The sequence below is a fragment of the Rhinichthys klamathensis genome, unplaced genomic scaffold (genome assembly GCF_029890125.1).
Source record: "Rhinichthys klamathensis goyatoka isolate OS25496 unplaced genomic scaffold, OSU_Roscu_1.1 h1tg000636l_1, whole genome shotgun sequence".
NCBI lineage: Eukaryota > Metazoa > Chordata > Actinopteri > Cypriniformes > Leuciscidae > Rhinichthys > Rhinichthys klamathensis.
This window is the reverse complement of record NW_026607082.1, coordinates 505,650-577,738: the sequence shown is the minus strand read 5'-3', so window position 1 is coordinate 577,738 and position 72,089 is coordinate 505,650. Positions and strand designations below refer to the sequence as shown.

The 72,089-nt window shown below is 37.8% G+C and overlaps 2 protein-coding genes across 3 annotated transcripts; one reads left to right on the top strand and one right to left on the bottom strand.

Annotated features, from left to right (window-relative positions):
- Positions 1-32,131: 32,131 nt before the first annotated feature.
- On the top strand, positions 32,132-37,064 carry lrpap1 (low density lipoprotein receptor-related protein associated protein 1). Its single transcript, XM_056241292.1, has 8 exons — positions 32,132-32,417; positions 32,568-32,712; positions 32,872-33,002; positions 33,130-33,250; positions 35,116-35,271; positions 35,362-35,444; positions 35,588-35,764; positions 35,953-37,064. The coding sequence occupies exons 1-8, from the start codon at positions 32,256-32,258 to the stop codon at positions 36,019-36,021; spliced, it is 1,044 nt and encodes a 347-aa protein (XP_056097267.1). The 5' UTR covers positions 32,132-32,255; the 3' UTR covers positions 36,022-37,064.
- Positions 37,065-38,045: 981 nt separating this feature from the next.
- dok7b (docking protein 7b) lies at positions 38,046-68,077 on the bottom strand. 2 transcript variants are annotated; one of them, XM_056241291.1, is made up of 11 exons: positions 67,893-68,077; positions 67,723-67,768; positions 62,472-62,702; positions 58,039-58,239; positions 52,537-52,656; positions 48,392-48,499; positions 46,765-47,576; positions 42,901-42,967; positions 41,497-41,574; positions 41,252-41,398; positions 38,046-38,331 (listed from the first exon to the last, which is right to left on the bottom strand). In XM_056241291.1, the coding sequence occupies exons 1-11, from the start codon at positions 67,944-67,946 to the stop codon at positions 38,192-38,194; spliced, it is 2,004 nt and encodes a 667-aa protein (XP_056097266.1). In that variant the 5' UTR covers positions 67,947-68,077; the 3' UTR covers positions 38,046-38,191. The 2 variants fall into 2 exon arrangements, with proteins under 2 accessions (XP_056097266.1, XP_056097264.1); XM_056241289.1 differs by having other exon boundaries at positions 41,497-41,577; positions 67,893-68,076.
- Positions 68,078-72,089: the final 4,012 nt, after the last annotated feature.

The window sequence follows — 72,089 nt, the reverse complement described above, 5'->3', positions numbered from 1 at the left end:
CTTAAGCACTATTGTGTAACATAGAGAAATTGTTCAGGTGTGGCTAAGAATAAAGGAATAAATATCCAGATATACCAATTTTTTTGTGAACAGAATTCACCAGATATGACCAGGCTATACTGTAAATCCCAAAGGTCCAACAAGTATAAATTACTTTGTGATGAAAAAGCAGTGGTGAAGCTCGCCATCCATCAATAGCATGTGCTAGTAAATTTTCTTCCTTCACGCCTATACCCTATCTGAGATTTTTTTAATAGAACGTCTGTTAGAGTGATATGAATTGGGTGTTGTACATCAGCCCCGAGCTTCTACTCTCTTTATCTCCCTCAAACTTAATTAATAACTATTCAGGTAATTACTAAGAGGATTTTTCAATCTGCATTTGTAGGTTAAAATGTGGTTGAGATGACTGATATAGAGAAAACATATGCAAATGAGGCAAAGTGATAAAAGCTGTAACTATGCATTTGCTGAGATGTGTGAAGGCATAAGAGATGAAATGCAAGTAAAAATATTGTAAATAAGAAGTTCTTCATGAGACCTGATCTCACAGTTGGACAAACAGGACATATAAGGACAAACTGTGCAAATAATCAGTTTATAATCTGATTTATTTGTCAGAAGTTTCACTTGCGTGGGGGTTGATGAGTAATTTCATTTCGTGCAAACAAGAATGTACCTGAGATTATCATTTACACATATCTCAGACGAATTACTTGCATTGGATCATAATCTGGCAACTGCTATGACTAAAAACAAATCAGATCAAAAGGTCAAAATGTTGGTATTTTAGAAAGAGGGTTGTGCTAATTGTATTGACTATCATTTCATTGTGTAGTGAACCCAGTCTAAATCATACAATATCATATTTGGTACATGAATTTCTAAGGCCTCTGATTTACCAACATTTTCAAAACTTTGCTGAAAAACATGTCGTACACAAGTACTACATGCATTCTGCCTTCTGATAGTAACTCAATTAGCAAAGTAGCCTTTTAGAAAATGTCAGCCTTCAGGTGTTATAACCTCTGAATAAAATTAAGATGTTTTTGTCTAATGCCGAGTTCAGACTGCACGATTTTAGCCCCGATTTTGGCTCGCCGACAGGTTTTGAGAAATCGCCGACAAATGCCTAGCCTGGGAAAACCCAGACAACTTCCGGCAAATTTAGATTTGCTCTGAAAGTTAGTCTGGCAAAGAACTCATTCAAGCCCATTTCCAATCCGTCGAAATCGCGGAACCAATCAGAAACGTTGGGGCGGGCTTTACACGATGACGACAGCGCTGGGATTTTGAAGCAGATTTTGTAGCCTACATTACAAAGATGGATGCCGCCGTAGCTGTCGCGTCTGTTTTAAGCGATTTGAACGTTTCCTTTTAGTTAAAAACCGAGCAAAGAACAACACTCGGAGATATTTCTGCCGCTCTGCATACGCCATCTCCTTCATCGCTCTGATTGGGTTTAGGTCTATCCGCGACGTCCGTTGATGACGCCCCTCTGGAAATTATTTGTCTATGACGCTTTGCCAGACCATAACTCAGTTACAACTGAGAATGGTCTGGTTTTAACAAGGCTAACAAATGCCCGAAATCACAGGCAAAATCGGTGCTCGTTCACGCGAGTGACAATAGGCTTCTTCTTCTTCTTCTTCTGTGAATTTTATTGGCAGTTTGCAATCTATGTGCATTACATTGGGACATGAAAATCATGAAAAAAAAACAACAACAAAAAAACAGAGAATTAGAGCCCAAGCTTCAGCTGGCGCTACGTGTTTAGCTCCTCCAGCTTCAACCTCAACTGTGACATTAGGCTTGTTTGAGATGAGCAAAATATGCGCAGAACCGATCACCGGTGATCAGCGCGAGATGCATGCCGGTTAGAAATGTGTCCGAGAGCGGTCCGCCTTGCTCTGATGTCATGTAGACGTATGTCAAAAAACTCTCGCGACCGCAAGGCGCACGTGTCGGATTCTGCAGTCGCGCGCAGTTGCTCTCCACCGACTGCGCTGATCAAAAGCACGATGGGAAACGACTTGCTGACGACACAGCTTAATGCTCATTGGTTTAAACAACCGTGATGTATTGTTCTCTTTTAAAATGTTTGATTTTAAAGCTCTGATATCATGTTTTATGTGTAGAAATTATGTGTGGATATCCCCAAACTCTCTGACAGTGCATCTATGTGATGTAATGTTTTTAAAAAAAAATAAAATAAAAACACATATCTGTATTAAAGAAAAAATGATTCATAAACATGTAGGCCTATTTAAAATGGAATTAAATAAGTGCTTTGGGTGTCTTGTTCATTATATTTATTTTCATATTCAAGCAACAAAACTTAAATTACATCCAGTTTATTAGCAACACCATGCACGAGTGTGAAACCCGTGAATCCCGCGATATCCTCCTTTGATCTCACAGGTGTCTGATCGACTGCGAGAAGAGCGACCCGTCCGGCAATTGCCTGCGCTTTTTTCACTCCTCCTCTCACTGCAGCCGCCTACTCTCGACTACATTTCAGGCGAGGCAAGGCGCATCTCAAACAAGCCTAGTCACGCAGTGTGAATGAGCAAAGACGCGATCTGAGAGAATCGCCGACGAGTCGCCGACGCCCGTGAGATATTTGGCATGCTAAATATCTGGACCTGTCGGCGATTCACAATCCTGCTGTGTGAATGTGTTCTGACTGAAAACTACATCGGCGATGACCGACAGCCAACGAGAGAGCAATTTACAGGACAGCAGGCTGTTCGGGGAGGAGTTATAGACCAGAATATCAGTATTTTAATAGAAGATGCCTATATTTAGAATTAGGCTATATCAAACAGAAACAAAAAACAAACATTTGCGTGACCAGCAACAACAGCAGGACATCATTTGCAAAATTATTTATTTACCCCCAACTCTCTTTGCAAAACACAGTCCTTGCTCCCCTCGTCTTCCCAACCATTTCCTGCATAAACTGTTAATTTATTTATTTTTTCATTTTCGCTAATCAGTGCACAGACAATTTGGATCGCAATCTTCTTGTAGGCTATCATTTTTAATAACAAATTCAGTGTCGCGCGAGAACTCCGGTCTCACGCACGCGTGATCTTCCGTTATTTCCTTATCACTTCTCGCGTTTGTTTGGTTGTGAAACGTAGTTTGCGGACCAGGCAGAAGTTGTCGGCGATTCTTTCTTTTGTAAAGTCATGCAGTGTGAAACCTCCTGTCGCCGATCCATCGTGCAGTGTGAACACAGCAGCAACTGAATGTTACCCCAGATTGTCATGCAGTGTGAAAACAACAGTGACCCGATTATTTTGAAAATCGTGCAGTCTGAACTCGGCATTACTCGAGTGTAAGTTTCATATTCACCTGTATCATACTTGACCCATAAAAGCCTAAAAGCCATAAAACGCATATGTGTTTTATGGCTTTTAGGCTTTTATGGGTCAAGTTTGATACTGTTGTATATATATATATATATATATATATATATATATATATATATATACATACAACAGTTCTTTCTGGTTCTCGAATCTGATTGGCTGAGAGTCTTTTTCCAGTATTCCCAGTATCAGCACTCTAACTGTTTCACCGTTTGTATCACTCGGCTTGTGGCTACTGTCATGGCGGTCGAGCGAATTCACCTTTTTTTTTTTTTACAAATACTACTGTTGTTGTGTCACTGAATGAAGTTTTAAAGCAACACTAAGTAAGATTTTTTACCTTAAAATAATGTTTTCAAAATCGTAACTCACATCATCTTCTTCGCCGGCCCCTTCCAGGAGTCTTCCGTCCTCATCCCTGACTATCATCCTTATCCCGTCTCCATCGCTGGTCACGACCAGCCCCCTGGATCCGTCGGCACCACTGGTGTCGTGTAGCTCTTCGGCTCTGCCACCGCCGCTCACTCTGTGCGGCTCATCCTCCGCGCCTCAGGCTCCCCTGCCACCAGCTCCTCTAGAGGCCGTGTCCTCGGCTGCACCTCGGGCCTTCAGGCCCACACCACCACCTCGTCCTGTCAGCCCGTCACCCCCACCTCGACCTACCACTCCTTCATCGCTGCCGCGGCCGTCTGCCCGGAAGCTCCGCTGGGCTTGCTCGACACTCCAGGTCGACCTTCAGCGGCAACCACGGACTTCCGGGATTTGGGCTGCACCCTCACACTGCATCCCTTCGGCAACCCTGGACTCCTCCCTTTCTCTGACCTCCCCGTCGGCCTCCCTCACCACATCGTCACCCCTGTCATCCATCCCCACGTCATCGCCTCAGTCCTGCAGGTCAGTGGCTAAGCTCCCGTCTTCCGGGTCTACAGTGTCGCCATGGTCCGTCAGCCACTCAGCTCCACCGGCTCCTCCACCACTCACCATGGTTTCACCTCCATCAATTGGTCCCAGGGTTCCGTCCGCCCCCTCAGTCTGAACTCCTCCCTGGTTCCTCCCACCGTCAGCTACACCATGGCCGGCAACTCCACTGACTCCTCCTCTTCACCATCTGTCACCAGCTCCACGCCCTCCGCCTCCGCCTTTTTTTCCAGTTTTTTTCTTGTTGTCATCACGGCTCGAGGACGCGCCTATCCGAGGGGGGCGTAATGTCACAATTATGTTCTGTCTTGTCTCCACCTGTTCTCATTAGTCTCTATGGTTCCCAATCAGTTAAGTCTTGTCAGCTGTTCCTTGTTTAGTCTGCTTGTGTATTTATACTCCCTGTTCTCTTCTATCTCTTGTCAGTTATTGTTTGTGTCAACTGCACACTGTCTCGTACGTTGGCTTGTATTCAAGTTTGGAAATAAATCCTCCTTTTATTTGAATCCGCATCGTCATCGTATTCATTTGGGAACCAAGCGTGACAATAATAATGTACTCTGCTACAATAAGCTTAAGTGAAGCGACTCAGCGTTCCTTCTTTCCAAGTGACGTTTTAGAATTAGTAACGGAGGCTTGGGCTCAACTGTTAAACTGTCAACTTGAGATTTGAATCTGTGACAGAATTAAGTATAAGTAACTAGAAGTAATAACTTAATTAGTATTGGTAATAAATAAGTAACTTATTGTAAGTAACTATAGTTCTACTCAAAAGAGGATTTTAAAGGCACTCGGGTGTTGTTTCTTATTTATTTACTCACTTGTCCCATCAAACTGTTGTGTAAACGTAATATCACCAGTGGCGCCTCCAGAAATTTTTCATAGGGGTGGCCAGATGGGGCCACTTAAAATCTTGGGGTGGCACACCAAAACTATAAACCATAATTTCAGAATTGTATTCTACTGTTGTAGTAAACCGGCCTGTAGAAAACTATCAGAAAGACTTAAGGAAACTCCTACTGATATACTTTGGTTTATTGTGTTATTTTTAATGTTAGCTTACTAATGATATTAGTAGGGCCCTACTAATATATATTATATATAATGATATATTATATATATATATATATATATATATATATGTATAAGGGCCCTCGCCCCACGGCAAATTTCCAGATACTTACATAATTGTAAGTACTTACATAAAGAAATAATATACAATTAAATTATGCTTATTTTAAATGTATTGAGCAGGCTAGGTATAACAAAATATATTGGCTTTTAATAATATTTCAGTGCTCAAACCCATGATAACAGCGTGTATGCGCATCACGGGTGCAGAATGATGTGCTCAAAGCAACATGGTGACTCTATGTGTGCAGCGCTGCGCTGCATAAGTGCGCATTTATAAGTTCACGTCACAAAGCGAAGAAATGTCGAGCGCACAAATCCTAGTGCGATTTGTTCCTTTGTTTCAGTTTTATATCCCAGTTATTGTGGGTTTGATGTCGATTCATAGTCCCTGTGATGTGTGTGTGATGATCTAGCGAGCACACGGTTGTGAGTCGTTTAAAAACAACAACAAACTCCAACAAAATAAAGTAATTTTATGCAAATCTACAGCCTTTTATCTACAGATCATGCATTATAATGTGAATATATCATATTGGAGAGAGTTTTACCGTGCATCCAAGAGGCGCGCGCGCTGTTTGAGTATGAATGGAAAAGTGATTGACAGCCGCAGAGAAGGGAAAAGGAGTTTCCATATACTTTAATGATGTAAATAGACTTCTATCCCTCACATTAAGCTATGGAATGACTTCAGATGACTTTGTCACCCAAACTGACGTAAAAAAAAAAAGCGGGAGGCGTGCTGTTTGTATCCCTGCTTGTCAAAACGTGGCAAAGACACATCAAAAAGCTGCTGTCACAAAATACTGTAACCATTTGGCACTTAAAAAGCACGTCACGACACATAATGCCCCGTCTTCTTTTACTAAAGAATATTTTTGACTTAGGCCTATTTATGAAATGCATAACTGATGCTACTAAATTTTATTCTGGCCGTTGGGGTGGCCAGTGGCCAGGAGTCGGCCAGGGGTGGCCGTGGCCATTGAATATCACGCGAGTAGCTGTGCGATATGGCTGTAGATCAGCACGCTTTGATTACCTGCGGCCGAATCACAGCCATATCGCACTGCTACTCATGTGATATAGCTTATATATAGTGTTTGATTTGAACAAAAATAGAGATTTATCTGACTCTTATATCATATGTCAAAAGTCTCATAAATAGCTAGTTATTTTGAATAGGATGCATGGGCATCAATATTTAATCTATTGCCTCATTTCAGATTCTGTGAATGTCCTCTTTGGGGTCACTACTGACACTAAAAGATTGTTTTTGGCCCTGGTTCAGACAAAATTAAGAAAGCCTGCCAAGTAAAGCCTAGTTCACACTACATGATTTTAAAACGTCGGGCTGAACTGTCCGGTTCACACTACATGACTTGCTCTCTGTGAAATCAGGAGTGTTCAAGTTGTTGAGCTGTTCACACCACACGACACAACGTGATTGATCCGCAACAGGAGGTAACGCACTACACGAGTTGACAACAACTCTGTCACCCAACGATTCAATCTTGTCTACAAACCACGTTTTGTCACAAAAAATCACGCGATAAAACGAACCGGAAATGACGCGAAACATCACGCGCGCTAATACCAAGGGGGTAATCCATTAGCCGGAAGTTAAAGCCTCGCGGGAGCCGCCATTGTAGCAGACCATCACCTGCTGTTAGCATCCCATTGACTCCCATTCATTTTGGCGTCACTTTGACAGCAAATAACTTTACATCTGAGGCGTCCAAAGACTTCATTTGTCCATTATTTATTTCTAAAGAAACACGACAATGTATAAAATGTTCCATTACTTTGTATCTTACGTTACGGCCCCGTAGAAGCCGTTTTTTTTAAAAATAGGCTAAAGATTGCGTCATAACCACGGGACTTTCTGTCGCACAATAGAGACATTACCGTATAGACAGGAGGAGAAGCTCGCTGGCAATCTTTAACTGTCTATGAGGCAATCGGGGGGACATGGAGGCACAAAGTCAAGGTAGAAGCCCATAAATAGAGAGTCTATAAAAGCAATGGGACAAAATATTTCAACAACGGTTTTGAGGAATTAGGTGATTCAGATTTGGCTTGGCACAGCTACTAGAAGATTTTCAACTGCCAGACTGTCGTCACGCTCAGTTTGAGCCCGCAGTCGCTCAGACATCAGACAGGAAGTGCAATAATCGGGCTTCAGTCTTCTCCGTTGAAATCAATGGGGTCGCTCTATCCATTTCTTTTACTGTCTATAGCTAATACCCAGCGAAGAAGACGAAGACCCATGCCTTGCTCTGATTGGAGCAACCCATGCCTTGCTCTGATTGGCTGTAGCTCATGACATCACTGAGGTTGAGTCGGGCGACAGCTCTGGATATCTAGCATGCTAGATATTTTTCTGGGCTCGGCGACGCATCTGCGAGGCGTCAGCGAGCGTCTTTGATGCGTTGTTGGCTCTTCCATACTAACAGATTGGCGAGCGTCCATCGTCCGCTAATCCCCCGCGATTTGCACGCGATAACACCCTGACCTGTCGGCGAGCTCAACGATTTGCAAATCGGGCTTAAATCGGGTTTATAATCCTGTAGTGTGAACTAGGCTTAAGGAGTTTCTTGCAGGATTGTGAAGTGTGTAATTTCTATGCAGGTTTCACAAAGATGATGGTCACTGCTATTGGTTAAACAATACTGTAAAGCCAACACTATAAAAATATTTTAACATATTTTCACGTTCTGCTGTATTTTCTTTAGTTTCAAGTTTTAGATTGCTATCATCATTTTCTGTGTTTCCTTTCTGTTTTTGCCCACTGTCATGGTTTCTCGTCGTCTCATTGATTACACACACCTGTTCCTCATTTGTGTATTAGTCCAGTGAATATAATGCCCTTAGTTTCATTCATTCATTGTCTGGTGTTGGTTTTGTTTAAGTGCACACTGTTACTTTGCCTTTCTCTTGTTTGGATTACTTTCATTGTTGGATTATAGCCTACTGTTTTGTTCTATTTAATAAACACTACGCTTCATTGTAGATCTGCTTCGCCTCTCCTCATCTTCATCCTTAGCCCAGCCATGACACATTATTTATCACAGTAAACATCAATCTAATTTTAGCAACTGCTATACAAATTTACCATGGGACAGCTGCACCTCTTTTGGGTCTTTGGGTACCTGCATGCAAATAAAAGTTGTGCTAAACCAACATAACGGCAATGTAAAATAGCGCTCTCTCACTTCCCAACCCCACACATTAATCACAAAGTCCTCTGTGAATTTTAACAAGGCCAAGAAAGTGTTTTTTGTTTTTCTCATTTACTGTTTAACAACCCCTTAAACTACGAACTCATAGCTCTTCTTTGAAGGACTGTGTTGCCATTTATCATTGTCTTTGTTGTCATGTGCATTTGTTACATCACATTTGTGCTTTTGAAATGTTGCAGAAGTTTGCCTAAGCACTAGTTCCTGGAGGCTACAAAAGCCATTTAATGTTTCAGTTTGACTGATGACTACTTAGGGCCTGAGGTCAAACATGGGCAGAGGAAAAGAAACAGAAAAACAAACAAAGGCCATTTGTTAATGAAACAACAGCCCAAATGAATGAGATGGAATAATAATTGAAGTCGGACAGCATCTGGTCTGAAACAGAAGAGCGTAGGAAAGTTCAAAAGTTCACATCAGGGGAAAAAGGCTAAACAAGTTTATGGATGTAAGCCTATGGTTGTTACATTGGATTGATGCCATGTATTAGGGCTAGTGTGCCCTCCGATGATTGACGCCCGCTCCAGTGGCCAAACCTTTAAACATCATTTTAACCATTCAGGGTGTGATGATACATCGGTGCATTCCCCTTGACCATTATCCATAATTCTGTATGACTGTCCTCTTTATAAGTCATAGTGGATTTTATTTATGACAGCATAAATTCTAAATGTATACCAAAAACCTCTGTAATATTTACTACTATCTTTTATTGCACAGATATCTCAGAAACTATATCAAATAGCATTACTATAACTGTCATGCTGTCAGAAATATGGCCTTTTGGGATCACAGTCAAGCTTTTTTTTTTCAGAGAATAGTGGCCACTTTCACACAGCTGCAGAATACGGTTGTCAGTCCTGTATTTGGGGATTTAATACAGTGACAGGGGAGCCTGGTAAACCCAACATTGTAGAGACCAAATGTCCCCACAAGGATGGCAATACCAGAAATGTTAGACATTGTGGGGACTTGTTTTGTCCCATGAGGAAAACAGCTTATGAATCACACTAAAAAAATTTTTTTGAAAATGTGAAAAACGTTTTCTGTGATGAAAGGCTTATAGGGTTAGTGTAAGGGGATAGGATATACAGTTTGTACAGTACAAAAAAAAAAAACATTATGCCCATGGAGATTCCCCACAAACAAATATACAAGTATGAGTGTGTGTGTACTTTGTGTGTGTACTTTCTATGGTTTACTGTTAATTTAGTAGTTATTGGTATACATTATCTCAGGATTTATTTATTTTTTGTTGATTAATGTGACTCCCAAATTTACCATCAAATTAAATAATTGATCATTTTTTTATCATAATTGATCAGATAAATCTAGAGATTCATCAAGCTCCAGTGTCAACTCAATTGTGACACTGAATTAAAAAAATGTACTACTAAAAATTCTACTTACAGTATTAAATAGCAAAATTCAGTAATTATAATTTTTGGTGAACTAAATATCTTTCAGTGTGCATTAAACTGGACATTTGGACTGACCTTATTGTTTTGATATATACACACACACACACACACACACATATATATATATATATACATTTTTTTTTTCAGAATAGCAAGATACAAGGAAGTCTACTGCATTGCCAATCATTTCCTGTTCCAACTGCAAACTTTCCAAAGTTCACAAAGTTCAACCTCCAGAGCACCTTCTGTGCTTGAGTTCATGACTGTTTGAGCAGACAACTGCAATGCTCCATCCAAGAAGAATTATTACACTAAAGCATCTCATATTCTGGAATATTCAGTGCCAACAGTAAGGAAGTTTTCTTCGCTGTATTTTGAGGGAAAGGTTCAACTAATGAAAATGTGTGTCATTGTAAAGCTGTGCTTCTCTGTATGTGTGTCTGTTGAGGTTATCGGTACATTAACTTGCCAGAACCTTATAAATAAAAGTCTGGAGGAACAATATCTATGCAACTCAGTGTCTTTTTCGAGACTCTCTCTCTCTCTCTCTCTCTCTCTCTCTCTCTCTCTCTCTCTCTCTCTCTCTCTCTCTCTCTCTCTCTCGCTTTTAAATTCATCACAGCCTCTTCTTTTCTCTCATATTCTCTCTGATCAGTGAGATCAGAGGTTGACAGTAATAGTTTCAAACGTATTTAAGTATTTTGACTCTATAATCATTCATCAAAATGAACAAATGAGTTTTACCGATAAGAAAAGAATAATTTTTCATCTTGTTTCTATTAGATGTCAGTCGTCTTTGCCAGCCATCTTTCTTAAATCACAGACAAACCAGGGCACAATATAATGCTGAGGACATGTCTCTTTGTTATGTGCTTAGGCACAAGTTCCATACAACACTTCCATGGCTTGAAGTGCAACGCACAAAGTGGACCCAGTCATTTATGATCCTGTGATCCTCAAATCAAAACATAATTTGTTTCATAGTGATGCTTATTTTGAATGGATTTCGTCCTGTATGTTCCATAGCTAGCAGGCCTACTAATGATCGATTTGATAAGGTATAGGGAGGAAGAAATCAAGCTTTAATCAATTAAGCACTGTTGCGAAATTAACAGGGCACCATGAGCACAACTCTTTAAATTGCACACTGGACAACTAAACTAATTAAAAACTCCTCTAAAACTCTTCGTATTCAGTGGACTGTCACGTAAATCTTTCCCAATGAAAAAAATAAAATAAATCACTTCAAGACCAAAGCACCAGCTTAAGTCCCATTTACCATAGCTTTGGTTGGCTTACTTCCCCTAAGGCTGTGAACTCATGGCACAGTGATGCATGTGGAATACTGAGATGTATAAGTAGTAAGAAAGCATTAGGCTTCCTGCTGTTTTCTCGGATAAATACCCATGCTCCCTCAGATATTGTGTATGATATGTTGAAATAAAAGGGTATGAATACTTTTGGAAGGTACATTTTAAAAATTCATTAGCCTAAATATATATATACATATATATATATATATATATATATATATATATATATATATATATATATATATATATAATGAATTTTTAAAAAGCGTCCAGAAATAATACCATCCAATCGAGTTGCACTTTCCATGCTCTTTAATCCAGCCATCTTCATGTTATTTGAAACAGAGGACAAGTGGTTTGGAGAATGAATGAATGGAATATTATATCAAAGCTGTTCTTTTTTCATATATAAAAAATGCTTACTAATCACTGGCTATATACAGTATGTATAGGCCTATCGGTTGCAATTTTTATGTGAAAGAATATATATATTTATATATATATATATATATATATATATATATATATATATATATATATATATATATATACTGTACTGTATATGTATCTGAATATATAGCTTGTGTGCGCAGGCAAAAACACACCACACATTTGAAACAGTTATTCAAGGGCAAACCCTCCTCTTTTTTCAGAATCTGTCCTTCCAGTGCTGAGAGTTGACACGGCAACACTCTAAACAAAACACACACAAGCCACATAGAACTCTCTATCAAACTCACATGGATGCAGTCACAAAAAAGCACACACACAGACAAAGTTCCCATCTGTGCCTTCTGTTCTTGCTGTAGTCATGTCAGCACGTCCCAGCAGGTAGCAGCAATAGCCGAATGAGGCGTCAATGTGAGCTATGAAGATATGGCAGGTTTTATAAGTTCAGTGCCAGACCGCAGACTCATAGGTACCATCTTGTTTTACTGCCTCGCCACTGAGCTCACCAAACCTAACCACGACATGGCTTTAAAGCTGCTCTTGGACATTTATTGTTGTAGTTAATGACACTGGAGCTGCCATTTTGGGATATTTTCTTTTTTATTATCTTGATAAAATTCAGAAGTTGTCATGGTGATTCGGAGTGTCTCGGGGCGAGCTCACGCAGCATTTCTCACCATGTTATGCTGACCCACTCACTCTGTGTGACACTGACTTACCTAAGAGCCAGCAGAGTGTGAGTACCTTGACAAGCTGCCAAGCACACACACACACAAACACACACACACACAGAGACTTTTTCTCTCTATATAGCTGACACCACTACGCCTCAGGCCAACAGACCTGAAAAACAGGAAGTCATTCTGTCCGAATGATGCTCAATTCTACAGTCAGGAGAAGAAATGCATCTCCTCCAGGGTCATAGATGCATCTTTCCTCAGTATGAACTATTAATGCCTTTAAGGAGGACAAACCCAAATTTAAAGGGTCCTTCTTGAGTTCACTCTTAAAAATAATGGTTCCAAAAATGGGTTTTAGGGTTTGCAAAACAACCTTTCAACCTTTTTCTTTATTTGATCTGAAGAACCCATTTACACTATAAAGAACCACTATTGTGAAATGGAAAGCTTCCATGGATGTTAAAGGTTCTTCATGGAAGGCAAAAAAAATAAATATATATATATATATATATATATACACTCACCGGCCACTTTATTAGGTACCCCATGCTAGTAACGGGTTGGACCCCCTTTTGCCTTCAGAACTGCCTCAATTCTTCGTGGCATAGATTCAACAAGGTGCTGGAAGCATTCCTCAGGGACTTTGGTCCATATTGACATGATGGCATCACACAGTTGCCGCAGATTTGTCGGCTGCACATCCATGATGCGAATCTCCCGTTCCACCACATCCCAAAGATGCTCTATTGGGTTGAGATCTGGTGACTGTGGAGGCCATTTTAGTACAGTGAACTCATTGTCATGTTCAAGAAACCAATTTGAAATGATTAGAGCTTTGTGACATGGTGGAAGTAGCCATCAGAGGATGGGTACATGGTGGCCATAAAGGGATGGACATGGTCAGAAACAATGCTCAGGTAGGCCGTGGCATTTAAACGATGCCCAATTGGCACTAAGGGGCCTAAAGTGTGCCAGGAAAACATCCCCCACACCATTACACCACCACCACCAGCCTGCACAGTGGTAACAAGGCATGATGGTTCCATGTTCTCATTCTGTTTACGCCAAATTCTGACTCTAACATCTGAATGTCTCAACAGAAATCGAGACTCATCAGACCAGGCAACATTTTTCCAGTCTTCAACTGTTCAATTTTGGTGAGCTCTTGCAAATTGTAGCCTCTTTTTCCTATTTGTAGTGGAGATGAGTGGTACCCGGTGGAGTCTTCTGCTGTTGTAGCCCATCCGCCTCAAGGTTGTGCGTGTTGTGGCTTCACAAATGCTTTGCTGCATACCTCGGTTGTAACGAGTGGTTATTTCAGTCACTGTTGCCCTTCTATCAGCTCGAACCAGTCTGGCCATTCTCCTCTGACCTCTGGCATCAACAAGGCATTTCCACCCACAGAACTGCCGCTCACTGGATGTTTTTTCTTTTTCGGACCATTCTCTGTAAACCCTAGAGATGGTTGTGCGTGAAAATCCCAGTAGATTAGCAGTTTCTGAAATACTCAGACCAGCCCTTCTGGCACCAACAATCATGCCACGTTCAAAGTCACTCAAATCAACTTTCTTCCCCATACTGATGCTCGGTTTGAACTGCAGGAGATTGTCTTGACCATGTCTACATGCCTAAATGCACTGAGTTGCCGCCATGTGATTGGCTGCTTAGAAATTAAGTGTTAACGAGCAGTTGGACAGGTGTACCTAATAAAGTGGCCGGTGAGTGTATATATATATATATATATATATATATATATGTGTATATATTTAAGAGTGTTTCAGAATGTCTAACATTGTTTGTGTAGTAAGGGATTTTTATTTTCGCTTTGCACAATACATATTGTTCTAAAGCAATTATCTGGCTCTATTTAAATGCTACAATTCTCAAGACAGCAGAGAAATCAAAATCCATAGATTTTGAAAGAGAGGACATGAAGCATTCATCATAAATTAAGTGTTTTAGAATGAGCCATGTCGCAAAACAATTGCCAGCGTAATCAGACAAGTTGCTGTGAATTTCCATTTTTCATTTACCTGCAGTGTATCACAATCATGGCTTTGTTTTCCGGTTTATTCCCTGTCGGCATTGGTGTGATGACTTGTATGAGGATTCCCATTGTAAGGACTCCCACTCTTGTCAGTAACTGCCTTCTTGTTATTTTGGCATCTTATTACTTTCCATCTGCCGTAATTGCCTGCACAGCCGTTGAATTGAAATGCTGTTGGTATATTGTGTTGACTGTAAACAGTATGCACTGATATTATGGGATTTGTTATCATGCTTTGCCACAAATGTGTGTTTTTTGGAAATTGTAATCATTAAATAGTTCCCATAGTGTTCACATCATTCTCTGTCTTCTCTTAAATAAGTCTTTAAGGATTAAGATTAGATTAATTTTGAAGCCATTGATTCATGCAAAAATGTAGACAATGGCAAGGGTTCAGATAATGGCTTACAAACATTTCTCACAATGTGTTAGTGAATGCCAGGACATCAAGACGAACACTATTTCACAATATATCTGAAAGCGGGCCAAAGTGCTGTTTTTCAGTGATGTTGTCTGTGAGGACAGAGGAAGACAGACAGATCATCAGCGTGGAGAAGGATTAGCATGTTGCAGAACGTGATAAGGCTTATCTTTACTGCCAACTGCACAAGACGTAGAAAACTCTCTGTCACAGCTGATAAACCAATCATCTGAGTTCAACTAAATCACTTTAAGTAAACACAACACCTATGTGAATTTGAACATCATTTAATCATCATCCACATTTATTTTAAATTTCGGGTGGACTGGTTTGGTTGGTGCATGAGCGCTGGGTTTTGGTGTGCAGGAGAGGAAATCATCTAGATTGATTTTTTTGAAGTTTAAATATCAAACATTATATCTTCCATTGCTCCTTCTCTCGCTATCTCTGTGAGATTTTCTATTAAAGGAATATAGGGCACCAAGTGTAACCTGACTCATTTTGGGAACTGAATGAATTTCACAAGTTCACTCTTACAAATAATTGGAGAGAGTAAAAGAGTATGCGTATTTGGCGTGCTGTCCAAGGGGAGGGCTTGGAGCTTGTAATTAGGCCCGAACCCAGAGTACACCCCCCATATCCCTGGCTGGGATAGGAACCAGTCGAGAGTGATGGAGGGATGCAGAAAACTGTCGAGGAACATAGGTGAGTCGGCTACACATAGGCACATAGGCCTCTCGTGCTGATTGGGTAAATCATTTGAATGTGTTTCTCCTGTCCTTTGTTAATAAAACATTATGGGAACACTTTACAATAAGGTTCATTAGTTAACATTAGTTAATGTATTAATTAACATGGACTAACAATGAGCAATACATTTATTACAGTATTTATTAATCTTTGTTAATGTTAGTTAATAAAAAATACAGCTGTTCATTGTTTGTTCATGTTAGTTCACAGTGCATTAACTAATGTTAACAAATACAACCTTTGATTGTAATAACGTCTTAGTAAATGTTGAAATTAACAACTAAGATTAATAAATGCTGAAGAAGTATAAGGAAGTAAAGAAGTATAACTACTAAGGTAGTTAACTAATGTCAACTAATGAACCTTATTGTACAGTGTTACCAACATTATTTTGTGACATGCATTTTGTGGCAATATGCAGTTATGCTTTAAAGGTACAATATGTAAGATTTATGCATTAAAATGTCCAAAAACCACTAAAGCAATGTTGTATTTTTTGTTGACTTGTGTACTTACATTATCCCAAATGTTTACAACAATGTTTAAAATGAGAAAAAAACACAATTTTAACCAGTGACACATTGCATTGCCTGTCAATGGCGTCATGTCCCCCCTACCCTCAGCTGTCCTTATAACCATAGATATATAAACATAGATACCTCATTAGTGGCTGCTTATATGGGCCGCTACACGTGACGTAAGCCGCCGTCCGCCATATTGGAACGGTCAAAACTCCGGCCCATGAACATTAGAGAGCAAGACTGTGCATCTGCAACCGTATAGTTAGACACATGTATGAATATCTATATATGCAATAGACTTCAGCAGAGGATTTTTGCTAAACTAACACAATACAAGAAGACAAGGCGTCAGCTAACACACCATTAAAAAGTTACCATAGTATAAAAACCTGTAATATTGAGTTAATACAAATAAAAACACAAACCAACACATTCTCACCTGTGAAAGGTTGTCCCATTTCTTATGAAATTTAAATCTCGGCGGCTTCACAAAAAGAAGCTGCGCAATGTTGTGGCATTATTGATTCTTACTGTGAGTAAAGACACGCAGACCGTTCCAAGATGTCGGGAGCGCCGACGTGTCTGGAGTGGTCGAATGTGGTTTCTAGGTATAAATATCTATGGGTAGAAACCATAGAAACACAGTTGCACTTACTGAATAATGGGGAAGTACCGTAGTATACGGCATTTCAGAATGTTTGTAAACAATAGGCACCAAGGTACTTCCGGGTGGCAGAACGCGAGCGGCTTCTACTGACTAACTGAAGAGATCCAGCCGGCTACTGTAACAGTTACATAGTTAAACACATTGGTGTTGATCAAAGTTGAAACGATGATGAAAACGTCTTGTGTTTGGGGTTGTGCTGCCAGATATACAGCAAAAGGTGTAGGGGTTGTATCGATTTCTTGTGGGTGAGGAGGTTATAGCGAGTGGACGTTGTGTCGTCAAAAGTAGGAAATCTTAATGATGCCCTAAATTATATGATTCATCCAATGTTTACATTTCTGCTGCCAACCCTGCTTGCCCTTCAACTCTGCTTCGTGTATTCTCAAAACGGTCCATCTACAAAATCATAGCAGAGCATTTATCTTCAGCCGGGAAATTCGAGACTAATATTAGTAAACTTGTCTCTTTTGAAGATCAGACTCATTGCCAGTCACTGCCTGAAGTAAAAGAGGGCTGCCCACTCTCACGGATTGACCGTGAGACTCACGCAATTGTCACTTTTCGCTCTCACGCCACACATCCATTTTCTCACGCAACTTACCGAAATGTATATTCCTCATACATAATATCGACCAATCAGTGTTTTTCAACCGCGCAAACAGGTAAATATAACAGCTGGAGAACAATTATGTCACATAACATTTACCTCAGGAAAGCCATTTAATGACCATGATAGGCTATAGCACGTTATTTTGGCTAGAAAAAAAGAGCTATAGAGTATTTTGCTAATTATGTGTAGGCCTACTATTTTACATATTTATTAAATTTTTTACTTATATCATTAAACACAGTTGTAGCAGTTTATGATAAAAAAAAAAACGCATTATATTTAATTCATTTTTTATTTTTATTACATTTTTACAGTCGACGGTGGGTCTCCCTTCCAAGCAATTTACTTGCGTTGCCATAGGAACGCTTCGGCTTTTGCCACCCGGAAGAACGTCTATTACTGTTGTGACGTCATGGTGAATTGTCGTATAGTTGTAGCGTCAAAGCCGACGTTCTCTGCTACCATTTAGCCCAGGGCTCTCAAGTGTCACGCATTGAGCGTGACAGTCACTCATTTCGGTCTTTTGTCACGCACTCCCGCCACACACTGTATTTCTCACGCGGAAAAACTATTTATAATATATTTAATATACCGCAGCGCCAAACATTTATCTGGCCGCGCCGCTCTCACTATAGAACCGGCAGAAATCAAGCGCGTCTCCCCTGGAGTTCTTAGTCGAGCCTGCCACTTATCAGCCAATCAAAAAAAAGAAAGGGGCTACACAATAGCCAATCAGAAAATAGCACTATTGTATCTGGGTAAGATTTAACGCAACAGCCAATGAAAAAAAAGCATATTCTGGAATTGTTCACGTGATTCTTCTACAACATCTTCCGTTCACCCACAGAGGAAACCACTGGAGCTTCGAGCATCACTTTGAGCACAAAGTCATGATCTTCTGTTTTAATGTTACAACAAATTCACAACTTGTTTGACACAAACAATACCAACTTGACTGCTGTTAGAGAATGTTTCCCAGATAATTAGTATCAGTTTTTCATGAGTGTCTTCAACTTAGCCAACAGTTTTACAGCATGTTCACTGACAACACTTGCTCAGAACAAGTAGTCAAGGCCTAGTCATATTCCATTCGATATCACACGATGACTGACATATTGTCACATTATAAACATCTCTCTCTCCAAATAGGCTTAATAGTTTTATTAGCACTAAATAAATTAAAGTGTATTGCATAGTCGATGTTAGGTCACTTTTAAAATCATGTCATATTTCATAATTATATCCTGGCCATGGATGCATTAATCATTGCATCTGTCTTTCAAAGATGTCAGGTAAAAAGCAATCCTCTCATTCGCCCTGACAGGAGGTTAGAGGTTAAAAAGGCCAGGTTAGAGGATTCTGGCCCAGAGAAGGTGGCGAAAAGGGTAGGCCTATTAGAGGAGACAGGAGGATACGATGCAGGTGGAAGAGGAAGAGACGGTGGAAAAATCTTTTCTTCTGCAAGTCTGAGCAATTATTAATAACAACAAAAACACTAATAATAATATTAATGAAACACCGCGACGCATCCAATTCCCCCCCTTTGACCCCCTGACCGGGGGGCCACTCTTGCCTGTCCTCAAAACTTGAGAGCCCTGTTTAGCAATCCACAGTTGTTTGTTTTGCACATTCGTGATGGACCACAATTATTCATTATTGTTTGCGGGTTCTGACGCCAAAGATGAAACGGCTTTGTGGGTGAATACGACAACTCCCATGATTCCACGCTCCATCACTGCATCATCAAACTACATCTTGGTTTTTGTTTTAAATAAGCACATACTGTGCCTTTAATACATTTCATACGCAGTAAGATGAAAAGCACTATATTTAGTGCACAAATTTCTGAACCGAAAAATTATTTTGTGTTCAAACACATGATTTCCATTTCATGCTCATACTGTAAGGGTGAATGTACTACTCAATTATGAATAACAGAAAGCACCAGTCATAGTGCATCTTTCATTGCACGAAAATAAATTTTGCCCACAAAATGCTCAGGTTTTGAATGAGATGTATTTTGTCCACACAGGGGATCTTTGTGTGGATCACAAAGTGGTATTTGTCTGCAAGATGTTTTTGAGCACTTGATTTCATGATTGAGCATGATTGATGCATTTTGTAAACAAAAATCTGTGGAGGATATTTTACAAAATGTACTCTGAAAAACCTTAATATGAAGTACTTTTTACGTTTTTGTCAGTGATTGTTGTTTGATGGAAAAAAGCAATGATTATTCAGAATAGTGTCACAGGTCGGGGGGGCCAAGCCAGACTGCGCCCACCCCTCAAAACCCGGGACCACCTCGAGGAGCGCACCAGAGACCAGACAGACAAGAAGATGTTCTAAAAGTAACAATCTTTATTTAAATAAAAGCAGGAATTAAAAGTCTTAATATGGGCTTCGTCTCTCTTTCCAGGGAGGAGGAGACCGAGGGGTGCGCTGCGAGGGCCCGGACTACTGGCAGCCACTGAGGAGGAGGGAGCCGAACGCCCGTCTGGCGTGCAGGTAAGTAACGTGGTAAGAAGGCCCTTTTCGGCGAATTACAGGCGGACAACGGTCTGGGCAGACCAGGGCCGGGACCACGGGCCAGGCGAGGACTCTCTCCACAGGACAGGTGGGTAGCGGGTAAGTTTTCTCAAGCGTCAGCTATTCGACAGGTGCGAGGTCCTCCGGGTGCCTTTCCGCCCTTGACGACCCCAGCCAGAGACAGGGGTACCCTGTATAATCCAGGACAGAGACAAGTGTGCAGGTTTAATTCTATTTCGGTGAAGGGTGGACTTACGGCTGGAGCGGGTGGTTCAGGACAAGCAGCGCTGCTGCTGGGGTGTGTCTCTCCTCTGAACAGGCAGCACACAAGAAGGCCGAGGCAGAAGAATCTTCTGTCTAGATAGGCAAAGCCTTGGATACAAGAACGAACAGGATCCTTTCATATAGTGGGGAATCAGGCTTACGGCTGGGCTGGGTGGTTCCCACGGTAACGCAAAGGCTGGGGCGTGTCTTTCCTCCGAACAGGCAGCACACAAGCAGGCGGTGGCAGAGGAACGTTCTATTTAAATAGACAGAACAAGTTAAACAAGGCAATCACCCTCCTCTCCCATATCACAGGACCTGGTGGCGAAAGTGGAACATACACGTTCAGCCTGAGGGCTTCGTTCCGCAAACACTGGCGAGAATGTAAACTGGAGAACACTGGCGGTTAAAGCAGGTATATCCACACACTGCAACTTCACGTCAAGTCCAATACTGTGTGACACTTCAATTCAGGCACCGCAATCCACTCTCAAATCTCCGTGCAATAAGGCCAGCACTCACCCAATGTTCAATCCCTCCACTGTTGCGCTGATTCGACACTCAGAAGCTGGTGAGATGCAGAGGATTTCGCAACACATGGAACACAGCGTCTCCAACACTCTTTCACACTCAGACGAAGATAACAGGGGTTCAAAGATGAATCAGTTCACACTCTTAGTGATAATTATATTTGTGGTCAATACACTTCACAATTCCTTATCCAATTCAGTGCAAGACATGCATTCACACGGATCCGGTGTTTCATTACTTATCTTTTTCCCTCGAATGATGACATTCTCCAATCTTGACTCAATCTCCACGATTCACTCACTTCACATCCAATTCACGTTCCAGCTTGCACTCCCTCAATCACCGTTGCACCCCTTTCCAGTCAGATCCTCACAGCCGCTCCAAAGATCCCAGCAAATCCAAGCCACTGCCAAAAGAATCGATTTCTCCCGGGGGAGTACCACACTCGAATGCCTTTTCCTTTTAACTGCTTCTTTTGGTCGTGTTTCCCAATCACAAATCCCCACACCAAACACCCGCACCTGGTCCCGCTTAGCTAAATCAGCTGCCGCTGTCATGACAACTGACAACAGCAAACCAGCACGGTGTGCCGGTGAAATCGTCCCGGGGGGAAACACACTCCTAGCGGAAATTGGTTCCGCTGGATTTGTCACCTTGTGACAATAGTGTTTTACAGTAATATGGGCTTGGAATGGCATGAGTAAATACTGTTTACAATTTTTTAATGTTCTCCTTTATGTGGCCTATTTTTTTCAGATTGTATTATTATTAATATTATTATTATTAGTAATATTTTGTTATCAGTTTTTATCTCTGTTTAGATATTTTGCTTGGGCAATGAAAAACATAATTTTGCTTAAGTTTTTTAATGTTGCTTTTGAGAAACTGAACTATTCATGATCAAACAACATTTCACTTCTCTCGGTCTGTCTCACTCTCTCAAGAACTCAATTCTCTACTTCACTTTCCCCTAGTGACAGAGGACTACAGATGAGGCTGTGTGTGTGTGTGTGTGTGTGTGTGTGTGTGTGTGTGTGTGTGTGTGTGTGTGTGTGTGTGTGTGTGTGTGTGTGTGTGTGTGTGTCTCTGTGTGTGTGTGTGTGTGTGTGTGTGTGTGTGTGTGTGTGTGTGTGTGTGTGTGTGTGTGTGTGTGTGTGTGTGTGTGTGTGTGTGTGTGTGTGTGTGTGTGTGTGTGTGTGTGTGTATAGATGTGTAGTATACACACACGCATCAATGTATATATGAATAAATCTTAAACATAAAAAAGAATATATAAAATATTCTTGTTCCTGTTTACTTTTACATATAAAATTCAAGAAAGTGTGATCATGAATAATGTCTGGCTATTTACAGACAGGCAGTGTGATCTAATATATTTTATATGTGAGCATGCGCATCAGTGAGGATTAATGTTTTGGTCTGGGCAGAAGAATATCTTACGGCTCTATTTGCATCCACATTTAAACGACATGTATATGTCAGAATAGATGTCAACATTTGATTGGAAGACCTAAACTGCACCTTGGAGGGTTGTTGGGTTGCTTTTCTCTAAGAACTCTCCTTCTTAAACAGCTCTCCTTTCCTTCTTTCATCTTTCATTCTCTCGCTTCTGAGGTACTTAAGCCATATCCAGGGCCAAAGCCCTTGGCCTGTCACTTATTGATCATTTCAACAACCCTCCCTTCCCTGTTGGGCTGAAATTGAGCAATTTTACATCCTCCCTGTTTTGCCCTCGAAATCAGCACCTAGTCAAGTAGAGCGTGTCAATCCTGGCAGTGGTGATTAAGGAAGAGGACGTGATCATGAAGATTATTGTCGTAATGCTCATTACTAAGTTATAGGCCTACCTTGCTTCTGGGATGAGGGTTGTCTTGTTAAAATGTTGGTAAAGGTGTGAATAGGTTGTGATGTGCACGTTTCGCGACAGTTCCAAAGTGAAGGTTTACTGTCCAGTGAGTGGCGCTAAAAGCGTGTTCAGTTTTTTTCCGGAACAGATGAACGTGAACATAGCAACATTTTATTGCGTTGAAGTTTGTACGCATCACCGCAGTTCTGAATTGAAATGTCCAGTGAGTGACGCTAAAAAAATGCTCCATTTTTAACATACACCTACACAAAACCCTAAACCTACCCGATGTGTTAACAAAAGCAAAAATGGCATAAAAACGCAATCGTACCCATGGCATTTTAGCTTGTTTTTTAGTTCTTTTATCGTCATTCGTCTATCACGGTATTCGTACCAGAGCTCTACGCATCACAAGTAGCCTACAATTCTGTACCAGCTGACCGAGCAAGCTTACGTCAGTAAAACCGGACATGGAGTGGGTAAGTGATGCAAACTCCAAAATATATCCGTTACTGTGGTAAAAAGTGTTTTGAGGTAATAATTGTGCCGCGTGAAAACAAGTCTTCATTAATCCATCTCCCCTCTAATCATAATTGTGTGTGAAAACGATTTAAAGTGCTTGCTGTTACTGTGTTCATTTCTGTTAGAAACTGCAGTGATTGGTACGTATTTTGCGTTTTGCAAAAATGTTGCCACAGGCAATGCTCCGTTTTCCAATGAGCCCGTGTTGCGTAGTCGAGACGAGAGTCGTTTTTATTTGACTACTAGCCCTTTAAAAGATCACTGCATCAGGACTTTGAGCACCCTGGAGATTCTGCAGTGGTGAATTGGCTTCAGGTTCCACATAAACAATGGATGAGAGAGACAGAGAGAGGAAGAGGAAGATGATAGAGATCAGATAGAAGTTTTATGCTAAAGCATTGAACTCTGGACTTGTGCTTAATTTTCTACAAGCAATCATGGAGGGTTTTTTGTTTTCGAAATGATCTACTTTTCTATATAATGCTGGGTCTGTTTTACATACTGTTGCTGTTACCTGTGTTTTCAGAGACTATCAGATACAATACATTTTCCCAAAGTAAATACTAGGTTTGAATTATGAAATGGCACTGAATGAACTATGGGATCACTGTCTGTGCGCTAAAGTGCACTGTTGCTGTTTTTTCTGTTTTAAACAGAGCATGTTGTCTTTCTTTTAATCTCATCGTCTGTGTGAGACTTAGCTGGCACGATGCAATGAATAAAAGATGAACTGTTTCTCTCTTTCTCTGTCTCTTTGCTTGAGGTGTTGTGTCCTGTTCTGTCTCTGTTCAAAGAGGATAGTTTGCATAATTACAGCCATCAGACTGACAATCCATCTACAGTTGCGCAGTGATCTCTCTGACTTTATGGAGTTTTATTGTAATTAGACTATTGTAGTCTAATTGGTGCAAATATCATAAGTAGCCTAACATTTTTCCTTTTCCTTGAATAGATTAGATAAAATATAAAGAGTTACCTACCATATGAAAGTTCAGAAAATAATTAGAAATGTGTCTTAAATATCCGGGGGGGGGGGGGGGGGGGGATACAATGGTGTTTCATGTATTCAGAGTTGTTTACAGTGTTAAAGAGATGGTTTCGCATGCTAAAGTTTTAAAAAAAATATTTTGGACGAATAACGGAGAATTTCTGTGCCGAAAATCTTACTTCCGGGTTGGTACAAGTTTCGGCTGTTTTTTTCGATCGTGGATCTAATGTAGACGAGAGTGGAACTCTCGCCCGCGCACACGTCGACCAGAGGAGAGCGAGACCGCGCACATCAACGCGCTTCAACCGGAAACCATCGGCAGCGCTGCATATAGGATTTGTTCAAGAATGTCTGTAAGTATTTGTTTAGCTGGCCACTGTAGGTGTCTGTTTGTTTATTGTAAAACCAAATCATGTCCTCATAAACCACGAGTAAACACACACAAATGTTGTAAGTTATAACTCGCGCATGACATGGTTCTAAAAACACTGCGCTCAAGTTCAAAATCATTTCTACTTTTAAAAAACTCCCGCCTCAGTCGGCATCAAACTACACTTCCCACATGTACACCTTTAAAGAAAAAAAGAATACGACGACATAAAGTGAAAATTAGTCATTTACAAAAACCGCTAAGCAAATGATACAGTTCCAGTAAGTTAAACACCACAGAGACGTCCGGCTGTTACAGTCGTTGCTGCTGCTGCTCGTCTTCAATTTCAGCCTCGGGATCAAAAATGTATGGCTGAATCTGATTGTTAGCCATGGTTTGTTTTGGGATGTCACATTCCAGACGCTCTCAACGCAAAAGCTTCGCGCGCTCGTGATTGTTTAGCTCCGCCCACACGGCACGCCTCCACCCGCTCGATTTTTCCCGGAAAGACTCGGTACAGCCTATCTTTCTTTTATAAATATAATAAAATTAAAGACTTTTTGGAGATATGAAGGATGCATTACTACTCGTACTGAAGATTAACATGAGATTGACTGAAACTGAGTGTTTCACCCCCCCTTAAAAATATTAAAGTCATCTCCCTGACCCTGAGTATTTAGTTCCTGTGTTTTTAGTTCTGTTTGTCGGTTGACGTTAACGCATGGTCTGGTTTATGGTTATCTTTCTTTAAATAAAGCCACTTTGTGAATAATTCATCATTCTTTGTCTGTCTTCATACCTACACCACGCTGAGCCTTCGTGACACTGTCATTCATTGAGTCTAAATAAAGGAGAAGAACAAATGAACACATTCACACACATTCAACTATGCCTAAATGAAATAACCTAGGCTGCAGCTGCCAATAGATTTATATGCACTAATTCAGAGCAATTTATGCTCTTTTTAATCAGCCAACGCCGTGACTTTTACCTTAGTGTTACAGTTTGAGACATTTGTATCAATAGAAATGTACCAACTCATTCAATTTTGACAGCAGTTCATTAATGGTTTATTCATTTTCCCAGCATTGGTCATGGACACGATTATTAGGTCATGTAAATATTGTGCTTTGATAAAATGTGAAGTGGTTGATAGTGAATATAGTGTATTAAGCAAGAAGGCAATAAGTCTTGGTTATCTTGGTTCGCATGGACCAAACTAACCTGGGTACCAATTCTTCTTCAGTGAAAACTGAATAATTGACTGAATGACTTTTATATCAAGGCTATGAGCTGTATTCTGCAAGCCACTTGTGTGTAACAGACTCTTTACCTTCACAAATACTGTTTATTGTCAAGTAGCACTTTTGCAAGTCTGAAGAAAGGATTAATCAGGTCCATCGGCCCTTACTTTTTTACAAACATTCTTTAAAATGTCTCTAGCACCATCAAAAAGTCTGGGTTTGCTTATTCAGTTTGCTGAGCAAGTGCTCATTACACTAGAGCATTTCTTACTGGTCGCAACTCCAAGGTCCTGTGTTCTTCATTCCTCTGCCCAATTGGCTGTGACAGACCACCACCATGAACCAATCAATACTATCAATACTCAGGGCAAGCAGCCGCAACGTGCCTCTGCTTCTCCCTTATCTGAATAAACAAGGAAAACTTTGTATAGGCCGTGAGATCAGATGCACTTATCTATACAATGCAGGGCCTTAAATGCATGACCATTGATCTGTTTTAAAGGATGATGTCACTGAAAATGCTTTTATAAATCACCTTGAAATGTGTCATATGGTGAAAAATTCCATTGTGAAAAAAAATAATATAAGTAATATAAGACATAATTTGTTTGAAGGTTAATACAGTACTTCACATTGTACTGTGATTGTGCCTTTCAATTACTGCCATATTTCTCTCTCTCTAGGTCAGTCCATGCTTGGAAAAATCAAATTCATTGTCTGTGAATTTTTATGTAATCGTACAATTTCCCACTGTGATTTTACCCTCTTTCTTTCTTTCTTTCTTTCATTCTATTATTATTTTTTACATTTTATATTTAATCTTTTTCTTAAGTTTCCCTTTTTTGTATGCTTCATAGAACAATGAGCAGTCGCTTCAATACTTGAGTGAATTGAGTCTACAGGATAAAGGTTTCAGTTCCTCCTATTACATTTTCATCACCATTAGAAATAAAATTGCAGTGTTGACAAAAAAAACATTAATTATTGCTAATCATTTTCCATATTACATGTACTTGTGCATATCACACAAGCTATCAACATTTGTGTAACTTTATAAAATGTAAATTAATAAAAGTAACATTGCTTTGGTCAAACACACACACACACACACACACACACACGTATATATGATCTCCTGGCCAATGTTTTTTTCCTTTGGTCTAATAAATATTTGTGAGTGATGATGTGATGTCATAAAGGTAAATAACTATATATGAATGTGTGAATAAATGGATACAATAAATGGAAAAAAACCTGAAAAACAAAGTGGAAAAACTAATGACAGATGTGGGTCATGTTTTGTTCCACGAATCAGTGTTAATTGCTTCAAACTAGGTTACAAATGATTTTCGAACAGTATATTATTACTACAGATGGAGACAGATTGTCCTTCTTTGCCATACACTACCATCGCAGGACAGAAAAGAGCAATATAGGTTAAACAACACTGTACCTGAGGCCTGAAACATTGTTTGGTGAAAATGACCTGCCATCATTGAATCCAACAGCGGATGGTGAGGACAGGAGTGCTGCATAAAGGTCACCGGAGAAGAAGACTGTCAAGTGATTATTGAATAAAGGACAGTCTTGACAATAAACACCCGTTAGGCTAGTACTGACAGCAGTTCACTTGTTCCTTTACTTTAAAAGATTTGTATCCATGTCTAAATATGCAGTTTGCACTCCAGTATAATGTGCTAGTGGACTCAAGTACTGTAAACTGGGAAGATTCATTCCAATGGAACTATTAAACTGTGTAGAAGTTTATGAACTGCAGTTTATTGAAGCTCTGATGAAAGACTGATTTGGTTATAGTGGCGGGTGTGTGGTGATGCGTGTGTGCATCATGTCTGTCAAGGCCAGAAACCTATAAACAACATTAACACTCCTAGACAAGAGCGTGCTGAGTCTTCTACGAGATGACTTATGTGCTTTGTCTTTCACATTCTCTCTCTCTCTCTCTCTCTCTCTCTCTCTCTCTCTCTCTCTCTCTCTCTCTCTCTCTCTCTCTCTCTCTCTCTCTCTCATATGATTGAAAGAAAACTTCAGCACCATCTACAGGCGATGAATAATAGACCAAGTTCAAAGTCTTTAAGAATAGTGACCGCTCTTCATTTTACTATAAGCCAAGGACACAAATCAGTAGGACTTTCCAAACACATGTAAGCAGGTTTATCAGACAGCAGAAGGTTACTTTGCATAACAACAATGTACTAAAAACGGAAAGACGGTTTTTCGCGTACTGACGACAACGTTGTCAAGTGATCCCGTTCACACTGATCCGCGAAAACGATTAAAAACGCTGTATTACGCATGCCAGGCCAGTAGTTGGCAATGTCACTTTGTAAAGATACACTACGCACCTGTAGACTGAACATGTATGCACACGACTAATGTCACCATTTTCACAAATTCGCATTTTAGTAGTTTACACATAGACGATAAGGTAACGTTTTCAAACTTTGAAACCCGTTTTCAAAATGTATGTTTTCAGGCCCCCAAAATGCTGTAAATGAACGTCCAGAACGCACAAAAGTTTTCAGTTTTTAGTTGAAAACAGTGTCGTATAAAAAGCCCCTAAAAAAGGTTCCAAAGTGGAGTTTCCGCAGCAATATAGAAGAACCGGTAACACTTTACAATGAGGTTAACATTAGTTAATGTATTAACTAACATGAACTAACCATGGGCAATACATTTGTTGCTGTATTTGTTAATTGTTGTTAACGTTATGTTAATAAAAATACAGCTGTTCATTGTTTGTTCATGTTAGTTCACAGTGCATTAACTAATGTTAACAAGATTTTAATAAAGTATTCTTAAATGTTGAAATTAACATTACAAAGATTAATAATAAATGCTGTATAAGTGCTGGTCATTATTAGTTCATGCTAACTAATGTAGTTAACTAATGTTAACTAACGAACCTTATTGTAAAGTGTTACCGAAGAACCATTTTGGCTTCCCCAGAGAACCGTTCAGTGATCAGTTGAAATCAACTATTAATCCAGATACATCTGAAAATTGCATTTTCGTTTCAAAACGCTCTCCATCCACACTCGTCCACATTGAAATGTCAAAAAAAAAGAAGCAAAACTCATCTTGACATCCAGTCGATGGGCCCCATTGACTTCCATAGTATGGAGAGAAAAAAAATACTATGCACTCAATGGGGTCCATCAACTGTTTGGTTACCGACATTCTTCAAAATATCTTATTTTGTGTTCAGCAGAAGAAAGAAATTCATACAGGTTTGGAACAACTCGAGGGTGAGTGAATGATGACAGAATTTTCATTTTTGGGTGAACTAACCTTTAAGAATTTTAATAATCTGAAGAACCTTTTGTGAAATGGAAAGGTTCCATGAATATTAAAGGTTTTTCATGGAACTGTCAATGGCAATAAAGAAGCATTATTTTTAAGTGTAAGCTGGTTTGTGCCGGTTTGGTGCTGGTCTATAGCTGGTGGCACAGCACAACCATGTCTGGTTAGTTAAGGTGTCCAGGTAAGGACACCAGCATCCAAAACACAGTTCTCCAAAAGGACACATTCATGTTCTTGTTTATCATCTGCTTTGTGGTTTAGATCAGAACACAGCAGATTTATGGCTTGATGTCTAGAAACCCTGGGTGAATATTCTCCATAAAAGATATGGAGAATAAAACCGAGTGACTGTTAAATAGCATTAGTCATTAGTGTGTGTTGCTATGTGGATGAGAGGGTGGCCGATCCCCCATCACCTCTTACAGCTGTATAATGTCATAACGTTCTAAAAAGAAGTAGACGACTTGACCGAAGAATCCTCCCTGACCCGTTTAAATGAAGACAAATGGATGGGGGAGAACGTCCTTAAATGTGATGTTTGCTCGCTTAATGACCATGTTTGTTCCCGTTGTCTGTGATTGAGTGTATTCATTAGGCTTGATGTGCCCACAGACGTCTCTGGCAGCAGAACACAAAGGCCTTTGACCATCTCTGCTGCACATTAATGGAATCTGAACTACATTAAAGGTTGAGAAACAGAGAAAAGCATCAAACTTTATATAATTGGAATCGCTTTAGGCTCTGGTTTTCTTGCTCTGTGCTCTTTTCTTGTATTCATTAATAATACTATACATGAAAAAAATACAACATTAAGGGAGAAAAGTGTTCAATTTAGAACAACATGAAAGATAATGAAGAATTATCTGGGCAAACACACTATTGCAAGTCATGGATTACTTTGATTTATTGTTTTCTTTTCATGCAACCAAACCAAATGAGCTTATAATATCAGCTATATTTCCCCAGTATTGCTGAGTACAGACATTTGCGCAAAATACTTATAATAGTTTACAAATTAACTGTATGGTAAATACATATAGATATCTTTATTTATTATTCTTTTAGGTTTTCAGTCATGGAAATCCGATGATGATGATATTTATATTATAACATAATTGTGATAGGTAAGAATTTTCATTTTTGGATAAATTGGCTTGTCAATCAAATCAATGTCTTCTAAAAGGATATGTTATTGGTCCAAGGACATCTTCAGTAAACATGAAAGATATACTTTTAAGAAAACATCTCTTTATAGTCAACAATAAAGTAGCTATATTTGTAATAATCTGCATAATGATCTAATGGTCTAATTCATGCAGAGGACAACTAACTGGAGTTGGGGAAAAAATGTCTCAGACCCACTAATTAGTTCATTAATCTCGTTTTACCATCCTGAAATTGGATGTTGTATTAATTATTTAAGAATAGAACCAATATCAAATTATCAAGTGGATAATTAAACAGCAATTTTTAGTTTTAGTGTCAAGTGGGTGCAACAGGCGGATGTATTGTGTTAGCAAATGAAGTGCTTTTACTGACGCAGCTCGTGTACTTTTTATAGGGACATTTTGTACTACATTGCTCATTTAAAAGGTCAATTCGAGTAGAATCAAAGGTCTGAATGCGTGACAGTGAGCAAAGATGGTGCAACCTCGATCACTTAACTGCCTTTTTATTCTGCACCTGAAAAAAGCATTACAAAATCCACTTGATATATTTTCAGCAATTTCATAAGTGAATGACCTTAACATATCTTGAAGTAGGCTTCATTTTTAATCACTGGCATTATTTGCATGAGTACGTGGTTTTCAAATGTTTTGATTGTCTAAATTAAATATTACAAACAGGATTTTCTTTCTTCTGTGTTTATCTCATAAGCTCAATTGTTTGCTGTATCATATGCAAGCATCTGCAATATATCAACATAGAACAGCATAGACTGTAAAAAAGAGGAGGCATTCAAGGAATTTGTAAAAGAGGTCCCTCAGAGAGCTAGTGTCAAGGTGATGAAACCTTGAATAGCTATACATATTACCGGCTTTATGGGTTTTTTTTGGATGTCAATTTGGTTGGATAATGTAAGTGCATTTCAATAATGTGATGGGAAAACAAGAATGATTGACTATAGCTGTGATACAAGTTGGAAGTACCACTTTTGTACCAAAGGTTTTGAATACCACCTACTTGTGAAAATAGTACCAAAGTGACAAAAAGTTCCAGCTCTCTCTCTCTCTCTCTCTCTCTCTCTCTCAGAAACACTTGTACGTATGTTCCACAAATTTATAACATGATTGATGTTTCAAAAATGTGTCCAATTAATTTATTGTCACATTAAGTGGGTTAATCAAGCAATAAGGATTAAGTAGTGTTCTTTGTTGTTAGATAAAAATGTGTGGGCCTAATTAAATATCATGTATATTGTATTTAATTTTGAGTTGTAGCTATATGTCACACTACAATAGTGTTGGTGGCACAATTTGATACAGACTTTGTCCTACCATTGTCCTGATTCAGTCATTTAGTAGTAGCCTATATAGGGAATCTCAAAATTAGAATCTTGAATAGAATCTTGCAAAAGAGTGTTCACACCTAGTAACCCTGTTAGAGCTGACAATAATGTGAATTTCACTTCCCATGTTGCCTATTGGATTTTATGTTATTTGAAGTCCAACACATGGGCTAACACTCAGTCATTAAAAAATGAATATTGCACTTTTGGGATGTCTGTGTGTGTGATTTAAAATCTAATTCGTGGGCGGTTTCAATAAGTAGATGCCACCATATGGCTGAAGCCTGCAAGTGGGCTTCCCTTCATTCCCAGTGCGTGGTTTGATCTCATTTGCCCCTTGTTACTAGTTAACGAGCAAAGCAGCGCTGTGTGGGATTTGAAGTCTTTATAAGTAGAGTTCCTCGTTTCAAAGCGCGAATCTCTAAGAAATATAAAACTTCAATACCCATGATGCACTGCGAAGCTGGAAGTCCAGGCATGTGAATGCCGTATGATTCTCGTAGTAGCGCTTCCTGAATAGCGTTACAGATGCTCTAGAAAACATTACACATTTACGTTTTGTTTATTAATTCGCTTCTTGTGTGTCAGAATGAAAATGCAGTTTATAATTTTGATTTCTTTGTTTGTTATTGGAGCAATGGCGGGGAAGTACTCGAAAGAAATTAATGAACAAAAGGCATCTGATAAAAACAATAATCAGGTGGAATTCAGGATTGCCAAACTTAATCAGATCTGGGAAAAGGCGTTAAGGGTAAGTGATCTGACTGATTAAAAATCTACAATATTTTTGCCAGTGTTATCGGATGTTTTGATTATCCTTCTATTTAAATCTCATTGTAGCATTTCATTACTGCTCTTTTGAGCATTTTAATGCTACAGCCCATCATCTGTTCTGCTTTAGATGCAGCTTGCACCGGTGCGGCTGTCAGAACTGCACAGTGACTTGAAGATCCAGGAGAAAGATGAACTTCAGTGGAAAAAACTGAAAGCAGAAGGTTTGGACGAGGATGGAGAGAGAGAAGCCAAGCTCAGACGCAATTTTAGTAGTATGTTTTGACTCTTTTTGTTTGGTTATAGGTTATGACATTAAAAAACCCATGAAAAGGCTTGACAAACAGTTCTCTGTTGACATAATTCTTATTGCAACTGGAAGTTAGTACAGGACATATTGATGTAAAAATTATATGTATAACTTCTTTGCACAGTTATTCTGGCAAAGTATGGAATGGATGGGAAAAAAGACACCCGGACATTGGACAGCAACAGACTGAAAGATCATGATTTTAAAGAGGGAGATACATTTGATGACCCAAGGCTGGACAAGCTGTGGAACAAGGTAACTGATGTTGTGACAAAACAACCACTAAAGTGTAAATGTGTAACTCATTTGCAGGTTTACAGACTTGTTCACTTATTACTTGCTTTGCTTTGCTTAAATGTTCTCTTCAACCTTTGAACGTCAGGCCAAGTCTTCTGGCAAGTTCTCTGACGAGGAACTCCAGACCCTTCAGAGAGAATTCAAGCACCACAAAGACAGAATCAATGAGTATAACATTGTCATGGACACTGTCAGCAGGACTGAAGGTAAGAGTTTGGTCGTGTTTAGTGCCAAGATATCTCATCATAGGATTTAGGATCTCTAATTGTAAGTGGAATATCCAAAATCTTTAAATTTGACATGAAAAAAGGGAGTTGCGATAGTCTTTTCTTCTCTGTTGTGACTTATATCTGAGTGAAACGGCTTTTTGAACAAGAAAAAATGTAGGGTGGGACTTGATCAAGTCCATTGTGAATTGATCATTAGATGGTTGTGGTTTGCTATTCCTGTGTCGTCATGTGAGTGACATTACAGGTTGTCCCACCCTCATCATCAGGGAAGAGAAATATGTCGTTGTAAGAGGGAGGGGAAGTTATTTTTAATAAAGATTACGAGGCAACATGAATAAAAAAAAATTATGTACACAGATAAACCATTTATAATAAATACTGCAATATGTCACTTTTAATTTCATGGTGACTTTAAAAGGCTAAAGTGAGGCAGGATCATTTTTTAAATAGATCTAAATTTTGATGAACATATTTCTTTGAGACTTTCCAAATCTTTCAGGTTGTCTTTTTCTATATCCCTTGTCCTAACCAAGGGTTTGTTTCCTATACAGCATTGTAACTCCCTGCTTTAACCACTGTAGTACGATGTATTGTTGGAGAAATGAACTAGCTAGTCACAACCATAGTAACATGGCACCTAGTCTCAGCCTCAGACGTCACGCCCACGGAACGTTGGCTAAACGTCTGATGCATATGGTACACTTAACTGGAAACACTTCAGGAATGTCGAAGTCGTCATCTGATTGGTTGAATTTTATCGGATTTCCGGGGGGCGCGAGTGTCGCATTTATTTTCGGTCCGCCGGGAAACAAAGCGCAGACGTGTGATTGCGGAAGAAAAACTGTTGTGTTTACATGAGTGACAATGAGCATTTATCAAGATCAGCTAAACGTAGGATTCTCAAAAGTATGCGAGGTTCACGGCATAGACTCTTGAAGTTGTTTTCTCCTTCTTTGATTTTCTATGCCGACTGACTTGTTGCACGCTGGTCTGTTGTTGTGGGGACATTTCCACACCCCGAAACGTGACGCTGAACGAAACGATCTGTAATTGGTTGTTTTACATGTCGGTCAAACGGCCTTATGGGCGGGCCTTGGCCAAAGAAAGCTGCTATGAATTCCAGACCTTCAGCCGTCAGTCTGAAGGTCTGGCTACGCGAGACTACATGGCACCTGTCTTTTGAACCATGTTGATTTAACAATAAAGAACTGTCGTTATTGACGGTAGGAGGTGGAGAAATATATTCTGCAAATTATTATTATTGTAGTTCACTTGCACATTTTACAGAAAGCCGTTCATTTTAAATCATGATACATGCGGTATGTAACTGACATACACTAATTCACTATTTTTGTTCCTCAATGTTTTGTCTTAATTTGATGTTTGATTCATTGTGGATTTCCTCTTACATTATACTTTGAGGTTCCTTTACACATTTATGCACATGTGCAATTTTGACACGTTTAAATATATTTAGAATGAAATGTATGTATATTTAAATACAATGAAAGATAAAAAAAAAAATGTACTTCATGTTAGCTTGCTTATTGTGCCCAAAAGCACAATCTGTTTAAGTGTGCATGTCAAACTAACAAGAAACTATGCTTCTAATCACAGGTCAAGAGCTGTAGTTCCAACCACACAAATTTGCTATGCTTGTTATAGTTAATAACACTGAATCGTTTAACTGTGTAAGTAATGACGGAACTTGCGACCATGTTTGGTTAACACTGCTTTTGGGAAACGCACCCCATTTAGTTTAATAATAGGACTGTTTAAATTTGAACCTCTTGTGCAGATACTCAGAATTTTCATCTTCAAATTTCTGTTCTTTCCATCAGAGATCCATAAGAATGTGATAAGTCCTCTGGAGGGCGAAGTGAAGGAACATGTTCTCCATCAGAAACATGCAGATCTGAAGCAGAGAATGAGGGACCTTAACCAGGGCTTTGAACGACTCCGCAAGATCACCCATGAGGGTTACAGTGATGACAGCGGTGGCTACCTTTGCTAAGATGGAATCTGTTTCTCATTAATAAATTGCTTCATGACTTTCTGATGCTCTCTCTTATCTTTGCATATGGCAGAATTTAAGGAGCCAAGAGTCATAGAACTTTGGGAAATGGCAAAACGATCTAATCTGAGTGAAGACGAACTTGATTCTCTTAAAGTAAGCTTATGTCATTGACTGAATATCTTTTAGATTATTACTGCACAGCTAATGTTACTGATAAATATTGCATTTCAGTTTAGTTTTAATATGCTTGGCCTTGCAAACTCAAGCTTTTGGCTTAATCTGCTTATCTCATTTAGGAGGAACTTAAACACTTTGAAACAAAGGTGGAGAAGCACCAGCACTATCAGGAGCAGCTGGAACTGTCCCATCAGAAACTGAAGCATGTGGAAGCCGTGGGAGACGAAGAACATATCATGAGAAATAAAGAGAAATACAACACTCTTGCTGAGAAAGCTCGAGAAATGGGATACAAGGTAGAGCTGCAAACTGGGTTTTAGAATAACTCACATTTTTTGGTGATTGTCCTATGTGGCTTTTTCATACAAATTTTTTTTTTTTTTTTTTTTTACATAGTCATGAAGAAAATGTGTTGTGCAAAAAAATTTTTTTTATCAGTTTAAAATCTGTACTAATGCGATCACGCTTCTCTTTTTTTCTTTAGATGAAGAAACACTTGCAGGATTTGACTAATAAGATTTCTCAAAATGGATTGCAACACAATGAACTCTGAGCACTTCTGTTAGCTACAATTATTCATAGGTCACATATCACATATGCTGGGGTTATAAAGGTAGGGCATAATGTACACGAATTTAACATTTCCATTGCGAAGCTAGACTATTTGGTAAATTCTGATTTTATTTGTATGCTACTGTGAGTAGTGATCAGTTCTGCTTTTGTTGCTCATTTCCCATTTAATGTTTTTACAGCAAATGACTACAAGGTGATTTATCCAGCAAGCTTATGTATGTTATACACTCTATTGTGGAAAAATTAGTTTGTGACTCAATTTGTTTAATAATAGTTGCTTGAGGACAGCAAACACGCACGGAAACACGTGTAACATCCCACAAACGTGGGTGCAAAAGAATTTAACATTCCTCTACAACATATGCGCGTGGCATAAAGCTTTCACACATGAAAAAGCTCTCAAAGTTTTCAATATAAACTTTTTAAGCATTCATTTTAATAATTCTCAGTTTTTTTATACCCCAGTCCTGAGCATCCTAAGATTTAAAGGTTGTGAAATAAAACCCCTTAATGAACAACGGTGCACAGGCTTGCTTTAATATTACTTCTATTAACAGCTAAACTTTATCAGGAAAAAAAGTGGGCTTCAGTGGAGAAAGAGAAGCCGAGCTCACGCACTACATTAATTATATTTGACAAGGCAGACCTTGAGTCAACCATAATATTGACTGAATCACTAAATAGCAATGGGTACAGGGTACATTTCTATGATTGACAGTGTTGTCCCAAGGTAGACTTGAATCAACATCCTCATGGTTTAAACCGTTCCATCAGGTAGACACAGTCATAAAATTGAGATTTGTCATAAAAATTCTAATATAAAATCCACACGTATTCTTTAATCTATGGCACTGTTATTACTAATCTAACAAGTTTATGATTTAAAATCTTCCTATTCATACAAATCCTATAATCCAGCATTGTAATGAACTGTCAGGAATGTGATCTCCGTAAATAATAGGATCGCTTTTGTACAAGTCCACGTTTCATGTTGCACATTTCATAATAAAACAAACTGCCTGAGCCTTGTGTTTTCTATGACAAATTGAAATGGGTGAAATGCTGAGCTGCCATTGAGTGATTGTGATATTGCATCAAGCATTTAAATGATGAGCATCTTTAGTCACTGTTATATCATTTTTATCATAGTACTGCTAGTCGATATAGAAATTTCAGAAAATAATATTTGAAAAAAAAAAAAAAATACAGTATTTTCTCATGAAATATGTCAATGTACAGAACAGAATTGGTCACCAAAGTATATATTTACAGTTGTCAACAGTCAAAGTTGTTGCATGCTCTGTTTTCAGATTTATAACTTTTCTAATTCCATGCCAATCTTAAACATGGAAAATAATACACATCCACAAACTTGTACATAAAATACAATGCAGAAATACATTTAGCATATAAAGCAGTGGTTCTCAACCAAAAGCCCACCGAAATCCAACACAATTATGAACCTTTTTTTTTTTTAAACAACAACTGAGTCAAAACATTGATCCAGAAGTTTAATGAGCTCCGTTCTTCAATAAAAACAATATTTAGATTTTTTTTTAAACAATTTATTTGCCCGGTTTCACAGACGAGCTGTTTTAAATGAAAGCAACTTGCACTGACATCTGAAAATATGTCGGGGGCATTATTTTGTCTCAAGATCCACATCAGTAATGTTTTTTTTTCTAAGGCACATTTATAAAAGCTACTTAAATTTCCTAATTTAACTAATTAAGTTCAATATATTTAAATCATACTGAGCTCTAGACCTCAGGTTGAGAATCACTGATAAACAGCAGAGTCTAAACATCTGAGAGACCACAATTAAAAATTATTCTATTTTTCAATTCTCTAACTTAACATATTTATTCACCATTACAATGTGAGAGAAACGTTAAATTGAAAAATACATATACATTTCAGATTTTCTTAATGTCTCTTGGTTACTTTAATAATGACTACGACATTTGAGCTGCACAAACTCCCAAAGTTTGTGTAAAACCACGTTTTTGTGCTTCAGTGGATGCAAGAAATTTAAAAAGTTAATTTCACAGATTTGCTCACAATTGTGACAACACTATTTCCAGTTTTAACTGAAGAAGAAAAAGATTCAGGGTGGTCTCAGGCATTTAAACTCCACTTTGATTACATGTTCAGGTGAGCGTTCCTCTCCTTTTCTGTTCTAGTTCCTGTAGTCTCTCCTCTCGGCCCTGTGCATGCTGGGCTCCCACCCTCTGTGCTGTCTCAGTAGCAGTGATGTCAATGTGGGCGTATTTAGTGCTGGAGCCGGCCACTGCTCACAAACGCAATAAAAAAGGATTTATTAACAACTTTTTAAATGTGCAAGATTCTGTTATCTGTGGCCAGTTGCATAAACTTAGCCTTTATATTACAACTTTCTTAAAGTACCCCTGCTCATCTTTGATCACCAAAATAGTATATTAAAATGTTTTTTTCTGTGGGAAAAAAATTCTTCATGCCTTAAAATAGCTCCAATGCAACTTTACACCATTGCTTAATTTAGTATACACGGATCCAAGAATATGCAAATGAGCCCTGCCTCCACTCACTCTAATAGGCTTGTCTAATACTCGATGTATCAGAATGGTAATGCGTTTAATGTATAGTTCTCTGGTAATTAATATGATTAGCCTTTTGTTTGACTACGTTATCAAACAGCTAATAGTGTGTTGCTAATGTTACACAAACCATGTTCCCGTTCGCCATCTCAGAGTCAGACCGCTGCCTTCTAACAATCAGTCTCCTTACAAACGCTTTGAACAACTCTATATGAAAGGCATATAGTTCATCATAATATTGTAATATATACATCATATACATAATTCACCATCTATATTGCTAAATGTACCCGGTTTTTCATATCAACAGAAAAATATACTGGGTTAACGTGGGTTCTCTTGAGACTCCACTGCTTCTCAGCAGTTAATGATATGCTAAAGCCCGCCTTGTTGACGTGATTGGTTACAAGGTAGTTTGTGACGCAAGAAACACCGGCGTTAGCCAAGGATAATCAGTCTTTTTTTCAAATTCAAATTAGACCAAGTCTAAGTTTTTTATGTAACCGACTTTTTTGTTAAGGCCTGTTCACACCGGGACGAATTTCGCGCGCGATATTCGCCGACGTTTAACGCCCTGTGACTAAACAAAGGGCGCCAATGTGAGTGTGCACACCGCCGCGAAAAACGCCACGCGTAAAAGCGGCATTTTTTTAAAAACGCCTCAGATTCGTTTTTTTGGTTTGACGCGCCGCGTCAAAAACTATCCGACCAATGAGATTGGCACTTTTGCTCACGTGTCTGGAGCTTCTGAAGTTACAGTAAAACACAACTTGGGGGCGCTCAAACACAAAACGGTCTTGCTGAGCACACATACGTAATGGCGAAGAAGATGCGCCAAGTGGCGTCTACACCATAGATATCCATAATGAAGGCTAGATGTCTCGTCCGCGCTGCTGGCCAAATATGGCCTTTATTATGGATATCTATGGTCTACACTGCCGGGAAGAAATAAGACGAGGAAGATGCGAGGCAAGATGAATGTAGAGCTGCTGGTCTCGTTGGTGTCGGAACATAAAGACCTATATTACAAACGCGACAGCGACTACAAAATAGGACTATTTCTGTTTTACATTAAGCGCCATCTAATGTCAGGGAATGAATTTGCATGTTCACTCGGCTCATCGTCAGCGAAAATCGCTTGGGTGTGAACACAAAAAACCAAGCGTGCCGCACAAGCCCTCAAAAGTGAAGCCAAAACGTCTCGATCGCCCCCCGGTGACCGGTCCTAGTATAGCTCATAAGCCCCGCCTCCCCATGTTATTCAACGGGACGTGAGACCAACAAAATAATTAAATTACACTTCACATATCTTTTTTCTAAAGATAGTTTCTGTCATTTACTGTAGTTTCTATCACGTTGATGTAATTTCAAGTGTTTGTTTTTAAAATAAGTTAGTTTTTAGTTAGTTATTTGATGCTATAAAAACGGTGCTGTGACATCATGATTGACAGCTGTGATTGACAGGTTCTCTGTGCGAAGTAGTAACTGAAGCACAGACTTTTTTTCATAATGTTGATTATGTGGTTAGTAGTTGTATTTACCTTATTTTAACGAGGTACTGCAATCAGCAGACATCATTGGCGAGGAACGGAGCAGACAAGGCCACTTAAGAAAAGTGCGGGGCGTGTGCTTACGATTGATTCAACGAGCGTGAGGGCGGGGCCTTGATTTCGCGGCTTTACTTCCTGCTCACGACTGCGCCTGACTGGTCCCGAAAACGCTACTGCGCAGACTCAAGTTCCAATATGTCTGCGCCATATCGGGACTCTGGCGGCTTCAGTTCTCTCCAATGGAAAAGAGCGAAGGGGCGTCGTCCATCTTTTTTTACAGTCTATGCAAAAAACGCGTTGAAAAACGCTGACGAATAACACGCGCCGATATTCGTCCCGATGTGTACGGGGCTTTAGATGACTAATTTGTAAGTTCTTAGCATTTTATGCAACCAGCCACTGCTTAACATTTAAAAATAAATCTCAACACAGCTGGATAGTCATTTGTTTTCACACCCAATTTATACAATTGTCCAAAAGTTTGGGGTCAGTACGATTTTTTTGTGTGACAAAAATAAAAATAAATATTCAGAAAGTATGCATTAAATTAAAGTGATAGTAAAGACATGACGTATGATGTTACAAAACATTTCTATTTCAAATAAATGCTGTTTGATGAATCCTGAAAAAAAAATGATTACAGTTTCCACAAAAAATATTAACAATTGTTTCCACATTTGATAATAATAATTAAAAAGATGTCACTTAAGCTCCAAATCAGCATATTAGAATGATCTTAGAAGGATCATGTGGCACTGAAGAAAATTCAGCTTTATCATCACAGGAATAATTACATTTTTACATATATTAAAATGCAGATAAACAGATAACAATTATTTTAAATTGTAATAATATTTCACAATATTACAGTTTTCACTTTACTTTCAAATAAATATAGCCTTTGAGAATAAGAAACTTATTTTGAAAACATAAAAAAATAATCTTACAAGCCCTAAACTTTTGAACAGTAGAATGTATATTGTAAAGGTAAAAAAAAAAAAAAAAAAAAAAAGAGTACTAGGTTGGAAGGCATGTAATTGAAGGATCAAAAATGAGTAGTAAATATGGAAGGAACACAGTGTACCTCTGATAGTGTGGCTTGACTCTGGACGGTCCTGCAGATCCAACTCCATATAGTGTAGCTGTCGTTTAGACGTTGGACTAATGGGGATATTCACATAGTTAATGGAATCACCTTGAAGTTTGTCAATAACTGTCAGTCCTGTCTGTCCTGTAAGACAAGACACAACATGCACAGTTACCAATGAAATCGAGCAAATGAAATGCTGTGATCAGGTTGTGATATATAATAAGGGGCATCTCAATTACCATACTCTCCGGCTCTGAACTGTGGCCACCTGGATGCATCAGTCATGAATGCCATCTGCTCATAATTGCCTTTTGGATCTGCTGTGCAAGACAAAACCCCAAGAATAAATCACAAGTAAGCCATTCATTCAAAATCACAATACACTCAGATGTATGCTCCAAATCATTAAATTGTTAATGTAATCAGCTGAAAACAATCTGACATGGCATATTACACACACAAACATTAGATATCCAGTGACAACAAAGCATCGCAATTTCTCCTCATGGCTATTATGTTAGCAACATGTCGATGCTGAGACTAGAATCGCTTTATCAGTCGATACAGACAACAAAGTCTGCTTAAACTTAGGGATGAAAGAGGAATTACTGATGCAATTCCTGTTGAAATGACATCCAAGTATTGTTTACCTGATTAAAGGTGCATTGCGCAAGTCTCTGAGTTTTTGCAGAACCATGCCCCCTCTGGCGACAAGCGAAACTGCAACCCGAGGTGTGCACGCTCATGGACCACACGCATACGCACGCTTGCACGAGCTGTTCATAACCAAAGGAGCATCAGCTGCACAAATCTTTTGTTTACAGTCATAATGTCTTCAGAGGTAATAAAGGTATAAATCTGCAAGTCATTTTAAATATATGAAAGGAAAGGCATTTGAGTAAATTATACACTTATGTGTGAGGGGAAAACGGGGGTAGTAGAAACCTTCGGTTTTTGTTTCCATCTATCTCCATGTTGAACTGTTTTATGTGTTTACTGTATCCACTTATGATTGTATTATTATGGAACACATTCATAAACAATATAAGTTATTACTTTGTAAAAGCCAACTGAGGATCCCGTTTGAGCCCTAGAGCAGACCGGAGATCTCTCCATTTGTTGAAAGCCTTCCCGATGTTGACTCTCGTCTTATTCCGACGCCTGTCTGACTCCAATTTGGCCCTTTTGGTGGCACTAGACAAAAGTTTTCTTTTCTTTGTCTTACGTGGAGTTTGCGTTGGGGTTTGGAATGAACTACAAGCAGTAGGTGACTCTTAGAATCCATCTTCTACTTTTGTCGAAAGTTGACTAAAGTTTTGTCGCTCGAGTTGTCTGATACGGAGAATGGCGGCGAATACACAAACCTGCCAGACATAGCCAGGTGAGCGTGAACGCGCATGACGTCACGCCCAGTCTCAAATTCCGTCCCGAATCCCTCTTATTTATTTTACTGTACAGGATTATAGAGGCAATTGCAGTGATCAGAGAAGGGCTCATTCAGCCCATCAGGCAATTGTTTAAGCATGTATGGGTTAGAAAAACGGGTATTTTTAACATGAAATGTTGCGCAATGCACCTTTAAGGGACTATGTATTATATTATATTATTATCATTTCAAAACTAGATAACTATATGATGCTCACCGTAAGTCTCATGAAAAGTATTCTGCTGCTCAGAACTGCTTCTGATCTCACACCTGCTCTTCTCCACCTACAAGAAACACAAAAGTGATTCAGAAACGAAACCGCAAAGCAGCAGCAGACTTGTTTAACGCTGTATTTATTCTTTTAACTGAGTGATGCTTCTTCTGCAGCTACACATCACCAAAACGTTTCAAAATCGGACCCACTTTACTGTATTATATTTGCCTTTAACTAACTGTGTACTAGCATTTAAATTAATCATGATTTTATACAGTATATATGTTTTTATTTAACGAAAATCCTGCATGTAACTACATCTATAATGACCCTGTAGATCCTTCCCTTAAACCTACCCATACCACCTAACCTTACCCGCATCCCACCTCAATAGCAGCAAATGTGTTCTACAATACAACATGAACACAATAAGTACATTGTGCCTAATATTTTTTTTTTAAAGTAAATACATAGTAGTTAAAGACACCTAATATAAAGTGTGAGAGCAAAATCCTTGAACTAAACTTTGTGGAAATATATGAAAACCGAATATCGGACCATTTTTCTGACAACTAATCGCTTCTATTCAGCTGTTGCTAATGTTATTTATATCTTTATATTTATATATATCTTTTTACAAAGAGCAAAAACTGACTACACCTATATCTAGTAAAAGCCTAAAACATGTTTGCGGTTACAGAAATGTTGCCACTATTGTACAAAAGTATTGAATGCTGTGGGCAACAATACTGAGAATGGAATGCTTTTCAGTGTGAAATATTGATTTCCCTGGAAAACATTTTTTTTTTTTTCACTGTTTGGTCAAAGCAAGCTGTTTTTATAGCTTATTATTGCATTCTCAGATCAACCCGAAGCATGTGGCGAGATGACAAACGCATTTAAATTCACTCTGCAAACTGGTTCTGCCTCCCCACTGGCAGTGATGGCTGAGCATGATTCAGAGACACAGACGGCTGGAACAGTCTTCAGATTTGTGCTGGAACGCTGGATTCCATGATTAGAGGAGTGCATAACGAAAGACTGATGCTCAATCAACACCACCCCGATCTGTTGCAGAAATCTGATTTTGTTGGTAAAGTTCAAGTCCAAATCTAGAGAACACTTTGTCTGCATACTTTGACAAACGATGCATTTAGACTCAGAAATAGCCGAGTTATCTGGTCACCTGTGTAGTCACTAATTGTATCCCTTAAAACTAATCTTTGATCACCAAAATGACATATTTAAACGTTTTATGCTGTGGGAAAAAATTCTTCATGCATTAAAAATAGCTTCAATGTAACTCTACTACACCCTTGCTTCATTTAGTATACGAATATGAATATGCAAATGAGCCCCGCCTCCACACTCACTTACACCAGCTCAGAGATCCACTCGATCGGTCAACTTTACACAAGTAATGCTAAACAACGTTGGACACATAAGTGTAATTACTACGATTAGCCTTTTGTTTGACTAGGTTATCAAACAGCTAATAGTGTGTTGCTAATGTTACACAAACCATGTTCCCGTTCGCCATCTCAGTCAGAACGCTGCCTTCTAACAACCAGTCTCCTTACAAACGCTTTGAACAACTCAGAACTAAATAGCACGAGAAATTTAATTCGTGGCACATATACGCACTTTCATGAGATCGTGTTGGAAAGGCATATAGTTCATCATAACATCGCCATATATACATCATGCACCCGCTATATTGCTATGTACCCGATTTTTCATATCAACAGAAAAATATACCGGGATAACCTGGCTTCTCTTGAGACTTCACTGCTTCAGAGCGGTCATAATGCTAAAGTTTGCCCGCACGTTGATATGTTTGGCAATTCCATTGTAACACTTTTGCAAAAGTCTGTTTATATATACATATATATGCAAAACAAACAAAAATGCAGTAACATACACTGATATTAAATAGCCTAAATAAATAATTTTAAACAGCAAGGATACATTAAATTAATTAAAAGTACCAGTTAATTGCATTTGTTATGTTACAAAAGTTTTATATTTCAAAAATATTAAGCAGCACAACTATTTTCAACACTGATAACGTTTCCAAGAAATAATAGATTAAACAAATGGATTACTTCATATAATATAATTTCTTCCAATTTACCTAAAAAGACACTCAAACCATTTTATTGCACATTGAAGATAAGAAATACCATTTAAAAATAAAGAATGATTTTATAACACAAAAGTGGCCAGATTACCTAAAAATGTGGTAGAAGGTATATTTGTTTCCCGCATATTTAAATAATATTCTAATGTGTCCAGACCTAACTGATGATCAATGTTAGTTTAATGATTCAATATCTAATGTAACAGTACCTCTGGGTGGGAAACGTTTCAGAAACAATAAAAAATTAGTACTATCCTTAATATAAGATGGTTGTTTAGGGACAAATTATTTAATATGATGATCTACAAAACTAAAAATTCTAGGTATACTTGTATTAAATGTCAATTTACAAAAAAAAGTTACGTTTTCTAATCATCCTGAAAAAAAGTCCTATATTTATCAAGAGTTCTATTATATGCAAGACAAAATATGTGATCTATATTATTTAATGTCCATGTAATAAAATGTATTTTGGTGAAATATCATTTAAAGAGAGGATAACAGAACATAGAAGTGTAACAAACAGAAAGGATCTAAAAAGTCCTGTTGCAAGACATTTTTGTGAGAGTAACCATAAAATGTCTTCTTTTTTTCTTCCTTGGTATTGAAAAGATAAAAACACAGTACAAGAGGAGGTAACATTGATTTTATTAGGAAAAAACGAGAGGCTTTCTGGATTTGTTTTATTTGAAAAGTCTGTTTCCAAAAGGTATGAATGAGGACCTTTGTCTTAAAGAGTTTCTGTGATATTGTTTATTGTATGAATCTGTTGTTGTTTTTTTAAATGGGAGATATGATCTTTTTTTTTTTCGATTACTTAATTCTTTATGATGTAGAAATGGGTAAAACGTGCCAATTTGATGAGGATGTTTTCTGATTGGGTGATTGTTCAATATTGATCATTAATCTTTTAACTAAGAGTGGCATCTTGAGTGGAGCTTGTCAGCTGTTGTTAATTTTCTTTGTATGAGAAAATTCAGCTTTGCCATCTCAGGAATAAATTACAATATATTCAAATAGAAAACGGTTCTAAAATAAGTTATTTTTTATTGTAATAATATTATATCACAATATTACTCATTTTATTGTATTTTTTTGGACCAAACAATTTTTTTAAAGCGTACTAGTCAAGTCAAGTCATCTTCATTTATATAGCGCTTTTAACAATGGATTGTTTCAAAGCAGCTTTACAGAGATAAACATATAATTTAAGGTAACAGATTGTTTTGGCGTTATAGCGTACTAAAAAAATACTCTGAGAAATGTATGTGCATCTTAAATTAACTGTTGACATATGCAGAACCAGACAGTAAATACATGAATTTAAGTCTCACAGTAAATTGTATGCTATATGCGTTTCATTCACTAAAAATAACTTAATACTCAGAGTCATTTGTTCTGAATTTTGACTACACTGTGTGCAATTTATGTTATTGATTCACAACAAAGAACTGACAGACTACAGATTACACTGACTGCTGTGCTGTATGTTTTTTGATTCACTAAAAAGGATAAACTCAAAGGAGTCTGAGGAGATTATTCCTCAGCAGGAAACTGTCGGATTCATTTTAGTATGGCATTTCACGCAAAGAATATATGTGCAAGAACTGTTAATGAAAGCTAATGTCATTCAGTTCTGATATTTAAAAAAAAAGAAATACCAGTAAAAAACTACTCACAGAAAGACACAAAAAGCAAAAAATCAACAAGAAAACAAATCTTGTTACCTTTCCTCCCCCACAGTCAGGACAGATGGCGGGCTGTAATTGTGGTGCGGTGGAGCCTTCATGGGGCGCAACTCCTTCACCACAACAGTTGAATCTCCATTGGACTGTTTGTTTGGGGGTGGCATCTGCAGGGACACCCTCTGATCCCAGAGCTCCAGCAGTCAAAAACTGTTCCTGACTGGAGGATTGTTGTAGTAGGAGCCTGCGAGGGATGTCGTAATGCTGCAGAGGTGGACTGGGTACCTGGTACATGATGGCCTGCATTTGAGCAGACTCTTTGAGTGGGCACACACAGGGTTTGAGCTCAGGAATCATGCGAATTGTCCGTACTGGAGTGTTGAGAAGGGAGATTGAGTTTGAATTAGGGTTCTGAGGGAGGCTTGTTAAGGATCCAAACTCATCAGTCTCTCCATGCCCAATATCCACGCTACCAGTGTAGGAGGAGAAGCTTCCAGAATACGAGGAGTGGCTTCCGGTGGCGATGCCGCTGTCTGTTGAGCTCTGCCGTCCCGCCTCTTGGAGGCCTCTAGGATTAGGTGGCTTGGACGGGGGCCGAAGCCCTCCCAACATTACTCCATATAGACGCTCGTCACAGGACGTGCTGACAGAACAGGCTGTACTCTTAGATCCTGCAACCCCTAACAGTGGTGATGATGATGATGGTGGTTCAATGGGAGTGGGGTGTCTGACTGGCTCAGGCCATATCGCCAGGCGGCTGCCCAGGCTGTTGTCAGAATGACTGGTCTCAGAGGAGGAGCTGGAGATGCTCCGATCATCTCCTGCCAAGGAGGCGCCATAACTGAAGGTGGAGGCTGACAAATTATGACAAAGAGAGGGCGGATTAACAAATGTTTGCCAGGAAACCATTTTTAGCATTGTGCATGCATTTCAAAAAGGGAGTGACACAAAAACTATTTATGACTTTATGATGTTCAGGGTTTTTTTGGGTGCAACAGAAGAATTTTTGAAGAATCTTTACATGTTTTTCATTGGTATTTCATGTATTTTTGTCAAATAAATAAATAATATGTTGGACCTGACAACCAAAACTGCTAGTTTCAGGCTTTTGGTATCACTTTGTGCTCGCTATCTTCTTACATGATTTAAACTGAAATCAATATTTCTTGTCAGTTTATTTCTTTATCTATACTTAATACATAAATCTATACTGTATGCATCCATAGTATAAAGTCACTCGGTCATTATTATTATCCCTTCAGAATGAAGTTTCAGGATTTAGTTTGACTGTACATTATCCCTTACAAAACCTTGCCATCTGCCATGTAATAACAATAATAACAAATAAGAGCTTCAATTTCTGTCTTTTTCCCACACAAAGCAATTGAGTGACTTTTATGTGAAGGCTTTTATGATCCTTTTATAGTGCTTTAGTTTTATGGTCTTTTTGGAGCTTGACAGACACTATGAACTGTTGCTGTATGGAAATGAACTATGTCAAATATTCATCAAAAATGATCCTTTTGCGATCCACTAATCCACTAATTCTTACTTACTTACTTACTTAAAATACTGATCAATTATAATGAACTCTTTTTTTACAAAAATCTTATTTTAAATAAAATAGCCTCCTATGTGTGTTTATTTGGTGTATGGCTTTTTTAATTACCTGCCATGCTGTGGTGGCTGCAAATCGACAGCATACTGAGTCGTTTCTCTAGCTCACTGGCCTCCTGGCTAATCCTGTCTTCTATAGATGACGGGTTCGCATTGGGGTCTATGGAAACATTACATTTTAATTAAACCAATACAGTGAACATTCATCAACCAATACAGTGAACATTCATCAACCAATAAAGTGAACATTCATCATTCATACACACCAACATATATCCTTATGATCAAACAAACGAAACACAAACATGGACCAGACAGCACTGATTTGTCACTGAGTATTAAGTCATATATAATCCATCACTGTTGTATCACTGTCTCTGCTGGGAGAATTACTGGAGCCACTGGCCACATTTATCAGTTTCTACTGGTACATCACAGGCACAGCCTCACAGCAATAATCTCTCATGCTCGCACACACAGTTGTATTCACACCCACACACGGTAAGCTTTGAGACCTCCTTTTGAATATGGCAGTAGCTTGGTAATATTCTCTCTTACAATAGAATAAATCAGGACACTGAACACAAAGTGCTCAAATAAGACAATAAATCAGTCAGGAGAGAATAAACATACGAAAAAGTCAACTGGAACAGAACAACAGGCAAAGAAAAGCAGAATATAGCAAGGAAAAGTTTATATGGAGGAATATAGTTTAGTGATAGATATTTCTGGCGTCTTATTAGCATGAAAAGTCAATTTCATGCTGGTCTAAAGTAGTTCAACAGGCAATGCGATGGGCAACAAATTGACTGAAAAATCAATATCACACAAGCAAAAAACTAAATCGGAAGTCGCTAGAGCAAGTGAGTAGATTTTGTTAAAATACTTCAAATAATATTATACAGTAAGTTAGCAGCAATTTTTTTTCTTGCACAGTTGAAAAACAGTGCTGAGTGTGTGAAGAAAGCTGAAACGAGCATTTGCTTTTTGCATATTTAAAGAGGTTTGTCATTGTACAATTTATCTGCTCTGTGAAATCCTTCTGAAGAATACGGAATAAAGTGAAATGCTGAAAAAGAAGAGTGCCTTGGGTATACCCTGTACCCATTATTTATCACTGGCAATCTGAACTCAACCTTTATTGAATGTCAAAGGTTAAAATACATCAAGTGCACATAATTAATGACACTTAATGACAGCTAGAACAACTGCTCTGACATCTCAGTACGAGGGATGACAGGTGAGAACTTCATGCAATGTGCATAAATCATAAATCTGAGAATTAAGAGAATGTGCTGTCATAAACATCGAAGTAAACAAACTTTAAGGCTTTTGAATTACACCTTTATACATCAATCAAAGAAACTGGGAGAATTTATAGAGGAAAAAATACCGGAAAAAGTTTTCGCTGTGATTACAAGCAAGCAAGCAAGCTATTATCATCATCATCATCATCATCATCATCATAATCAAAAATCCACCATACAACAATCGGGCTGAAAATTATTGTGTTGTCTCTGTGGTTGGTCCACAGAGAAATACCAAAATATGTTTAGCAATTTTGAATAATCATATTTTTAAGGCTATGGTACACATACACAACATCAATGTAATGAAGGGGGAAATAATAACACCTGTCAAAAAAATTGTCCACAGAGCATAGATCAACTCTGTAAATGGGTCTATGTAAATATGTAGTCATTTAGCACATGCTTTTTCCCCTAAAGCAACATAGTACATTTATTACAAGAAATGGCCCTGCAGCAGCCCGGGCATAATATTAGTGCTTCGCAGATCAATTTTTGTGTGGTTTGAACTGTTCTACAAGCTCTCTGACTATGTAGAGAGCCATTTTAACTATGGCTGTACTAATTTTAGCTATGAACCACAGAAAAGCTTTAAGCCACTTCATATCCATATATTCTTTTATGTTACTGACCGTGTGTCAGCTCTACACAGGATTCTGTTTACACAACTCATGACAGCATGCAACCTTTCAGCTAGACCTTATCATATTATCTCAATATCACTGGCTCAGCAGCTCAATTCAGTGATTCTCTGTGCGTTCAGTGTGGCGGTTTGATCTATAAAATGATGTGTCAGGTTAATATCATTTTATGCTTACATGGTAAATCTATCTAGGACCAATCAATAAACTAAATGTGAATCTTACATTGATTTTTAGGACAATAATTCAGTATCCAGGAAGTCATGTAAGGTTCCATTAAAAAGATATGTACCACATAGATATTATTACCCTCCGTCAAGGTGGAGCCATTGAGTGGTTAGATTTAAAAAGCGATTGCCATTACAAAGCAAGACTCATTAAAGTTCATTCAACTAAATGAATATGATGTTGAGTATTTTCTCCTTAAAACTGCAGTGAACCAAAGACAGTCTCAAAAACGCGGTTTGAAATCGCTGGTGTTTCTGACGTCACAAACTACCTTGTAAACGATCATGATCTCTGAGTGGATCTCTGAGCTGGTCTGAGTGAGTGGAGGCGGGGCTAATTTGCATATTCATAGAACCGCGTATACTAAATGAGGCAAGGGTGTAGAGTTACATTTAAGCTATTTTAAGGCATGAATCTTTTTTTTCAAGGAAAAAACTTTTAAATATGTAATTTTGGTGATCAAAGATGAGTTTTAAGGGATACAATTATTGACTACAGGGGGACTTTAACTCTTCTGTACTGTTTGGGGTCTCAGAGACATACTTAACATTGAATTGTCGAGTTGATATGACTTTTTAATAATCTTATGAGAACTGATTATTAACTAATTTTCAACTTGATAACACATTTCAAATGGCATGTCACATGAAAAATATTGCATTTCTTAGGGATCTGAGAAAATCCGATTTGAAAACATTAAATAATGCAATGAATTTTTACATAATAAAATGACGTATCAGAACAGTTCTGCTAATTATTTATTGGTTATTTTAAAGGTACACTATGTAATTGCTGGCCCTCCAACAGTTTAATAACAAAACTACATGTATTTTGCGGAAGAACATTGTGCAGGTTGTGCTTTGGCTCTGCGTGACTGTGCGGATGAATATAGAATATGAAAAATAGAGAAATTATCCTACTGCTCATTAAAAATTCACTACTAGGCTTAAGATATAACCAGTTTAGATGGAAAGGATCTCAAGCTGACTACCCAGACAGTGTACTTCCTTGAAAATACATTCCAGCACAGCGCTGTAACAACCATCATGAAATGACCCTTCACAATAGATAATGCTTTACAATGAACTCTGTTAGAGTGCTACATATGACAATTTATCTGTTCAGTAAAATACCTCACTCGCCTGTTAAGTAATAAAAACATCATCTCCACATCGTTTTTACAACATTTCAAATCCCTCGGTTCTCGTCATCTCTGAAAAGCCAAGCCAATGTTGATTCTTGTTTTATTACGAGCTCTCTTTTGCCAGCAGACTCTCCTCTGTTCAGGTGATTCCCCGGAGGTTGGAGATTTAGCTGCTCCATGCCAACCTTTCTCGCTCGTTGTGACAACTAACCCACTCCCAAACCCTACACGAGTCAAAGTAGTAACTTTTCTCTATTTAAGGATATGACGAGACACGCACGGGCGAGTATGTATGCAATTTCCCATGAAAACCATCCCGTCAGGTCTAAAATGTAAACACTTATAATAGGCTTATAACAGTCAATCAGGGTAAGACAAAACCACATGTTGGAAGAAGGATTGATGATGTATTGACATTATTTAAATGTTGTTTATTCTGAACAAAAAAAAGTTACATAGTGTACCTTTACTTTCACATTTCCAAGCAGTACATGCCTACTGTGTGGCAAAACAGAGGGATGCAGCTTCAAAAATATGATTGATTCGATCAGAGGAATCTATTAAATTGAATTGGAGGGACTATAAAAGGCTAATTTAAAAATTAGTATAATTATTTTTACATTTACATAATTGGAGTCTCTGGGACTCCAAACAAAAAATCAGCAGCCATTCTGAGCAGACCATGAGGGTGCTGGGAGAAATAAAGAGGGAGAGAAGGAAACTTGACACCACATATCAATCATACATAGAGCTTAGACACAAATATGTGCACGCAGCATACAGCTCACACACAGCAAGCTAATGAGGCCAACATTAGCAACTTTGAAATCTCTGATCTGAGATGTTACATCACACACCTCCACAAGTATGAACTCACCTGGCAGGACTGGGCTCAGTCCAAACGGCCCCCTGCTTGGTGATATGCCACGAACGATGCAATCGAACAAAAAGCTGATCTGTTCTCCTTCTGCACATGCAAGAAAGAAAACACCAGCCCCTATGGAGACAGAGAGAAAAGAAATAGCTTCTTAATGTCTTGAGCCCATTTTATTCAAAAGACATAATGCACCATTTCGAATTCAGATTGATATTAATAATTTCCCATAGCAGCACTGAATACAAAATTAGTTTCAGTAATGACCACAATAGCAGTCACAAGATTACAACAAATGAGGGAACATCAAGTCATTCCTCTGAGCAGACGAGAACATTGACATTTCACTGATTCAGAATAAATGAATTATATAGACTAATCCAACCCAATGAAACCAAGAAAAACTATACGAGTTTATACATCATTCAAATAAAATTCATCAGGCATACAAAGTCTATAAAGTAAAGTAAAGGCTAATTGAAGACAGTGATGTTTTATCAATGAGCCAAATTCATGGAAGTTATATATCTAATAGGTCCACAGCTTTTGAAACGAAAAAAAAGAAAAAGAAACAGTGTTATAAAACTAAAGTTTATTTTTGCACTTTAGCATAATTATAATTTATGAAATAAATGGATTGTGTACCAAGAAAATCCGCTTTGGTGCCCACACCTCCCCCATACAAATGTCAATAGCATCTGCAAAGCCTGAAACACCTTTCAAACTAAAATAAGAGCTGGCAAAAGCACAGCTGAATGAAAAACAAGCCATTAAAGAGCCTTAAGGCTTCGAGTATAATGGGAAAACTGGGGTAACACAGACCTTATTTGTGACAAGATGCATTAATGATTCATCCGCAGTCAGATTATGACTGTTTTTCTTTGTAGGACATGTTTAGGAAAGAGACTTAGGCGGTCTTTCATGAAGGCAAATATAGTCCTGTCAAATCCCTGAGCATCACTGTGGAGACGGTATAGGAGTGACGGTCCATTACAAAAATAACCATAACACCCTTAGCACTTGGTTTCATAATTCATTTACGCACTGCTAGGCTATTAATACTTAAGACATGTGGCCAAATCTGTGGCTATTTATTTACCTTGCCCACATTTTGAGAATAAAACAGGCCTTCCCGCTTTTGCTAAATTATAGAATTTTTGATTATGAAATGACTCTGCTAACATGTGCAGTATACAATAGAGTACTATATCCCACAATGCAATGCGGTTGAACTTACATTTCCAACATTACAAATTAACTGTAAGTAGTATCAGTGGTGATTTTTTTTAAACAGTTGACTTTTGATTAAAGTGCCAATAAAAAAAAAAAAAAAAGAAACGTATATTGTTGCATAATGAATTCTGTGTCACATTTTTTTTAATAGTAAGCCGTATACAGTGTATACTGCACAGCATTCAATAAAAGAAGTCAGTATTCCAGTTCAAACATAGGCATTCTCGGACATACTTTACAATTCTTATGACTTTTTTTGTGCGGTATAAAAAGTTGCACAAGTAAATAAATGTCTCATGTGCAACATCTGTAATCAAGTTAAGATCAAACACTTGCAGAATCGTGTAATTAGAGTTGCATTGTCAGTTTCAATTTAGGTTGCAATATTTCTAAGTCTGTTGACAAACTAAACCAGTGAATAAACTCACATTCGTTCAGTCTCTGAAATCAAATGAGACTGCTGACACGCTCACTAATTGCACTGCCAGTATGTGTTTTGTCACGGCATGTGGCCTGTGACATTGAATTGCGCTAGAGACAGCAACAAGGCCATATTTTCAATTTAATTCACTCTGTCCCCCGAGCAGCCAACTGCTGAATTACACTAATAGCAGTGGGAGGGACATGACCTCTGTGTGTGTGTGTGTGTGTGTGGCAGAGACCAATCGGAGCTCATGGCTGTCAAACTATAATGAGATAAAGCACTGGCTAACAGACACATGCTCCAGACAAGGTAATTATTTCACTATATGCATCTACTGTAAATGTAAACTTGGCTGTCTTAGTATCTGTTTCCTTGTATGTTTTCATGGATTTTACATACATTTTCAGAATGCATCAGGTGGTAGTAGTGGTTGTAATGAAGATTCAAATTCAATCGAATTGAACAAGCTCTCTTTATGCGGATGTCTAAGCCCAGAGATCATCTGCAGCTCTATTGATTTGCATTTTCTGCACTGATTTTTAAGGAACATCTGCAAAATGTATTTAATTTAAATATGGTCAAATGTGTAAAAACAAATCTAAAAGTATTTAACATTTAAGATATATTTTGAATAAGAATAATAAAAATATATATATTAATATAAATAAAAAAAATGATGCTATGATTATTTAATTGGTTTTCTCTTGTTTTTGCATGTGTTCATAATTTCTTTGTGTGACAGCCTGGCCAACAATTATGTCCGCACAATTTAGCTGGTTTCATTGCATCATTACAAATAAAACCGACTCAAAGCACGCCTACGCATTACGCAATATCCTTCTTTAACCAATTTTTAATAATATTGGAATAAAGGTTGAAGATGTCAATTTTCCTAGGCTGGAAATCACTTTTTTATTTTCTGAATAAAGGTGTTCTTTTTGTGAAGTTCTGCATGTGCAGTTTCCATGATGCAGTCCTAGACACGACTAATGTTGTACAAATGTACTACAACAGCAATGAGAGTCTGGTGTCCAATGTGAGCACCCCTGCCCCCTCAAGTTCTTCCACTTGGCAGGAGACCTTTCACATGCCACCTCACCGCCTAAACACATAAAAATGCCCACAGTTCCCAGCATAGTGCATTAAAACAGCGTCTAACAAATATCCTGAACACCTTTTAAAGTGAAAAAGGTATTATCCTGATTATGATTGCAATAAAAACCCTTTTGTGTTGTGACAACATGGCAGTCGTTGACCCGGTGTAAGGAAGTTTCATATAAGATGGAGCATTAAAGCTGCTGAAGCCACAGAACAGCTGCAGTTGGATTTGCCAGAGAGGCAGCTGGTGAGTTTCACTGGTGCTAACGCAACATCTTACACTGGAGCATATCACACATTACCACAATCTGTGTGGGTGCACAAAAGTAATGTGTACTGATTCTGTAAGTATGGGGGGAGTGAGAGAGGGAGGGAGAGAGACGGAGAGACTAAAGTGTGACTGTGAGGTTATCTGATTTTCACATTTACTATTGGCAATCACCTCTGTGCTACTTCCACCGCAGAGAACATAAGACCAAGCGAAAAAGAGGCAGAGGTACAAGAATATGGAGTTTCCTTTGTGTCTTTTTTATTCAATCAAACATACTGCGTTTGAGAGTAAAACGAATTATTTTGTATTTAAAAAATTAAAAGATTGCAAAAAAGTATTCTAAAGGCTCAAAAATAAAGAAGTTGACCAAATTATTTGCAGTGCATGTAAATCTTTGAAAACCTTTATTTTTCTTTGTGCATTTCGAACACTTTTCATCACAAACGCACAAATTTTGCTCTATTTTCTGCTGTCTTTTTTGCGGGTCTAAATCTTTTGCTTGCGAATGAAGCTGTGTCTCAGTGGGCGGTCTCTAACGACCAGGATGGAAGGCCCTTTTCTATTGGTCGACCCTGGATCGAAGTGGACCACGCCCATTACGTTTTCCCGCTGCTGCCGCGCAATGTGTCTAAGAGAAGAGCCAGCGAACTTGTAACATGGCGAGCAACAGGTCCTTTACTGATTTAATATCATAAACTCAGTGACAAGTGAACTGAATTATTCTCTTGTTATGCTCTCCCATTTAAATACTTAACGTTGGCTAAACCAGTGAAGTCTGGCCAAAAGGGTCGGGCTTAGGTAATCATGTCTGATCGGCCATAACTTCCGGATCATTTCAATACCCGGAACCGTGATTGTGCTAGCAGCAGGAGAGACGTTACATTGACTTTTAACAATATTAGGCTTAAAAATGATAATGATAATATAGGTACATAAAATACATAATATAAAATAGGTTTTATAAATTACTTCACACGTTTTCTTTCGTTAATGATTAAATTGTTTTACATGCACTTATCTAGCAAGACAGGTTTTAGATATTTTTCCCAGCAGTTTTTAACTTTGCTGTTATGTAAGTGCATTTAAACTTTTTCATATTCATATTTAATCTTAAATTTTTTAAATAACGATTTAAATAACGCTGACTGTCAGAAAAGAATCCGGCTGTTGCTTAGTGTGACTTGCTACTGTTAGCTGCTGTTTTATATGTCATGCGCATGATCTGTCTGTTAACAAAACTGCATGTCTCTAGAGCACCAAAAGTTAAATAAGGTACACTATTTAACTTTTGGTGCTCTAGAGACATGCAGTTTTGTAAGTTAAGTAAAGAAATAACAGTGATTATAATTTGTGATCAATGATATGAAGGTCAATGATATGTTGTATGATATTATTTAGTCAAAAACCAAGTTCACAGTTACATATAAATGCTTCTGAATGAAATATTTTTGTTACATCAGCTAACTTTGAAATATAAGCTGATATTTCCTGACACACTACAACAAAAGATAAAAAATAACTGGATTAAAAACCAATTTCTGTATACTATTGGTGGCTCTGGCTGCTAGCTATGCTGTTGTGTTGACTAATAAAATCTATTCATTAACTACAGACTGGTTTAGCCAACGTTAAGTATTTAAATGGGAGAGCATAAGAAAAGAATAATTCAGTTCACTTGTCACTGAGTTTGTGATTGTAACAGTTCGTTATTGTGAGAACCGGCGAACGTTCAAAGACTTTAATTAATAAATAAACAAATACTAAACTAAAGTAAAGGCAGCAGTCCCTTACGGACGACTGCCGCCACACATAATAAAACAAAACACAACACAATGTAAAATCCCTCTCTCCATCTTCACTGCCGTCGCTCCTCCTCTAGACACACTGCGCGGCAGCAGCGGGAAAACGTAGAGGGCGTGGTCAACCTGTCACTTCGATCCAGGGTGACCAATAGAAAAGGGCCTTCCATCCTGGTCATTAGAGACAGCCCACTGAGACACAGCTTCATTCGCAACAAGCTAAACTTTTCAACTCGCAAGCAAAAGACTTAGACCCGCAAAAAAACCTGCGTTTGTGATGAAAAGTGTTTGAAATGCACAAAGAAAAATAAAGGTTTTCAAAGATTTACATGCACTGCAAAAAAATTTGTTATCAACTTCTTTATTTTTGAGCCTTAAGAAGACTTTTTTGCAATCTTTTTATTTTTTTTAATTACAAGATAATTAGTTTTACTCTCAAACACAGTATGTTTGATTGAATAAAAAAGACACAAAGGAAACGCCATACAAGAACCACACATTCAACTCTATAATCATAGGATTCGTCTCATTGAATAAAATGCAGTGTTCTACCAAAACAAAATAAAAGAGATGTCCAAGAATCCATTTGCATCTCAAAAAGATCAAGTGTCAAATGAGCAATTCGACAAAGAAAATATATTCAAGAATAGCACTGAATAAGGAAAAGAACATGAACTTACAGTAGCCACATCTTGTCCCTCCCTCAAAGACAAATCCATTAGGAACGGCGCCATAACGCCTTAAGTCCGACAGTTTCCATTGGCCGATGACAGTTGGCGGGAGGTCTCTGGCGATCACAATCAAATTGTTGCACAAATGCAGGGAGGCGGGGCCACTCTCTAGTTTGCTGCCAGGCTGGACATTAACGTTAAACCTGTGAACTGAAAAAGAGACAAGTTTATTATCAGAGAGCACGACTTTAAAATTAGTACATCAAAGCAAAGCAGTTGTTCTGGAGACCTAATTTCATTCCATCAGCTAAAAAGACAAAGTACGTTTGCATTTAAAATTCCAAAATCTTACTATTGTATAATATATTAAGATAAACAAAATGGTAAATTTCTACAGTTTTTGTACATCTATGTATTTTGGGTAACACTTTATTTTAAGATGACAAAGTTACATGCTACTACATTTACTTACTATAGTAATAACAGTAAATTGTGCATAATTACAAGTAACCAACACTAAACCAAACCCTAACCGTAACTCTAAGTACATGTAGTTAATTCATATTACTCAGTACTTATGGGTAAGCACAATGTATAATACATCACATTAAAATAAAGTGTAACCTTATTTTGAATTAACATACTCCTTGAACGATTTTTAAAGGAGCATATACTGCATTTTGACTCATTATCCGATATTCTCCCCATCAAATGATCTTTCTACCGTGAGTTAACAGCTTCATATCAAATTGTAAACCATCAGAGACACATTTAAACAACAGCAAACTGAGTAATGAAGTAAGCGTGAGTAGTGAACAGGGTTCCTTTGACCATTCAATTTCCATAATATTTCGAGTTTTATGTGAACACTTGTGAATAATGTTTTTTTAGAATATTATTGAATCAGATTCAATCCACCAATCAATCATTAAGATTAATTATTTTTCTTTTAATGACTCAACAGATCAATTCGCAAACTAATCGAACCATACTATGGCATGTTTACTCTACACAAGAGTGATGTCTTATTTATAATATATTTGGTCATAAAGGTTGTGAGATATTTACTCTAAATTTCCAAGACATTTTCAGGCATGGCAAACATCATTTTAAAATTCCCTGATATTTCCAACAAATCCATGACTGTGGTAAGGAACCCCAAATGGATCATGATTAGAGGATATTTATTTGCAGCTGCATTTTTATTTGTCTTTTTCTAGGCACAGACAAATTTGGAGTAAATTTATTTCAAGATCAATATATCTAATTGGGCAACACAGGTGTTAATATAGACTCCAAATCATTAGGAAAAACACCTCAATTTATCATAACATTTATCATATCAAATTCCAAGAGGGCATAATGCATAATGATACAGTTTGCTTGCAGCAGTGTGTGTGCATATGTGTGTGTGTCTTGCATCAGCGATGGGATTAATGCTTTTTACTTCATAATTACTATTCCATTGTGCACCTTGTCACATATAGCCTAACACACACACAAAAGATTTATCAATCATCTATCTTTTATATTATAAGATTTATCCATACAACACACACTCTCACATCTCAATCTATGGTCAACCAAAGCAAGGCAGTCTAAAGTCACTAAAATCAGTCATGATTCAAAGTGAGGGAACTTGCTACAGCACAGTGTGTTAAAGCAGTTTAGAAGGAAACTGATAAGAGCAACAGAGCAGAATGACACATCAGCATCCCGCTTCACCAGACTCCATCTATCATCATTCTGACTGCCTTAAAGACAAATAACCAAACAAACAGGGGACCTGAAAATCAAGGAGGTATCACAGTGGAGACGACACATGGATTCAGAAACAGCTGCCAAACAAGAGCTTAATCATTCAACACTTTAGCTGCATATGGAAATGAAGTCATCTGAACCAAGTCTAGGATAAAATACTATATGTTTTTTTAGTATGTGTTACTCTGTCAAACATATATTCGAGAAAAACTTTAGATCTCTAGGAGATCACACATAACAGGGGTCCCAATTATAACTTGGCTGCTTTCTCAAAGGGCAGGCCACACCACTCTGACTTGAGAGTGTATGTGTACGTGTGAAAGCAATAGATCCAGGGTGTAGGTGTGTGTCTGTACGTGTTTTTCGAGGGTGTCTGGGATTAACAGACCCAGTAGCGGTCTTGACTCATATAGTGCCCTGAGGGAGCTCAAACTTTAGCTATGTTTGCTAGAAATAACAATAAAATAGATGATAAATTAAAGAGTAAGAATTAAAGACAGAGGATTTACATAGTAAAACTATTATATATATATATATATATATATATATATATATATATATATATATGTGAAAAATTCTGTGAAAAAGTAAAAAATTATTTCAATTGTCATTAATAAAGTTCTTGACATCAAATTGGAGGACTTTTTAAAAAGTTGCTATATATATGCGTGTGTGTGTGTATATATTTAAATATATATATATATATGGGATGTGGAGTGGGGGGGGGGGGGGGATTTATTTCACATTATGAAATAAATGTTTCTCCAAAACACATTGGCCACAATTACCCTTTTATCCAATACTTTTTGCAATCTTCTTTTGCCAAGATAACAGCTCTGAGTTTTCTCCTATAATGCCTGATGAGTTTGGAGAACAACTGACAAGAGATCAGAGACCATTCAGACCCTGCAGATCCCAGATCCATGTTGGTGCTTCTTCTCTTCAGTTCCCTCCTATTAAATTGTACACGTGGGGTACTTTTTATCCTTGTTTGCACCAAACACATCTGGTGGGGTTGCTACCAAAAAGCTCTTTTTTACATTTTATCTGACCACAGAACCCTGTGCCGTTTGAAAATCCAGTCGTGTCTGACAACTGAATATGCTGGAGTTTGTTTTTGGAGGAGCGAGCAGGATTTTTCTTGAAACCCTCCCAAACAACATGTGGTGATGTAGGGGTTGTTTAATTTTTTTTTTTTTTTGGTAGGCTTCTGACCCCAAGACTCAAGTAATCTCTGCAATTCTCCATCTGGGATCCTTGGAGAGTCTTTGGCCACTCAAACTTTCCTCCTCACTGTGCATTAAGACAATATAGACACACGTCCTCTTCCTGGCAGATTCATAACATCTTTAGTTGATTGGAACTTCTTAATTATTGCCCTGATAGTCAAAATGGGGATTTTCAATTATTTAGCTATTTATTTACAGCCACTTTACAGCACATTCTTTGGTTTTACTCATTGTGATGGATGATTAAGGGAATTTGGCCTTTGTGTTTCCTCATATTTAAACTCCTGTGAAACAAGAAGTCATAGCTAGACAATTTCATGTACCTAGTAGTCACCCCGGTGAGCTAAAAGAAAAGGTAAATATTAATGGTAATATACTTCAGAGATAAAATAATACTCAAAGGCAAAGGCAATAAAATTGGTGACAGATACACCTACGCGTTGCGGCTTATGCCTTCGAAGGCATAAGCCGCAATGCTTAGGTGTATCTGTCACCAATTTTATTGATAAAAGCCATGATCAAATAAAGGCTTTTTAACTTTTTTCTACACAATTCGAGTGCCTTGTAGTATTATTTTGTTTTTGAGCTTAATTATCCCAAGCATCCAAAGAGCACCGAGATTTCACACCCTGTGCAGCACTTCATTTGCATTCTTTGCTGTGATGATATACTTCAGAGATTTTTTACTCGTAAAAAATTGTAGGGGTGCCAATAATTGTAGCCAACGTGTTTTGGAGAAAAACATGTATTTCATAATGTGATTCCTCCCCCTATGATAATCCTCCAATTTGAAGTCAAGAACTTCATCACTAACGCCATTTGAAAAGATGAATGACACTTCAAGTTAACCATCAGAACCATCAACCATCAAAATATGAGGCATTTAAAAAAAAAAAACTAAACTGAAAAAGGGGTAAACTATAGCTTCAGGTTTTATTTTCCTATGCAAAAAAAAATGCATAGGAAAAAAAACTCATAGGAAAAACAATACACTGTCTATATATTTCATTGGTTTGCTCTTGTTTTTGCACGTGTTCATAATTTTGTATGTCATTCTGGCCAAAAATTACACACAATTTGGCATGTTTCATTGCATTATCACAAATAAAACAATTGACTCCAATTTAAATATAGTGAACAAGGCATATAGACTACTGTTATGATGTATGATAACAGCGTGATAACAGCCCACAGTTACTTTGAAATGTCATTATATGGCTGTGAAATTATTTTTTACAAAAATTCTACTTTGTGATCCACATAAAAAAAACAGCATTCACCTGTCATTGTGTGGCTGCGGAATGATTTTTACCAATAATAAAAAAAAAATCTTTGTGATCTACTTAAAAATAACAGCATGTGAGTTTGGAACGACATGAGGGTGAGTAAATAATGACAGAATTTTAATAAATCCCCTTTTTGATCTGATCACTACACATGCTCTTCTCTCACCCTCTCCAAGGCTGTAGCGAATACGAGCATCCCAGGCCAGAAGAGTCACTCTGTTGTCGAAGCCCAGCATGACAGACTGGCTCAGGCAGAGCAGACTGAGCGCATAATTCACTCCATCAAACCCCTGAAGAGCCTCCAGTCCACAGATATCCCTCAGCGTGGCCTGATTCCTCTCCCGCTGTCCTTTACTCTTCTCTCCACGCTCCTTATACACCAGCAAGGACAGGCAGTCTAAGACAGTCAAGATTACAAATTGATAAAACATCAGAACAGAAATGCATCTTACACTTACAAAAACTGCCAAACATCACAATGATAATATCATGTTTTTTTGGTACCTTGGAGTTCCATATAAACACCACTGCACATGAAATCACTCAGTGCAATTGTATGAGCACCATTACCATAAATGTACCATGTACCATTCAAGTCAAATAAAATCATTACAGGTACTATACTTTTAAGTCAATCAAAAGTCTACATTTCCTTTCATATCAACACTGTGTTGCATTATAATTCCAGCAGTTGATATTATAATTTGCATAATCGTCATCAGGAATTACAAATGACAAAGTAACACATGCATGGGACGCAGTTACTGGGCCATGAAATATAAACCGTCTCTTTCCATAGACTAGTGTTGTGTGACAGCATCAAGCTATAGTCAGGATGATTGCACTTGTTGTTTTGAATGCGGTGATGTTTTGTTTTTATGCTTCTGTACAAAAGAACAAACCACTTCATCACCAGACTTCTAAAACAGTATGTGAGGAGTCGAGCAGCTGTCATAACACACATCAAAAGACACAGTGATCCATGAAAGCAACTGGAGACTAACCTATTAAACAATGACAACTTCAGACAACAGAGATCCAAAAATGACCTATCCGCTAGCCAAGCTTACCTAAAGTTATGCAAGTATTTGGCTTGCAATGTGAATGCTGATGCTAATCATGAGAGAGACTGGGGCCACTTGTCACATTTTTTAACGTCAGACAGGGAATATTTATCAGGGAAGGTTTATTTTTTTAAAGTCAATGTCTGCATAGACGCATACCTTCAAGTTCTAAGAACTCTTTTGAACATTTCTACCATTATCGGCCAAGAAAAAAGTTAATTCAACTATTATGATCTCTGCCACTATACACTCTAAAAAATGATGTGTTGGATTTACTTAAAATATATATGCACCATTTTTGCATCATACTTTTTAAGTAATCCCAACTTGGAATAATTTTACTTAAAATTAACAAGAAAACTGTTGTTATATGTACTTAAATATTTGAGTTCACGCAACATTCTTTACTTAAAAATATATGCATCACGTTACATATATTTTTAAGTAAAGAATGTTATGTGAACTCAAATATTTAAGTACATATAACAAAGGTTTTCTTGTTTATTTTATGTAAAATAATTCCAAGTTGGGATTACTTAAAAAGTATGATGCAAAAATGGTGCATATACATTTTAAGTAAATCCAACACAGTGCAGGCCATGTGAGATCAAAACAAATCTTAGTTCCGTTAACTTAACATTTAAGCTCATTTGTATATAAAAATAAGACAATTAAATGAGCTGAACCAACCATTTTAACTTATTTTAGATCTTCAGCTATTGGTCTGCTAACTGCACTGCTCCAGTACATTCAATGTCTTAAAATAAATTAAACATGCAAATCACACACAATAAAGCTTTATTATTTTTTATTTTTTTGCCAAAGGCTTGAAAGCCTGAAACCACACATGAAATGTAACAAAATGTGGCAAATCGACAAATGGAAAATCACTTTTAACAGGTCACTTTTTCACCTTTGCAACACTTCTCAAAAGATTTACATTTTTCCAATATTTACTTTTGCAACATAAAAAAAACCTCTTAAAGGACAATTCCGGTGCAAAATGAACCTAGTGGTAATTAACACATGGTTACCGAGTTGATCGTTCTCTGGGATGCGTTTTCATGATAATCGAATGTACGTAGAGTTTTATCTCTCAAAACTGTTTAGCTTATAACGCTAGTATATGGGGCATAGAATAAGCAAAAGTAAATCACTAGTTAATACCACTAACAAGGCTCAAAATAGCCCCACATTAACACGGTAGCATAATGAGGGTCCCTACATGCAAACCGAAGCATTGAGGACTTTGTAAGTGTACAGACAGTTTAATAAGAAGATACTTTATAAAGACAGTACATTACGCGTATACAGGCAGGAGCCATCTTGGAAAACAGTCTCGACCAGTAGAGCCACGAACGCCGTGCTAAGTGAGATGAACTGTGACTTGGAATCTCATAATATGGTCCGTTGTTTCCGGAAGAAACTATTTTAATAAACAGATATAATTCATGCATTTCCATGTAATTAGTTTCACAAACGTAATTCCTATCGACCAGCTCACTTAGCACAGCGTTCGTGACTCATCACCTCTATGCCTTCCAGCGTTACCCCAGTCTGTGAAGGATCATCTGCTGAGCCACCTTTCGTGATCGTGATGATCCTCAATGTGAGATGTTCCAGTTCCTCTTCATTCCTATGAGTATAAAAAAAAAACATTAAAAAAAACAGGAAATCTGCATTTACTTGCAACATCACTTGTTATTGTTCAGACTGTTGCAAAAAATCAATTGTATTGAAACACAGAATGAGAAAGAAATGTACCTTTATATTTTAAAATAAAATAAATCTCTTACAGCCTCTTACATTTGCAACATTATAAATGTCTATACTGTCACGTTTTATCAATTTAATGCATACTTGCTGGATAAAAGTATTAATTTATTTTATTTCTTTAAAAAAAAAAAGTTCTAATTGACCCAAAACTTTTAAATTGCATCTTAAAATATATTCAAATAGAAAACAGTTGTTTTAAATTGTAAAAATAATAATAATAATAATCACAATATTACAGTTTTTGCTGTATTTTGGATCAAATAAATGAAGGCTTGGTGGGCAGAAGAGACTAATTTTAAAAACATTAAACAATCTCACTGGTTGTGTGTGTATGTATATATATATATATATATATATATATATATATATATATATATATATACACATTTTTTTCTGGTTATCAAAAATATATCTAAAAAGAAAAAAACAATAATTAAATGTTACAAATTGGTCCATTATTAAATGCCTATAAATATAAAAATGAGTCTATTAAATAATATCTATTAATTTAAACAAAACAAGTTAATTAATTAAGACTTTTGTCCAGAGGTTTTGAACGAATCTCTTCAAAACATTTTAACAGTCAGTCACTACTGGAATAGCCAAACAGTAAATAAAGATCTACAATCTTTGTTTGAAGCCAAACTTTTGCTTAAAGGGTATTTACTTATTTTGATAATAATTTTGAAGGTTTAATAGACAGGGTTGTAGCTGTCATTTAGGAATAATATTGTGTTTGAATCAAGATCGCCATTATTTAATGATAAATCGTGCACACGGAGCTGTAGCCAATGTGTTTTCGAATTTAATATTTGTATGTTAACGAACGTTACCAGTAGGCTAACCCGCGCCCAAGGCCTGGCCGCCCCCCTTTCCCGCGATCCATTTATAGATATTAGAGAATAGAATATATGGGAATTTGTAAATATGCAAAGAAAAAAAATTTAATCCGAAAACTCATAGCCTGCATATAATAAATGACAACTACATTTCGTTAATAAAGTAGGCCTACGAATTTATCCGTGGGGGAAAGCGCCGTCCGAATTGTCCTCTTATGGAGTGTTCAAACCGAACGCGAATAGAGCGTCAAATACGCCTCTATCGCGTCTAGTTAGACGCTTGAATCTGCTCGAGTTCAAATTTTTCAACTTGCTTGGAAGATGTTCGCGGCAAACGCGTCACCCAATTCGCGTCATTCGCGACGCCCGGCGCGAATGATGCGTCTATTCGTGTCTTCGTGCGTCTATTCGTGCATTGACTTTGTAATCTACTCGCGCAAATGATTAAATTCGCGTTCGGTGTGAACAAACCATTAATGCATACGTGCCAACGTCATGGTCATATATTTCGAAAAACACAATAAATACTCTGACTACTATAAACACTTGACACTTGATAGCCTATTCGATGGAAGCACACTCGCTTATTAATTCAAATATACTCTCGTGCAAAGTCACTCATTTCATACATTAACTTGTAGACTACATAGGTGTTCGTAACACGTTTCTAATTGTTGATGCAAAATTCGTAGCAATTCTGAAATTCAGTTTAAAAGTTAGTTTCTTGACCAAAAATGCAATAAACGATTGAAGTTAAAAAAAGTTAAGCTTACCTCTTTTCAGCGTCTTCACATATGTGCTTCACAAAATGGCTCCAATTTTTGGCTGGAAAGGCATCACGGGAAATTGCATATCACGTGGCTCGTATAGTTACTTAAAAAGTTATGCTCGATTTACTTAATTTTGAAGCAATTATTATAGTAGTTGACATGACTTATGTTTTTTCATTTTATTTATGCATACTATGCAGTTCATCTAGTTACTTATATTTTTGTGTTACACACACTAAATATGTTAAGTAGAGGTTGAAAAGTTATGAATACTTAATTTTTTGTGTTAAATCTAATAACTTTTATAAGTAATGGTTGTTCAGCCAACGAATCGTTTTTTAGAGTGTAGTAACAATATGAACTAAACAACAAATTTTAAACAATTATAAAAAGTAAAAATTAAAGTGAAAAATTAAAGTATATTTAGGCCTATAGGGTTCATAGTTATTTCATGTTAGTTCACAGTGTATTAATTAATGTTAACAACCACAACTTTTTATTTTTAATAATGTATTAATACAAGTACAAATTAACATTAATTTAGATTAATAAATGCAGTAGAAGTCTTGTAGTAGGCTAGTTAACTAATGTTATTGTAAAGTCAAACGTTAGTGATGTAGCTCATGTGACAACTAGCCCCGGTCTCGACTACAAACACGATTTTTTGAACAACATTACAGTTTTAACGTGCATGTTGTAGCTGTTGGTCCAAAAACAGCTCGAGCCAGAGTGAATTGCGACATCGTGACACGTGCATCGAGAGTCATTCCGATATCACGCATAACGACCGTGCCAATAGCCTACCTCACATACCGTCACGAGAAAAAAACAACCGTGACAGCGCTATGTCAGGCTTTTGCTACGTAGAAAGTACGTTTATGAAACAAAACTGCTATTTAAATGCATTTTAATAGCTAATCTCAACACTGTTAAACAGCAGCGTAAAACGTTTTCCGAGTAGGATTTACCTGCTACCGGCGAAGGTTTCCGAAGAATCACCCATCTGTTTTTCCACTGTAAACGCAGGGAAACAAAACAACAAACAAAGTAGTGTTCGTTAAGACAAACAAACAAAGATTTAAGTTGTCCAACAATAATAAACGATACCGTAAACGTAGTTTGCGTTGCTTTTAACCACCTTTTTCCCCTCTCGGAGTCTGACTTGTCCCTCTACGACAACCGTATCCGTCATCTTGTGTCATGGTTCCCGACAGCTGTGTGCGGTCCGCGGCAGTGAGTGAGGGGGTCACTTTCAAAATAACCTCCAGAACTGTCTGCAACACGCACAAACTCTCTCACCCACATAACTCTGACATGCATTGACCCACCCTCTAAACAGAGACCTACACTACAAGGCAAAGGTTTTTACAGTTGTTCGTTGGGTCAAGGTGCCAATTTAATTTACAACACCTGGCCAAGAGATGCAAGCATTCTTGCAAGTCTCAGACATGTCAAGCATGTGGTTTAAGAGACATGTAAACAAACATGGCAGTATGTGAACTTCTCATTATTAGATAATAATCTGCATTCTGCAATTATAAAAGTAGAAATGTTTAACCACATAAATAAATGAAACTGCGGGATAAGTAGGAACCCTTCTATGGGATGTAGCACTCAGAAGGGCCAGCTGGGCTGGTCTCAGAGTAACTGAGGAATACAGTTAACACTGAAGTGAGTTGGGGCAGCAGCATTTTGAATCTCAAATAAGTCCTAAAGGCACAATTTAGACATCATTATAATATCCCTGCAAAGACAAAAGGCCTTTCTTGTGTGTGTGTGTGTGTGTGTGTGTGTGTGTGTGTGTGTGTGTGTGTGTGTGTGTGTGTGATTCAGAATGCATTTATGCCTACTTGAAATAACCTGATGTTATTCATGAAATTACATTATATATAATTATATATAATTTTCTTAACATGCTTTCTTTCCAAAGTGATCACAAAGTGCATGCATCACACAAATGGGAATTACCAAAAATAGGCAGCTAAAAGCTGCAGTATTTTAGGGCCCTGATCAATTATGTAAATTTGTGATAAAACCATTAGTGTATAAATGTCAGATGTTCCTGCTTCTTTGAAGCAACAGATGCTCTTTGGAGCTGGGTGACATGGATCATCATGGCTCATTTGAACTTGACTAAAAAAAAAAAATGTGTTAAACTAGAAAAATGCTAAATAGAAGTTTTACTTCAGGACCTCACTTTATTTCAATATTTTTTGCTTTATGTAAGGTGAGTGTAATAGGAGTAGATAACTCTAAATGATGTGTTCCTGTGTTCCAAAGATGTGGCGTTTTATCGAAAAATCAGCTGTTTCGACAGCTTTTGGGAGTTTGTTCCACCAGTGGAGAGATCAACAAATGGAGAAATGTCTGGACCTAGACAAGCAGTAACCTTTTATATGGAGATTTGAGGGAGTTAGGCGAACAGAACGGCCTGACAGTAGGCCTAATGGCTGGGCTGGGGTGAAGTTTAGATGAAGGATTGAAGATAGTGGGCGTCAGGCCATTGGCAGTAGTGTAAAAGTCAGAAATGGCGTCGTATTGGCAGGCAGCAGAGGCGTAACATGAGAGAATTCCAGAGGTTAAAGACAAGTCAAGCTGAAGCATTTAGAATGCACTCCAGAGGACAAATAGCAGATGCTAGACGGAGTGAAGGTGTAAAATGTCTACAGTCCGGGTATAAGGAGCTGAGAAAACTAGTGGTTGAGGAAGTCTTATTGTCCTTTGTGGAGCGTGAAGCAGCAGTTGAACACACGGATGCCAAGCATTTTACACCCCTAGAATATATTGTGCTAAACAACACTGCTAAATGCATTTTGTATATTGGTAGCTCTTTACAAAAACGTTCCATTCGTTCATATTAGTAAATGCATTAGCTATCATTGAAGTAACAATGAACAAACATTTTACACCATTTATTAATCTAAGTAAATGTCAATTTACACTCATGCAACAGTTTTTCTGCAGGTTACATGATACTCCAGCATGTGGTGACATGTGATTTTCTGTATTAGTTATTTATCAGATCATTCACACAACTGATTAGTTCAAATAAAACACACCATTTAGGTGATAAATAAATGACTGGCTGCTTTCAAAGTTGCATACTCTCTGATTATACCTCTTTTGAATAAGTAATTGCTTTGCAACTGTTAAAAAGAATGTTCTAGTATGAATGTGTGTAGAATGAAATCCAGTCTACTTTTGCCATGTTATAATTGTGACTTATGGCATCAGTTGCATTGGTTCAATTGTTCATATCTACTCTTCCATGTTGTCAAGGTAGCCTAAATTTTTCATTAAATGCGCACTACTGAATCTCGCTGGAAGTTATATGTCATCCGGTTACTTTTGACTTAGGCTATACTGTTTTATGAGTATATGAATTCAGACAATCTGCATTTTCACATAGTGTTTTAGTAGGGAAGTAGGCATATTCGGACATAGAAAATGTCTTTATGATTGAGTCATTGAATCATTTACACAACTTATTTGTTCAAACACACAGGACATTCGGGAACGCCACTGCAATATATTTCTCTGACACACAGCAGTAAGTTCTACATTGGCAGTGCAAATAGACTAATCTTTTAATGAGATTATGATTTCATGAGAAAATGTAACAATTTTAAGTGGTGGCAATTTTGTATGAATTAATATGATGTGATTTTCAGGAAAAAAGCATGAAGGCCCAGCCTAAATCTAACCTTCAGTGGGGTGTTCAGATTGCATTAAAATGCATGAATGAGAAGTGAATTCATTTAAATTAGCCATCAATTTGCCAAAAGATAAAATAGTTTGAAAAAAAATACCATGAGAGTGTGTTCCAATTACATTACGGGGCAGGCACCCATGGGGAAACTTGGGTTTCATTAGATTTTGCTCAAGGAGACAGTGCCACAACCAATGCCAGTCAGAAGTTGCCACTCAGAACTTTTTTTTCTTTTTTATAACCAGTATAGCCAATTGGACTACTTTTAACTTGTTGCCGCGGGTAAAACAGTTTTTCTTCTGCGGGTTTTCACTGTTTTCCAGCTGTATTTACACTGTTTTATATCATTGCTTTTGTTGTTAGGTTTAGTAACTTGCCGTTTTGTGACATCTCTGGTTAATTTTATATCAAAAACAATCCATGTTACCGTCATTGTGTATTGTGTACCAAGCATTGAGGTCTGTTTGGGTAGGTATCGCATTATGTAGATATGGTGTCTACTCAATGTCTATTGTATTACTTAGATAATAAGCATACACTTAAAAAGTGTGGGTTATATTAGTGTTGAATTATTGAGTAATAAGTATAGCAAAGTAAACTTAAACTATGTAGAAATTACTCAGCAAACTTTTACTGGCCAACTTAAAGTTACTTATTTTCATCATTAATTTTACTTGAATTTTGTGTTTTTAAGTAGAGTTTACTTAATTTCATATGTGAAATTTACTTCTGCATGCAAAAACTTGCTTAAGAAAAATTTTCCTTTTTTTTTTTTTTTTTGTGCGTAAGTACACGATTTTGGTGCTCCAAAACACCCCCCAGACATGGAAAAATTCAGTGGAGAATATTTCAGTGCGTAAGTATACGATTTTGGCGCTCCAAAACACCCCCCAGACATGGAAAAATTCAGTGGAGAATTCGGCCTCAGATGGAGAAAATCGCATTGGGCTATTTTTGACTGGCCATCGGGCTACTTTAGTTGCACAGACCTGTTCATAACGGTTTCAGGAATGACGTTTAAATTTCTCAATGCTCACTGATAGCCTTCTGATGAGGGCAACAAACATTAAGAAATTCAAATCATTGACCAGGGACCAAAAATAGTTCATATTTATTGAAGACAGCTGCTGTGTCAGAGTAGATGCATTATATGTGGTTTAGCAAATGAAAACACTGCATGTCCTTAAAATACCTGCAGCATTTTGTATTGATCTGTCTTTCCCTTTCAGTCTCTCCTTCCTCCTCGCAATTATCCCTGAAATACGTCTTGGCATAAAGCAGTGCATTCACATCCTCGGGTCAATGAGACTTGTCTAGTGCTGAACATTAAACCATGTTCAGCATTAAACCATTAAAATTCCATGAGTAAACTTTAGAGATAAAAGACAACGCTACCTTGTCCATTGGGACAATAAGACTCCAGTAGAACGTGGAGGAGACATCAAGCAACAAACACACATTAATACAATTAAAGTATGAGACCTGATTTTTGGGTGTTACTACATTTATTAAGTGCTGCCACATTAGACCTGACATAACGTCGCTGTCGGGCGGAATCCTCGTATCTCCAAAACCATTATTTTTCAGGAAATAAAAAAAACTGCATATTTTTTTAGTTATTAAACA

Excerpts from the sequence above, each read along its gene's own strand:
- lrpap1 (XM_056241292.1), top strand. The coding sequence starts at position 32,256 with ATGAAAATGCAGTTTATAATTTTGATTTCTTTGTTTGTTATTGGAGCA. Across the intron at positions 32,713-32,871 it reads GCTCAGACGCAATTTTAGTA|TTATTCTGGCAAAGTATGGA; the intron begins GTATGTTTTGAC and ends TTCTTTGCACAG. Across the intron at positions 33,003-33,129 it reads TGGACAAGCTGTGGAACAAG|GCCAAGTCTTCTGGCAAGTT; the intron begins GTAACTGATGTT and ends TTTGAACGTCAG.
- dok7b (XM_056241289.1), bottom strand. The coding sequence starts at position 67,946 with ATGACGGATACGGTTGTCGTAGAGGGACAAGTCAGACTCCGAGAGGGG. Across the intron at positions 47,577-48,391 it reads CAGCCACCACAGCATGGCAG|CCTCCACCTTCAGTTATGGC; the intron begins GTAATTAAAAAA and ends ATAATTTGTCAG. Across the intron at positions 41,578-42,900 it reads TACTTTTCATGAGACTTACG|CAGATCCAAAAGGCAATTAT; the intron begins GTGAGCATCATA and ends TGTCTTGCACAG.